The sequence below is a fragment of the Aquarana catesbeiana genome, linkage group LG01, assembly GCF_042186555.1.
Source record: "Aquarana catesbeiana isolate 2022-GZ linkage group LG01, ASM4218655v1, whole genome shotgun sequence".
Classification (NCBI taxonomy): domain Eukaryota; kingdom Metazoa; phylum Chordata; class Amphibia; order Anura; family Ranidae; genus Aquarana; species Aquarana catesbeiana.
Genome location: NC_133324.1, coordinates 331,667,801 through 331,739,889, shown reverse-complemented (window position 1 = coordinate 331,739,889; position 72,089 = coordinate 331,667,801). Strand labels below are relative to the sequence as shown.

General features: G+C 43.0%; 1 protein-coding gene across 1 annotated transcript; it reads right to left on the bottom strand.

The window, feature by feature from the left end:
• Window positions 1–22,964: 22,964 nt before the first annotated feature.
• On the bottom strand, window positions 22,965–42,680 carry LOC141112648 (olfactory receptor 6N1-like). Its single transcript, XM_073605670.1, has 5 exons — window positions 42,432–42,680; window positions 29,882–30,031; window positions 27,913–27,973; window positions 27,166–27,226; window positions 22,965–23,844 (listed from the first exon to the last, which is right to left on the bottom strand). The coding sequence occupies exons 1-5, from the start codon at window positions 42,678–42,680 to the stop codon at window positions 22,965–22,967; spliced, it is 1,401 nt and encodes a 466-aa protein (XP_073461771.1).
• Between the last annotated feature and the right edge of the window lie 29,409 nt (window positions 42,681–72,089).

Genomic DNA, 72,089 nt, shown 5'->3' with positions numbered 1-72,089 from the left:
GATTGGTAAGTTCATGTATAGTATATTGTTTTTTGCTTTAACCTCCCTGGTGGTATGATTATTTCAGATTTTTCGTCTCAAAGCGATACAATAATTTTGCATAGAAATTTGGTGTTTTATATCGTAGGTCTGTAATTCTTAGCAATAACACACAATCTATCCACCAAGAGTCTAGTAGATATCCTGGGTATGATGAAGTTTGAAACACAAAATCATAAATTATAATATAATAAATAAATATAAATAATTAAAAAAAATAATAATATAATAATAAAATAAATTTCCCCACGATTCACTATCGCTCAATTCTGCAAGTGTTCTACTATCTACTATTTACTATCGCTGTTTTTTAGCTGGTCTAAAGCCACTTTTGACGTAAAGGGGACACTTTTTGGTTGCTATGGACAATCTCAAGTTTCCAGGCAGAAAGAACAGTATATGTAATATAAAACTGCATGCAGGGCATGGGCCAAAGCACTGGGGACAAAAGGGAAGTGAAAAGATTTCATACATCACTGTACAGTACTGTATGTGTTATGATTTTTAAATTTTTTGAATCTACCGCCAGGCTCCGCCCCCGTGCGTTGCAACTCTCGCAGGGAACGGAGCCTGGCACAGAGAGGCGTTGGGCAGAGGACGGAGCCTTCAGACAGCACGGGGGGACATCGCAGGATCCTGGAGACAAGGTAAGTAACCTGCACCAGGATCCTGAGATGTAATCCCGAGTGTGGCTCGGGGTTACCGCTAATGGTGCTGAAATTTAACCCCGAGCCACACTCTGGAATACCGTAAGGGAGGCTACTACCACTTTACAGTCATGTTATTTAACTAGTAAGTCATGTTATTTAACTAGTTCATATCCATGACATGTAAACAATGAAACTGGAAGTAATGATGATTTCATCACTTCCGGTTTCACATCCACCATTTCCTGGCCAGTATAGCCAGAGGACACATCTAACCAAGCAGATGTGTGCTTGATTAGATGCTGTGAAGGGTTGGGGAGACATTGTCCCCTAATGTCTTCAAAAAGAATACCTGTCACCTGCCCAATGCTATCAAATAGGGGTTTATTTGCCAAGTAAAAAATAGATATATACTGTAAATAAAAGAAAAAAGTAAAAAAAAAAAAAATTACAATAAAATGTATTTACTGTAAAAAAAAAAAAAAAAAAGATTGTGGTAACCCACGTTGCTGTGCACACATATACAAGTGTAAATGCAGCCCAGGGTACGCATGTATATGTAAACCGCAGACGCACCACATATGTGACACAGCTCCGCAAACATGCAAACATGTGAGAACAATAATTCTAGCACAAGGGCTCCTGTTTTACTCTAAACTGATTAGCTGTAGAAGCTTTTAAAGCGTCACCTATGGAGATTTTTGGGTACCGTAGTTTTTTGCAATATCACGGGTGCACGCAATTTTAAGGCTTGGCATGTTTGGTATCTATTTACTCAATGAACCTCATCTTTTATATTTTACCAAAAAAAAAAAACTAGTAGTAGTGCTTGCATTAAAATTAATTTTATTATATTTTTACCTGAAAATTTGCGTTTAATAAATGACTGCGCAAATATCATGTGACATAAAAATTTGCAACTATCATCTTTTTATTTTACAGGGCCACTGCTTTCAGAAAATATATACTGTTCTAGGGGTTTAAGTAATTTTATTGCCAAAAATAAAGACTTTTACACATGTTCAAAAAATGCAAAACTTTGCTCTAGAGCCCAACTGGTTAAAGGAATTTAGCATTTTAAAGGAGATGTAAACCCTCAAGGTTTTTCACCTTAATGCATTAGGTGAAAAACCCTTCTGTAGTACAGCACCCTCCCTGAGCCCCCCTTTTACTTACCTGAACCCGATCATTCCAGCAACAGGGATGAGCACAGCAGCTCCAGCCGCTGTCTCAGGTTCTCATTGGATAGATTGATAGCAGCAGGAGCCATTGGCTCAATTAAATCCAGTGACACAGGAGCTGGGGGGCGGGCCAAGTCCTGCTGTCTGTGTCAATGGACGCAGAAGCAGGACTCAGGAGAGCCCCCGCACGAGTGAAATGCGGCTCTCCAAGGGGGCACTTGAGAAGAGGAGGAGCCATGAGCGCCGATGAGGGAACCCAGGAGAGGAGGATCAGGGCCGCTCTGTGCAAAACCCTTGCATAGAGGAGGTAAGTATGATATGTTTGTTATTTAAGAAAAAAAAACAAAACTTTACAATCCCTTTAATCTTGCCCTTAAAGCCTTATTAAAATTGCTTTTCCTCACCAATTGGAATATTTAAAAACTTTTATTTTGCTTTGGTGCATGTTCTCTAAGGCAGTGGTTAGCCCCATGTCATCTGTTTGAGAAATTGCTTGCCTATTTGCTTAGGAAATGGTTCTTATTGGTATGTTCTGCTAATCTGCATCGAACCAAACCCAGGTACAGTATGTTCAGCTCATCGTTAATCACTGTGAATAAATGTGAACTTATGAGGGGATTATGAATATACAAGAACTTACTAGGAGAATGCAGCACTTGACCATGTTCCCCCAGGAAGAATGCACTCCCCTTTGTGAGATTTTGAGAAGAGATTTAATTAAGAGGAACTAAAAGTAGCAAAACCTTTGCTGGGGTGTTGGATGGCTCCCACATGTTCAGAGTTGAAACATTGTCTGGTTTATTGTTTGCCATGGGATGTCTACCCTGAGAAACCTGAAGTTGTCATGTCCCTGGAGGACCAGGAAATGGCTGTTGGACTGTTGACTGTGTTGGACTTGACTCTTTCACGTGCTATGCTAGATATTTCTGCAGAAATATTTTAACCTGAGCAGCCTTTCCCATCTACAGCACTGGAGGACTCCCCTACAGCAAATTTAAGTGTTTAGCTACTAGCTGTTGTCTTCAATTCTTGTGTACATGATTTAACGATACTTTTTTTTTTTTTGCTGTAACGTTTATGGGTCTTTTGCTCATATTTAGCAAGGTTCGGTGGTTATGTGCCAAAGATGTGCCATAAAAGACAGTGGGTGGGTGGGGGGGGGGGGGGGGGGTTGGGGGTGTAAATAGCCATTTAAGGGTTGCTTGCCATGGAGGATTGGCTGCTGAAAATCTGATCTAGAGACAGAATTGGAGAAGAATAAATTGGAGGAAGGAAGTGAGGTTAGGGTGAGTAAGACACATATTCATTCTTTATGGTTCACGCAGCTGAGGGCTTGACAGGATGTGCTCTTTGCCTACATGATTTGTGCTAATAGGTGTCCATCTTTTTTATCTCAGAAATACTAGAAATATAGGATTTAGTCTGTAATAATTACGGTGCTCTAGAATACAGGAAACTGCAATCTGGATAACCTTAATAGGAAATTGAATAAAAAAGTACTTAGTGCAGGAATCCATCCTAACAGTAGTTTAACAAGCAAATAATAATAAGGAAACCTCAAAGCATTGTTTGAAGTGTGTAGAACTGGCCCCTTATTTCTTTTTATATAGTTTTTAACTTTTTCTATACATTACTATGATTTTCTTCTAGGTGCTTTACATTATGAAGGGATGAATACCGGAAATGAAAGCCAAATGGCAGAGTTTGTGCTATTGGGATTCCCCAGCAGCAGAGAACTGCAGTTACTTCTATTTGTGGTCTTATTAGGCTTCTACCTCCTGACCGTTTCTGCAAACCTGCTCATTATTGGGACAGTAACATTCGATTTGAATCTCAGGAAGATTCCTATGTACATTATTTTGTGCCACTTTTCTTTTCTTGAGATCTGGTATATCACTTCTACTGTTCCAAAAATGCTGGTGGACTTCATAATTGATGACAAATTAATTTCTTATAAAGGCTGCATCACACAGATCTATTTCTTTTTTGCATTAGGATTTACTGAGCTCTTTTTCCTTGCCATGATGGGATATGACAGATATTTGGCAATATGTCATCCACTACATTATAACTCCATTATGACAAGAAAACTATGCAGTCAGTTGGCAATGTGGTCCTGGATTTGTGGCTTTTGCAGCAGTTTCTTATTAACCATTCCCAGCTCTAGATTTTTATTCTGTGGTCCAAGAGTCATAAATCACTTTTTTTGTGATTTTGTTGCATTACTAAGCATCTCCTGCAATAAAACATTTGCTACAGATGTGCTTTGGTATGCCTTTGCTTGGATTATTATACTCTACTCTTTTCTCCTTAACGCTCTTTCATATGTACATATAATAAAGACAATTAGTCGCCTTCCATCTCTGTTAAGTAGAAGAAAGGCATTTTCCACATGTGTTTCCCATATAACAGTTGTCTTGATCTTTTATGGCACAATCACTTTTATTTATATCCGCCCAACCACTCAATACACTTTGCACATGGATAAATTTGTATCTGTATCTTATGCTATTGTAATTCCATTACTGAATCCAATAGTGTACACGCTTCGAAACAGAGAGGTCCATGATGCATTAAGAAAAATAATTACATATGGATGTATTCGTATTTAGAAAATGAATTCTTAGTTTTTACAAACAAAAATTTTCTTTTATGAGATAATCCTAAAAAATTCACACAAATCTTATATGCTTTCACATACAGTTCACACATGTGTGGTAGTTCAGTGTTTTTTTGGGTTTTTTTTAACACGCATATTTATTCAACATTGTGCATGCACACTGGTAGACTTATTAGTAGGCAGATGATAAATGAGCAAAGGGCAGTGTCTTATAACAACCTAGCCCCTATAATGAGCTTTGCAACTGTAATCCCCCGTACACACGATCGGACATCCGGACAACAAAATCCATGGATTTTTTCTGACGGATGTTGGCTCCAACTTGTCTTGCATACACACGGTCATACAAATCTTGAAATTCCGAACGTCAAAAACGTGGTGACGTACAACACGTATGACCGAGAAAAATTAAGTTCAATAGCCAGTGCGGCTCTTCTGCTTGATTCCGAGCATGCGTGGAACTTTGTGTGTCGAATTGTGTACATACGATCGAACCCATCGAACATTTTCCGTCGGAAAATCGGCCCGTGTGTATGGGGCCTAACTGTGTAAAAGGCCTTAAGACATTATGAAGGCTTACGAAAATTCAGGTGTGGGTGTGGAGCTGTTCTTATTAGGCTTAGAGTGATGTGATGTCTTATTTTGTTCACCTCTAATTAGTTGAGATAAATGATAGTTGAAGGGAAACAAAATTCTCTTGTTTAGTGAAAGATATATAAAACAAGCAGCATCACATTTATGTGGTTAGACTTTTCATATGTTTGAGGTACTTGAAATTCTCAAATGTGTTGAAACAGGAGGGAGTGGGGGAGGGACGTAAGGGGTGTGGGTAGAATGTGCTGATATCATAAAATGTATTGTTTAAATAAACAACATTTGTGTATAAATTATACAATTAAAGTGCACATGTGCCAAAAAGATTTGCAATAAAATCCTCTTATCAAACATTGGTTTCTAGTGCAGTCTGTTTTTTCAGTGCAGTTTCCAATACAGTCTATATTAGTTTTGTTTCTTTGGTGATCATATCCTTGTTTGCATTGGTGAAGGTGCTATTAGAATCTTGTACTCTTAATTTGCAAACACTCACCAGCTGTTTTCGCCCCTGCTGGGGTATCAGGCAGTCACAGTCTATGCCACTGTGCGGCAGCCCCCTGGCAGTCTCAGGATCGTAATGGTATTTTACATAAAAAGAGAAGGGATGTCCATAGGGTAAAACCATTTTAAAAGAGTTTATTTACTAGTAAACAAAGCGGTACTCACATTTTAATAGTGCATAATGTGCAAGAAAAAAGTTTCCAGGTTAACCGTCAGCAATCCTATGTTGTTTGGGAGACACAGATTAGGTAACGCCAGTCACGGTCCAGAATTAACAGGACTGTTAATCCACATACTATTAAAATGAATGACATGGAATATGTGAGAGAGATGCCATGAACTTCTAGGTCTCTGTATAAAAATGCCCCATGGTGTTCACAGAAATCCAGATATTAGACATTTATGTGGAGTCTATTACTTTATGTGAAGTCTATTACTCTGCTTGGGCAACAAACAGAATGAACAAAAAGCCCCCAAAAAAATGACATTTAGTAGTTTTCTTCTCTGGAGAACTGGGAAAGGAAGTCAGCTATCTGATTGAAAAGAACAAACTCCTGCGAATTTGGTTTTAACCACTTGCTACTGCTGCAGGGTGGCAGATGTGTGCCTGGATCACGCATATATATGTGATTCCAGGTTTCTGCCTACAGGGGGCACGCGGGCCGCTTCTGCTGTGATAATTCACAGCAGAAGTTGGTCTGCAAGTGCCGGCCACTCAATGTCCTCTGGCACCCATTGATTGTCTGTAAAGTACACAGAACGGGGATCTGCCTATGTAAGCAAGGTAGATCCCTGTTCTGACAGGACGTAAGGGATGGATTCTGTGTTCCTGCAAAGCAGGGACTAGAATCCGTCTCTTGCCTTAGTAAAAGCAGCACACATAGGAAATACAAACATTGGCTAGGCACACATTTACCCTTTGATCACCTTAGATGTTTAACCCCTTCTCAACCAGTGTCATTAGTACAGTGACAGTGCATATTTTTAGCACTAATCGCTGTATAAGTGTCACTGGTTCCTGCAAAGTGCCAAAAGTGTCAGTTAGTGTCAGAATGCCCGCCACAATATCACAGTCCCACTATAAGTCGCTGATCACCACCATTACTAGTATAAAAAGAATAAATCAATAAATATATCCCATAGTTTGTAGATGCTATAACGTTCGTGTAAACTAATCAATATTATTGTGATTTTCTGACCAAAAACATGTAATAGAATACATATTAGTCTCAACTTATGAAAAAAATCGATTTTTTAAATTTTTTTTAAATTGTCGGTCAAAAGTATAGTGTATAGTGCAAAAAATAAAAAACCTAAGTGGTTATCAAAAGAGAGCTTTATTTGTGGGAAACCACCAACAAATTTTATTTGGGTACAGTGTCACAAAGTAACGCAGTACCATATCGCAAAAAATGGCCTGGTCATGAAGGGGGGTTAATCTTCCAGAGGTCAAGTGGTCAAGTCATATCCCTTTTGAATATATCTTGTTTTTTACACATTTACCCAAAAACAATGTTCTCTTATAAAGCATTATTAAATGTTTATTAAAGTATAAATATGATATAATATTGTGATGTTGTATATCACCAAATAGCACTACACGTAGCAATTTGAATGTGTACTCAAAAAAATGAATTTTCATTCTGTGATAAGAGTCAATGGCTTGTAGCTTTAAATTGGCAATGTAAATGGGTTTTGCAGTCATGTCATGCAGGATGCAGACTTGTAAAAGAAATTACACTAAACTTTCAAATATTATAAATGTTCCTCTTTTGTAATAGACAAGAGCACCACAATGTAACTGCAATTCTTCATATTAAATAAATATATCAATTAACAATGCCAATATGGGTGCTGGCCATGGGAATCTCTCCAGTTAAAGTTTATTGAGTAATTTACAAGTTTTTTTGAATGTTAACACAACCCATGCACTGAATAGATATAAGCTGGATTCACAATGGATTTTATGCTCTTCTTCATTCAACATACATGTTAGCCAGGCAGAATTCTATACAAACAACTTGAAACCTTAATGAATCTATTAATCTTGTGCCCTGTAAACTAATCAACTAAAGCATCTAGAAGTTGTCCTTATAGAGTACAAACAATATTTTATTGCACATCATACACAGAAAAAACGTTGGGGTTAAAAATAACATGGTATATAATAAAATCCCATAAATATTTCCCATCCTCCCCCCTAAAGGTGAATGCATTACTTTTCTCAGCATATACCACAGAAATACTGTGGTATAAACTGACACCATTTGAGACAATGCATTTTGCCTTGTCTATGCATTGGGGCTGCACTGAAAATAACTGCCAACACAACCCTCTGTATCAATGTGAATGGGCCCACTCGATTACTGCAAGGATGTGGGGAGAAAAAGAGAAAACACTTCAAGATTTAAAGTGGTATTAAACCTTAATACAAAAATGTAACATATTGCAACTTACCAATTCTTAAAGGCTGGTTCATACCAAAATGCGGTGCAGGAAGGGTGCATTCCATGTCCGTTTCCAGCACCGCAGGTAAATACGCTGTCCTTGAGCACATTTGTGGCCATCAAATCACATTAGTGGCAAATGGTTTATCTCAACCTTCTTACTGCTACTTGTTCTGACAACTTGGTCTGTTAAAGTAAGTTAAAAAAAAATAACAGACTTATTGAATGGATCACCAAGTAAAAATAAAGGCAAAAAAGGCTAAAAAAAAAAAGAATAAAGAAAACTAACACTAATGTAGGAAAATTTAAAAGAATGCATTTGGGTGGCAAAAATATGAATGAAATATATACACTAGGGGGAGAACCTCTGGGGGAATCTAGGATGGAAAAGGACCTGGGGGTCCTAGTAGATGATAGGCTCAGCAATGGCATGCAATGCCAAGCTGCTGCTAACAAAGCAAACAGAATATTGGCATGCATTAAAAAAAGGATTAACTCCAGGTATAAAGTGATAGTTCTCCCGCTCAACAAGACTTTGGTCCGGCCTCACCTGGAGTATGCTGTTTAGTTCTGGGCATTGTCGTGGCATGGAATCTGTTAAATATGTAACAATGTATTGGAATATCCTATTTTTTATCTTATTCTGTATAAATGAAAATGACATTTTTTGTAAATCCATTTGTGTAAACTGTCTAAACTGGTACCGAGATAGTCCATATTTTCTCTGTTTATGAAGGACCAGTAGGGGACTGGCCTTCAAGCTTTTTTCCAATTATTTCTGGATGATGGTACCTTTGGTTATTTTGAGGCCTATTTATTTATTTATTTTTTTACTTAAAATAGTTACGATGTACCTTTTGACATTAAAACCAGGAAATTTCAGGGTCCCAGGAGAAAGAGATAACCAATTACTTTCAACCCCAGGCATAAGAATGAAAATAAGGAGGGGTCTGAGTCCTTTAAAAGAGCCTCACCATGTACCCCAGAGGGGCAAATTCGATTGCCTCTCTAAGCATAGGGTTGCAAAGTGTGGGATAAAAATGGACACCAACCGCTGTACTGCTAGTTTGAAGGTCATCTGAAGTATCATCAAAGAAACCGAGGTGTGCAAGCTCAATCAGTGACCACATCTACTTCTAATAAACTGAAGCAGATGAGTTTAGAGGTCCTAGTAGTGCAGTCTGTTCTCAACCTGCGGGTTGAATGATGATTTACCAGGGGTCACTGAATCCTGGGCTGTTCCTGAAGCCCGCACCGCTCTCCCAGCCTTTTTGCGGCCGCCCAGTTCACGGCATGGCTGGGGGGCAGAGACTGGTGAGGAATGTGAAGCGGGAGGGGCTGGAGGAGACCCTATCTCCTGATTTAGGCATAGGTGTCACTGCTACAAGACATTACAAAGGGGAGGCACAGTGAAGCCGGAGACACAGTGAGTAACACTACCTGTGATTATAGTTGCCATTAAAAGTCCCCACTACAGTTCTCAGATCAGCAGATGACCTTAATCAAGAGCACCTAAGTTGGCTGATCAGAACTCCCCCAAGCATGGCCACTCATCCCAACTCCCCGCCAGCACTGCCACTCAACCCACCCCTCCCCCCCTCCCAAGAATGAGAGAAGGAATAAAAAGAGAGAATACATGGAAGGGAGAGGAAAGGAGAGGAGAGGGAGAGGAACAAAGAAAAAGGGAGAGAAAGCATAAGAGAAAGAACAAGAAAGATGGTTAGAGAGAGGGATGGGGAAAAAAAAACAAGAAATTAGGATAGCGAGAGATAAAAGGGAAGGAAAGGAAAACAAAGAGAAAGAGTGGTACCTCCTAAAACATACCATAAGGGGTTTTAATACTGTACGAGTGGGACTCAGGGAGCGATAAATGTCCATGGGTTAGGGGCGCAAATTACTTGTCTTGCCTTGGGTGCTGACAACCCACACTACGAAAATAATTTTACTGTTAGGGGTCCCCACAATTTTGGAAAACTTTATTAAGGGGTCATGGCATCAAGGTTGAGAACCACTGCAGTAATGCCTGTTCAAGTGGGAGGTTTCCTTGACTCAGTTATATAACTCGAGTCTGCTATACTGTGATTTTTATGACAAGCACCTGAAACAGCTGCCCCTGTGAGAATCATTTTAATCTTTTTAGATTAAGAGATTGGGCAGAGAAATACCCCTATAAAGGGTACCTACAGATCATATTGTCATTTGACCCCCTCTGGCTCCTATCACTCAAAATGTGACTCTCCTTCAGAAGGTGTGCACACTAATAAAAAATGGGGTTTCCCCAAGCAAAACTCAAATTCATAGCCTGTCAACAGAGCAACCCGACTTCACAAACAGTACACAGGACACAGGACAGGACACACAAGAACCCTGTGATCTGCAGGTTTGGGGTACTGTGTGATACCTACTGTGTTCCCACACTGAGATATGCCAAATGCATGGACCTGAGTTAAGGTCAGGCCACACAAGAGCTTTATAATATGCTGCTCTGTGAGTACCTTCCTCCTGTTTCCCTATCCTTCCTCTGACATGCTGCCTTTTGAGGCCAGTACACACAAAATATAAAAAAATATATTCTAAATATATATACTCGCGCACAAAATGTTCACCTTTCCCCCGGGAATACTCCTGGGTGCTATCTGTGTGCACTCTGAGCTGAAGCCAGGTTCACAGAACCTGCCTCTCTGCCTCCCTATACCAAGGGGCATGCTGTACCCACTATTCTGTATCTTATTGCTGTTTACCTCTGGTAGTGCCTGGATTTGCCTTGTATAACCCTGGACTTATTTCCCGTTCTGTATCTCTGGCCTTTGACCCAACCAGATTACCCCAAGCTGCATCTCAGATTGCTACCACTCAGGTATTTGCAATTTTATAGTGCTGCTGTCTTGCCCACCCCTACATTGCACCAGCAAAAAAGACCTGGGAGAATTAAAGAGTAAATTTAGAATCAAAATTGGAAGAGGGGGTATGTCCCATAGCTCTCCATATGGAACCAATGCTGTACACTTTTCTATTTTAAAATGAGGACAAAATGTAGTGCAGAATACTGTAAAAATATATAAACACACAAACCATGTTAAAAATAGGCATGCATTGGTATGCAGCATAAGTCTTTTGCAATGTATATGAACAATCTGATATATGTCAAAACCTTCTCTGGCACTGCAGTAGTTATAAAAAGGCAGCTGAACATTTTTATTTAATCTTGTAAATGAGGAAGGGTTAGAACCTCTGTCAAGTTCATTCCTTTTAGTAACTCATAATTTAGTAACTGTACTAAAAAAAAAAACACATTGGAGGAAATGTACTAAAACTGGTGCACACCAAATCTGGTGCAGCTGTGCATAGAAATCAATCAGTTTCTAACTTCAGCTTGTTCAATTAATTGTTGACAATAAAACCCGGAAGCTGATTGATTTCTATGCAGAGCTGCACCAGATTCTGTGTGCACCAGTTTTAGTAAATCTCCCAGATTTTGTTGCTGTCTATTCCCACCACTTTCTGACATGATTATACCCTAACAGAAGGATATACCCTACTTTTTAAAAACAAAATAAAAACAAAATCTTTGACTGTGGTTGGAATTAAATGACTCAACCAGCAAGCAAATAACTGATTTGAAACAACAGTTTTGGTTGCACTTGTTATCATACCTTATGGTATGGTTATATACAACAGTCTATGGTTTATATACTACAGCATGTTAAAAACACTGGCCTCACTCACATATGCAGCATTGCCAAAGTGGGCCTTCTTCTAAGACACCACAAAAATGTGCACCGACTCCCTACACTCCCAGCACGAAGGTCGAGCTGTCACCAACAGATCCTGGTCACTGACTAATAATCAGGAGCTGGGAGAACCGGCTTCCAATCACATGATTGCTGTGTTAACTTGTGGTTGGCTGTCAAAATAACTACTCAGTTAGCTCGGGTTCACACTAGATGCAGTCCAAATTCACAGTGAATTTGCTTGGGATTCCGTACCGCATCAAAATTGCAACCCGTTAATGCGAACCCATTGTGCAGTGTTTGTTAAGTTAACAACACCCCGAAATCGGTTTGCAAAATGCAGCGCGATTTGCAGAATCGGATCACATGGTTGTGAACACTGATGCGATCTGATTCTGGGGAGCACAATGCATGAGTTTGGTGCGAATGTGGTGCGATTTGAGCCATACAAATCCATGGCTCAAATCGCACCTCAGAGACACCCCAAGTAATTGGCACAGGAATGTGTCCTGTACAGCATCAGTGTGAAACCAGGTTCAAACCCCTAAAACCCTAATCTCTTTCTAATGGAGAAATAGATACAATGTATCTTTTTCTCCTACTCAGAGAGGAAAAAAAGTTAAAAAAAGGGTCTGTTAGTAAAAATAAATAAAATAATAATAAATAAAGATAAAATTGCTAGATTAGGGCTTCATCTGGGCTAGTGTCTGGTTCATGATCAGGGTCAAGGGTCAGAATTTGGGGCCAAAGGTCAGGGTCAGTATGTTTTAGGTAGGATTAATGAAATATATACTTATAGTCAATTTTCACATATAAAACATCACCACAAACACAAATAACAGGAATAGATTTATATATTTAGAGATCTTTTGCTGGTGAGTCTTGGCAAGAATCATACAGCTAAAGTTTTTATTTTTATTTTATTATGTTTTGGGCCACTTTGATACTAAAACACAATCAGAATATAGCTATTACTATCTACCAACAAATGAAGGCCTAATTTATAAACATTTGTAGTTGCGACTGAAGGGGTTAACATTAGAGGAATATGAATTAGAGGAATATTTGAAGGTCAATAAGACATTATTGCAGCAATGCAGCTAGTGTATGGGGCATGGGGGTGGTACCTTTATATCTATATTCCTATGATCCAGAAGGTCCAATGTCTTGAGCCTTGTAATATCATCTGCCTTTATGAAACAATCTTTCCAAATTATTTCTATGTGAAGTCAGAAAAACAAAAAAAACAGGTAGTTGTATTTTCTAAGATATTAGAAAAGTGACACATTTCTTAAAGAGCAAATCATTAAATTTTTAAATACGGTATATCATTTAACAAAGTTGTGGTGATATCAGATTGTTTAAAAAGACAGCAGTGGACATGCTCAACAGATGTTCCGACAAATACATTTCGTATAAATTTTCTCTCTAGGCCTCAACACAAATCGACAGAGTGATTGTATTTTGTTTTTCTAGACATAGGGTATACGCAAGGCTAAAAGCCTTTAGATTGATTTTCATATATGGCTTAAAGAGCTGAACCAATATGCCCATAGTCAGATGACACCACTTTGAGTACACTTGTTTTTAAATGCACCATACAGTAGACTTTTTGCTGCACATGTTTATACCACTGGTTAGATTTATATGCCTTGGGATGAGTAATCTGTAGGGATGGTCCCGATGTTAAAGCGACACTAAAGCTTTGTTTTTTTTGTTTTTTTAATAACAAACATATCATACTTATCTCCACCGTGAAGCTCATTTTGCACAGAGTGGCCCCGATCATCATCTTCTGGGGTCCCTCGGTGGCTCTCGCGGCTCCTCACTAGGAGAAGTGCTCTCCCGAGGGGGTTACCTTGCGGGCGTGCTCCCGAGTCATTCATTCGGCGTCCATAGAAGCCGAATGTATGACTCGGCCCCGCCCCTGGCGCCCGGGTCATTGGATTTGATTGACAGCAGCAGGAGCCAATGGCTGCGCTGCTATCAATCCATCCAATCAGGACCCGAGACACCGGCTTTTGTCAGCATTACAGGAGGTGTTTCACCTCAATGTATAGAATGCATTGAGGTGAAAAACCTCAAAGGTTTAGAAGCCCTTTAAGTTTCACATGAACATCGTACATGTGGGGCGTTCACGGCAAATTCTAGGGCTGTGGAGCTCCCCATAATTGACTGCGAGATTGCAGTGCATTGACGGCTGCTGATTAGGCAAAGCATGCACCTGACCTGCATACTTTTGGCTAATTACAGCACGCTCTGCTGTGAGAGCCATGATTGGCCAAAGGCAGGGTGCCTTTAGCCAATCATGGCTCAGGGGGCTAAGTCCATGCCCCACACTATATAAGGCTGCTTACACAGCGGCCGTATATAGTGTTATGATTGAGAGAATGTTAGCTAGAGGCAGGTTGGTTAGTGGCGTGCAGGCAGTTTAGTATATATATATATATATATATATATATATATATATATATATATATATACAGCAAAAGTTTAGGAACCCCTGACAATTTTCATGATTGTCATTTTAAATATTTGGGTGTTTGGATCAGCAATTTCATTTTGATCTATCAAATAACTGAAGGACACAGTAATATTTCAGTAGTGAAATGAGGTTTATTGGATTAACAGAAAATGCGCAATATGCATCAAAACAAAATTAGATAGGTGCAGAAAAATCACATCAATATTTAGTAGAGCCTCCTTTAGCAGAAATAACAGCCTCTAGATGCTTCTTATAGCCTGTAATGAGTGTCTGGATTCTGGTTGAATGTATTTTGGACCATTCCTCCTTACAAAACATCTCCAGTTCAGTTAGGTTTGATGGTTGCTGAGCATGGACAGCCCGCTTCAAATCACCCCACAGATGTTCAATGGTATTCTGGTCTGGGGACTGGAATTGGCCATTCCAGAACATTGTACTTGTTCCTCTGCATAAATGCCCGAGTAGATTTTGAGCAGTGTTTTGGGTAGTTGTCTTGTTGAAATATCCAGCCCCGGCATGACTTCAACTTTGTGACTGATTCCATAACATTATTCTCAAGAATCTGCTGATATTGAGTGGAATCCATGCGACCCTCAACTTTAACCAGATTCCCAGTACCTGCACTGGCCACACAGCCCCACAGCATGATGGAAACTCCACCAAATTTAACTGTGGGTAGCAAGTGTTTTTCTTGGAATGCTGTGTTCTTTTGCCACCATGCATAACGCCCCTTGTTATGACCAAATAACTCAATCTTTGTTTCATCAGTCCACAGCACCTTATTCCAAAATTAAGCTGGCTTGTCCAAATGTGCGTTTGCATACCTCAAACGACTCCGCTTGTGGCGTGCGTGCAGAAAAGGCTTCTTTCGCATCACTCTCCCATACAGCTTCTCCCTGTGCAAAGTGCGCTGAATTGTTGAAGGATGCACAGTGACACCATCTGCAGCAAGTTGATGTTGTAGGTCTTTGTTCTCACCATCTCTCGCCTTTGCCTCTCCAATATTTTATGTGGCCCGCCACTTCTGGCCTTAACAAGAACTGTGCCTGTGGTCTTCCATTCCCTCACTATGTTCCTCACAGAGGACACTGACAGCTTATATCTCTGCGAAAACTTTTTGTAGCCTTTCCCTAAACCAGGGATATGCAATTAGTGGACCTCCACCTGTTGCAAAACTACAAGTCCCATCATGCCTCTGCCTCTGGGTGTCATACTTGTAGCTGTCAGAGTCTTGCTATGCCTCATGGGAATTGTAGTTCTGCAACAGCTGGAGGTCCAACAACTTGCAATTGGCCACCTTAAATACCTTTTCTCGTGATTGGATGCACCTGTCTATGAAGTTCAAGGCTTAATGAGCTCACCAAACCAATTGTGTGTTCCAATTAATCAGTGCTAAGTAGTTACAGGTATTCAAATCAACAAAATGACAAGGGTGCCCAAATTTATGCACCTGTTTAATTTCGTTTTGATGCATATTGCGCATTTTCTGTTAATCCAATAAACCTAATTTCACTACTATTACTGAGTCCTTCAGTCATTTGATAGATCAAAATGAAATTGCTTATCCAAACACCCAAATATTTATAAATGACAATCATGGAAATTGTCAGGGGTTCCTAAACTTTTGCATACAACTATATATATATATATATATATATATATATATATATATATATATATATATATATATATATATATATATATAAATATATACTCTGAATTCAGTGTAGTCTATATATACAGTGCAGGCAGTCTGGTATATATATACATATATATATAGTCATGGCCGAAATTGACAAAAAATGTTTCCAGAAAATCAAGTATTTCTCACAGAAAAGTACTGCAGTAACACATGTTTTGCTATACACATGTTTATTCCCTTTGTGTGTATTGGAACAAAACAAAAAAAGGGAGGAAAAAAAGCAAATTGGACATAATGTCACACAAAATTCCAAAAATGGGCCGGTCAAAATTCCAAGCATGTGATGCTCCTTTAAACTCACCTGGGGCAAGTAACAGGTGTGGGTAATATACAAATCACACCTGAAAGCAGATAAAAAGAAGAGAAGTTCACTTAGTCTTTGCATTGTGTGTCTGTGTGTGCCACGCTAAGCATGGACAACAGAAAGAGGAGAAGAGAACTGTCTGAGGACTTGAGAACCAAAATTGTGGAAAAATACCAACAATCTCAAGGTTACAAGTCCATCTCCAGAGATCTAAATTTGTCTTTGTCCACAGTGCGCAACATTATCAAGAAGTTTGCAACACATGGCACTGTAGCTAATCTTTCTGGGCGTGGACGGAAGAGAAAAATTGATGAAAGGTTGCAACGCAGGATAGTCCGGATGGTGGATAAGCAGCCCCAAACAAGTTCCAAAGAAATTCAAGCTGTCCTGCAGGCTCAGGGAGCATCAGTGTCAGCGCGAACTATCCGTCGACATTTGAATGAAATGAAACGCTATGGCAGGAGACCCAGGAGGACCCCACTGCTGACACAGAGACATAAAAAAGCAAGACTACAGTTTGCCAAAATGTACTTGAGTAAGCCAAAATCCTTCTGGGAAAACGTCTTGTGGACAGATGAGACCAAGATAGAGCTTTTTGGTAAAGCACATCATTCTACAGTTTACTGAAAACGGAATGAGGCCTACAAAGAAAAGAACACAGTACCTACAGTGAAATATGGTGGAGGTTCAATGATGTTTTGGGGTTGTTTTGCTGCCTCTGGCACTGGGTGCCTTGAATGTGTGCAAGGCATCATGAAATCTGAGGATTACCAAAGGATTTTGGTTCACACTGTAGAGCCCAGTGTCAGAAAGCTGGGTTTGCGTCCGAGATCTTGGGTATTCCAGCAGGACAATGACCCCAAACATACGTCAAAAAGCACCCAAAAATGGATGGCAACAAAGCGCTGGAGAGTTCTAAAGTGGCCAGCAATTAGTCCAGATCTAAATCCCATTGAACACCTGTGGAGAGATCTTAAAATTGCTGTTGGGAAAAGGCGCCCTTCCAATAAAAGAGACCTGGAGCAGTTTGCAAAGGAAGAGTAGTCCAAAATTCTGGGTGAGAGGTGTAAGAAGCTTATTGATGGTTATAGGAAGCGACTGATTTCAGTTATTTTTTCCAAAGGGTGTGAAACCATATATTAAGTTAAGGGTGCCAAGAATTTTGACCAGCCCATTTTTGGAGTTTTGTGAGACATTATGTCCAATTTGCTTTTTTTCCTCCTTTTTTTGTTTTGTTCCAATACACACAAAGGGAATAAATATGTGTATAGCAAAACATGTGTTACTGCAATATTTTTCTGTGAGAAATACTTGATTTTCTGGAAAAATCTCTGGGGTGCCAACAATTTCGGCCATGACTGTATATATATACAGTGCAGTCAGTGTACAGTATATAAAACAGTGTATTGAAGTGGCTAAGGGGAACCCTATGACAGAATTAAGAAAAAAAACGACATGGGTTCCCCCCCAGTCCATGCCAGGCCCTTTGGGTCTGGTTTAGATTTTAAGGGAAACTCCACGCCAAAATTCATACCAGGCCTTTATCCGAGCAAGCAGCCTGGCAGGCCAGGAAAGGGGGAGGACTAGTGAGTTCCCCCTCCTCCTGAACCATACCAGGCCACTTCCTCTCAACAAGGGGAGGGTGCTTTGGGGTCCCCCCCAAAGCAGCACCTTGTCCCCATGTTCATGGGGACAAGGGCCTTGTACCCACAACCCTGGCCCAGTGGTTGTGGGGGTCTGCAGGTGGGGGGTTTTATCAGAAACTGGAAGCCCTCTTTAACAAGGGGGCCCCCAGATCCCGCCTCTACCTATGTGAATGGGTAGGGGTACATTGTACCCCTACCCATTCACCAAAAAAAGTGGCAAAAAGTAAAAAACACAAAAGACAGTTTTTTGACAACTCCTTTATTAAAAAAAGAAGAAAAAAGTGTCCCACGATGTCTATCCATCTTCAATCACGGCGTAAAGCTATAGGTTTATTTATAAGTTTTATTTGGGATCAAAAAACACCACAAATAAAAATAGAAAGCTTAATCAGAATAAAAAAAGATGGAGGTTTGGCGATTTGCCCGATTTTGCAATACATTCACAGGCTGCATCACTGATATGGATAGTAGATTGGTATCATAATGCAGAAAATAAGCAATGGATAACTTTAGAGGAAGATATAATAGGTCTGCAATTAAAATCCCTTCCATGGATTAAACCTTTTAGACCAGGAAAAAAAGGCTTAACTATTTTTATGTTAGCAACATTAAAAATATGGGATACAGTATTGATAAAGGGGGGACTCTACAATGAATGAGCCAATGACTCCATTGTTCTCCAACCCTGAATTTCCACAAGCAGTAACAGCATTTCATTTCATCAAAGGGAACAGGTTGGAGAACACAAGACTAGTTCAGACCCTAAAAGAAGGTAAACTTCCAAAATTGCATGAAATTGGGCTGGAACATAATAAATGGATACAATATTATCAATTAAATACATAAATCAATTTTTGACACAGCAGTCCAGGATTGATAGACCATTAACTAAATTCGAACAATTATTAATCGAAGAACAAAAACCGACCCATAAACCTAAATCTTAAATTTATAAACTTCTACTTCCTGCGGGACCCCTTAATGAAATAGCAAGTATAAGAAAATGGGAAAGTGAAATAGAGAGTCCGATCTCATTATTAGAACGGTATAAAGCATTTTTGCTAACACATAAATTATCGGTGGCAGTCAAAACATCAAGAACGCAGTTATAAAATTTTGATGAGCTGGTACTGGAGTCCAGAAGATTTGAGTAAAATAAATAAAGATAATAGAAAAGAGAAATGTTGGAGATGTCTAAGGGATAAAGGAACAATGGCACATATTTGGTACGAATGTCAGGTGGTGAAGGAATTTGGGTACAAAATATTTTAAATATACAAATTGGTGTCTGGAAACGAGATGCAACCAAGTGCTAAGGTCTCGATACTGTCTATAATACCTGGATCATTGAAATTTATAAAGACAGGCCTCGCTCCACAACATATCGCTCATCCCGGGATTGACAGCAGGACCTGGTATTAAATCTTTCTCTCCCTGACCCAACTCTACTCTTGCCCTCCCACCTCCTCCGCCTCTTCATTTCCCACGTTTCTTTTCTCTCTCTTCTGGGACTTCCCTGTCCCTTATATTTCTGTAGCACATAGGGACTTGTAGTCCTCCCCTAGAGGAGGACTGCGCACATTTTTTCTTAATTTTCCCAGGACTGCCGGGAGGCCCTCGCCCCTCCAGTGCCCTCAGTTGTCCTCCTCCCTTACGGTTTTACAGCAAAATGGAGAGAAAATATGGTTATAGCCTACTATAGGTCCCCTGCGACCTCTCCTAGGGGTTTGGAGACGGATTGGGGGGGGGGTCTCTGCACGCACCTTCAGGAAGATCCCATTGAGTAAGGTTGTGCGGGGCTCCTAGACCGGTCCATATCATATAATACGGAGGTGGCTTTGGGCACCCTGGAAGTCTGGGCAATGATTTAGGCCCTCTCGGGGAAAAAAAAAGCTAATTTTTATGAAGTTGCTCTAGTTTACGCCTTTGCCTATGCTTATTGTTTCATCTTAACATTCATTTTCAGGTATACAATATCAAGCAAGGGAGAGCAAGGTATACAATATGATATTGTTGCTGTTCTTGACTTCTGTAAGCTCGCTGCGAATGCATCTGTGCGTATACACTGTATATCGTATAAAAAACAATAAAAATATTTGAAAGAAATTTATAAAGACGGATATCCTTCGCCATATGATAAATGCAGCTAATAGCTCGAAAATGGAGAAAAATAAATGGCCCTACAATAATGGAATGGATATGTGAGGTGAATGAAATGCAATATATGGAAGAGCAGATAAGGAGAGAGGAGACGGAAAAAGACCAAAAGCTCATAATCTGGCATCAATGGGATAAGTTTGCAATAAAAAGGGGAAAGGGGAGAGATCTATCCTCCCCCTTTTTTTATTTATTTATTTTTTATTTAGGATATGTATGGAAAATAAGATAGGGAAGAAGGATATGGATGAAAAGAAATGTCATAGTAATTGTATAGAATGTATATAAAATAAGTAAGATAGGGATGAATGGCAGGGATGAATAGAGTATGGACATTGTAAAGAAATATACGTCAGATGGTTCAGTATAGAACAGGTTAATAGAAATTATGGTGGGATGATATCTTAAGGAAAGGATGCTATATAATAATATCATGTTCAACTTGATGATGAAAGATATTTATATGTATTTGTATAATTGTTTTAAAAATTAATATAGGAAGATTGAAAACAAAATGAGCACTTTTGATTTTTCATGTTCGTGTCCCCCGTGACTTTAATAGGGTTCGCATGTTCGCACAAATTTCTTTGCCTGTTTGCATGTTCTGGTGCGAACCGAATCAGTGGGGTGTTCAGCCCATCCCTAGTTATCTGCAATAATGAATACAAATGTATGTTCTTTTTGAATGTTCAGTTGTTTCGAGATATTATATAATAGATCCAAAGGGCAGTGCTTGATTTTGAACACACAAAGTCTAACTTTAGCCGAACCGTTTAATTTAATTTTCAATAGGCTGTAAAAGAATTACAACCTATGTAATTTTTTTTTCAATAATATACTGTATGTGTCCCTACTGGGGAAATGTAGCCTTATTTTCTGCGATGGGAAATTATTTTTTCTTTGTTCAACTATTTGTATTAGATTGAAAAAGCTCTGCATATATTTTAGTCCTCAATAAGGAAAAAAAATCAGTTATGCCACATGTCTACCAAATATTGCAAGCTAGAATTCAGAAATATATAAGAACAGATCTGTCACATGTGAAGGATGGGCCAGAAAGGTAGATGCACTAAGCTTAGGTTCACATTGGAGCAATTTGTCATGCGATTTGAGAGATCAAATGGCATGACAAGTCGCAGCCTATTGGCGGCAATGGCACTGTTCCAATCGGCGTGACACAGATTTTACGGTACTGCACCCATTTGCAAAAGTAGTTCCTGCACTACTTTTGCCGATTTCAGGTGCGACTTCAATAGACATCTCTGCATGAAGCCACACAGATGTCTATCAAGTAGCACCTGAAATCGCACTGACCTTGCTACTTTGAAATCGCGCTACTTCGATTGAAGTAGCGCGATTTCGAAGTAGCATCAATGTAAACCAGGGCTAAAGATCACATTTTAAAAAGAGCAAACAAAATCTTTTATTACTGCTTCTTGTCTCCTATGTAGCTTCTATGGCTAGCCCTTATGTAAATCCAGTTTAGTAGTTGCACTTACAAGAGTTTTATATAGATTAAGCTTATCATGGTAACCATGGCAACCACACTCCAGGTACACTTCAGTACAAGCGTACCTAAAGTCAAAAAAAAAAAAACGACATATATGCTTCAAGTTTCAATTCTCAAGTGTTTAATTTTTTTTTTTTAATTCTGTGTGCGTTTAATTCCCATAAATACCTGATAGTTCCAGAGATTGCTATCTGCATTCATTTCCTTTATGCCTGTGTCTATAATTAATTCTGCGCTCTCAATATCTCTCTTTGTAGCCACCCATTCAGATACACTAGTGATGATGAGTGATCAGTTCAGGTAAAACACACATCGCTGGCATCCCTTTAGATGAGCATATTTCTCCCTGCTGGTCACTGGAAGGTGCATAGTTTAGTTGTGCTGTGCAGATCAGTTGTTTGATTGCTTTTCTAGAAGCAGGTCCAATTAAATGTAATCCCACACTTGATGGGCAGACTGCCTTGTAAAGTTTACACTATCCAGTGGCCAGCTCCCTCTCTGGAACATGAACATTTAAAGGGTGCCTGGGGAGTGTTCTTTCACTTTTGCAATCAGCAAGAAACTAAGATATCATCCATCCATAAACCATAAATACTAAAAAATAGAAACTGCAGCTAAAGGGATGATGGGCTAGGGATATGAACACATTTTCAAAGCAAGACAAAATATTAACAAAACCAAGTACTTTGAGTCAGTGACTAATGTTCTTTATTAATAATGAATGAATATGACTTTAATATCCTTTTACTAGCAATATTCACATACATCAAGAATTTGAAATTGTGAAATCTTCAAACACTCCTCAGAAATTGAAACCCAAGTGGAATATTACTCCCGAACAAGCAGACGCTGGGACAATGCATTAACAGAAAAGATTTGTATTCACAAGGGTGATGGAGTGGATCCTTTATACCAGCTTTTGGGAATGCCTCAGCCTGCCATGGCCAGTTTCCATGCTCAAGTCCACTCCTCAGTCCTCTAAGAACTAGGGTATCCAATTCTGGCAGATCCACAAGGGATGAAAGACAGTGGCATCTACTTCTGGATAGTGCAGAGCACATACTTGCAAGTCCTGATGACTGTGGATTCTATTGATGTACTGTAAAAGGCAGTACGAAACTGAAGCACTGGTGGTGAACATTTTATATATTAAATGCTGTAAGAGTCAAGTCTGGCCTCAGTCAGTGAGGTTGCCCATAACATTAAAGAAACAATTAAAACTTTTTGGGAAGGGATGGGGGGTCAACCTTAATGTCTTTACTGAAAATAATTTTAACTTATGCTTTTTTCCCATCACATACTCAGTTTAAATTGAACAGGATTGAGAAAGGTTTACATTAAGTCCACAAGAATTACCGGTAGGTTTGATAGCCAGGTCAATGCTGTTAATAGGTTAAAAATTAGGATGAAATGGACCATCTATGCACTGAACTAAAAACTGCTGTTTGAAACTTCTTATTCCTCAGAGAGTATATCATGGGGTTTAATAAGGGAGTCACAACAGAATACACAACAGACACAACTTTATCCTTATTTAGGTCATACTTTGCCTTTGGTCTTACATACATGAATATAACAGATGCATAAAAAATAAGTACAACAGTCAAGTGAGAAATACAGGTGGAGAAAGCTTTACTTTGCTTTATTGTAGAAAGTTTGATAGTGAAAAAGATGCACACATAGGAAACCATTATTAGAAAAAAACATGTTAACACAATACTCCAAGACAAAGTAAAAAATATAGCTTCTGTTGTGCTGCTTTTAGTGCAGGCTAGTGTGAGGAGTGCAGGATAATCACAAAAGAAATGATTTATTCTATTGGAATTACAAAAGGGTAACATAGCAATAAATGTGATTGTTAATACCGAGGCAGAAAACCCACATATAAAACTTAGAATTATCAATTGTAGACATACTTTTGTTGTCATTAAAGATGAATATCTCAGTGGATTACAGATTGCAAGATATCTATCACTAGCCATTACTGTTAACAGAAAGCATTCAGATGATCCAAGTGAGAAGAACACGTATAATTGGGTCATGCATCCTTCAAATGAGATTGTTTTGCATTTGACTATAAAAATGGACAACATGTTTGGTATTGTAACAGTCACATAGCTGATCTCCAGTAATGAAAGGCTGGCAATGAACATATACATAGGTAGCGTATGTAAAGATGGTGTCAGCTTTATTATCATAATTATAAGGAAATTTGCAATGATAGTCAAAATATAAGTGATTAAAAATATTGAGAATAAGACCAGTTTTATGCTCTGGGCACTGGAAAATCCAACAAAAATAAATTCAAATTTCATAGTTTGGTTGTTTGTCCAATCAGTAAATGCCATCGGAAAGAGCAAAAAAGAAAGACTATGGATGCACATAAAAGTGGAATGCATATATTTTTTCTTTAATACAGACACGACCATTCATCCGATAATCCCATTGTGTTTGAGGCATTGGCACATTTAGGATAACTGTAGTAAATCGGGCCCAGGGTGTCTGAAAGGAAGCAGCTTTTCAAGTACTTTATCCATAGAATACCCAGAATTCTCAGAAAATCTTTGACATGGGTGCACCCTGTTTTAGATGTTTATTTGTAAAACAGATTTTATACACATAAGACAGCTTTAAAACCATACGTTTAAAAACCTATAAAAAAATACAATAAAACTGATCCAAAGGAATATAGTTTTTATTTAAAGCATTATTGTTATTGTGCTGAAATAATGACTCCAAACAACAAGTAAATTAAACTGCAAACTGCTAAAACTATCTAGGAATAGTGCTGCTATACCAGTTGGGCATCATGTACACTGCTGCTGGTAAACGGACGTTTAGGAGCAGTTGGGTGTTTTTTTCAGCTGCACCTGAAGTCTCCTCTATGTTATCTTATCAGCACATGTACACAGGGTCATTTTATAGTCGTTTCTAGGCAGTTTAGAAGCATTTTTTGGGAACGCAAAAAAATACGTTTAGGACTGATGTGCAGAGGCATTTGAAATGCCAAATGCCTGCAACAGCTTGTAAACGCGGTAACTCACGTTTAGCTGCATTTCATTTACAGGCGTTTTTAATGGAGATACATTTTTGACTGTTTGAAAAAAAAAACGCTCCTAAACGCAAACACAGCTAAATGTGGCATTTAAATGCGGCAAAACGGACGTTTTTAAACATTGGTTACTATCTGTCAAGTTAAATCATTCAGGAGAGGTTTCAAAATGTTCCGTGTACATTAAGCCTAAGTTTAAAATACTTACCTTTACATTAGAACCACGCAAGTCCAGCATTGTTTATGTGTCTAGTTTCTGAGTGGGATCATAGCATCCTGTCTGTCAATAGTAGCAAGACTCCTGAATGAAAGCAGGATGGGCCAGATAGTCAGCAGGAGTGGCATGAGAGACTACAGGGGACAAGGAAATTTTGGGGTGGTTTGGAGGAATGCAGTTGGCAATGCCTGAGCAAAAACACGGCTAAATGTGGCATTTAAATGCGGCAAAACGGACGTTTTTAAACATTGGTTACTATCTGTCAAGTTAAATCATTCAGGAGAGGTTTCAAAATGTTCTGTGTACATTAAGCCTATGTTTAAAATACTTACCTTTACATCAGAAGCACGCAAGTCCAGCATGGTTTATGTGTCTAGTTTCTGAGTGGGATCATAGCATCCTGTCTGTCAATAGTAGCAAGACTCCTGAATGAAAGCAGGATGGGCCAGAAAGTCAGCAGGAGTGGCAAGAGAGACTACAGGGGACAAGGAAATTTTGGGGTGGTTTGGAGGAATGCAGTTGGCAATGCCTGAGCAAAAACCTTACATGACCTTTACTATATGACCCTATTCTCAGGCCCCTGTCACCTGATTACATTTTTGGCCTGGCTCCTGCCAGCCATCTGACAACTCACCTGTCTTTGAACATAAGTGCTTGCCTCTTGATTGTGTACTTCACCCAGTTTTTGCCAAAAACAGCTGTATCCAGTCTGAGTGCATGCGAAGGCCACAACCTGGGAGTCATTTCACAACAAAGCTCATCACCACTTGTGGAGAGCACTAGTGAGTAAGATTAGATATCTTGGCTTTATTTAGGGCTTGCACATTCCTGATGATGCACAGGCTGTCTATCTACCGTGACAGTTCTCTGTGACCCTGACATACAGGAAGCAGTTAATTTTTAACTGTTTTTTGCTGTGCTAAATTATGTTAAGTACTGATATGGCCAGACACTAACAAATGGTTGCTCTTTCAAATTCTTATTTCTTTCACGAAGCATTTGCTGTTTGTTATGAGTTAAGATGGCTAGCATGGTGGGATGGTGAGCATTGTCCCTTTAAAACATGAAAAATAAATCTTCTGCCTAAATTACGTTCCAATCACTTATCAAAATGTAGTGGTGCCCCCGTGGGGTCACTGCATGTTTCAACATCCTCACATCACCGTGCTTGACAGACTTCAATTTTAGGCACATTTCTCCAGACAATGAACAGTCTCTTGCTTGTTTTTGTTGTTTTTATTAGGGGATTAAACTTGGATGGGGAAAAGGGACATGGGATGCCCAAATAATGAATACTTCTAGTTGAAATATGGTAATTGAATCCAAACCAACAGTCTCTTCTACTGCACATCTCCTCTAGCACACTACTTGAGATCACATGCTTTCCTTCACTGACCAGTTCTAGATTCCTGTCACTGTTAGCACATGGCTGGGCCTCACTCTGTCCTAACATTTTCCTAGTAGACATTTTGATGAAGAAGATAATTGTGCTAACTGATCCTTGGTGGACTACTGCTCTCAGCACGTCCAATGCAGATCCTGCCAACCCTCCTGCCTGCAGCGACTTAACTTCAACAACACCAAAAGTCTCTCCCTCTGGCTCCACATCTATTCCTGGCATATCTCTCCTGGAGCTTCTCATTGTGCTTCTCACTCACCGAACCCGGCATGGATCCCTCCTGAATGACTTTCCTGGCCGTGTTCCCTGCTGTCTTCCCCCTGCTCCTGTTCCTGGACACCTCTCAATGAATGTGTAAAGAGAGGCTCCCTCCCATCTCCCAAGCTCCAGGTCTGAGGTATAGGAGGCCTGCCCCCTGCCAATCCTAGTTTGGCTCCCAAATACACCCCATGTCACTCCAGCACTCTGCCCTGCCTCCTTTCCAGCACCTTCTCAGTGAAAACAGAGGAGGCGCCCAAGAGCTGAAGCACATGTCAGTCACCTGCTGCTACACTAAACCACTCCCCTGACCCCATATCAAAAACAAACAAGCCTAGCTCACAGCTAGGCCTGCCTGAATTTACCTGAACTGGCAGTAAAAACACAAACACTACTCTAGCACCTACCTAAAGTAGAGGGTGCTACACTCACCCCCCACCAGAATACAGCTGATCCACACCTGAGAAAAATAATAAAAACATTACTCCTGGGCCCAGGAGCAAGGGCATCTCATTATTTGTTGGATGGGGAAGGGAAATAACTTGGACAGGGCTATGGTACATATATACACTGTACATTATTACTATACAATACTAGCTACAGGTTCCTGCAGCTAGACACATAAAACACTTTTGGACCAGAGCAATTCTCCCACAGGAAAAATACTCTGCTCACTGAATTCTTGTCCTCTCCTCTGGAATGATGGAGATGAACAGCAGTCCCTTCCCTGAAGATCCTAAAAGAAGACAAAACTTATAACATCCAACACTTACATGCTACCTCTACACTATACATAACCACTGAAAGGGGGTTATAATCCTTCCGGCAGAGAAAATCAAATCAACACCACCACATATATTTCCTTCTTGTTTTGTTCTGTCAGAAGGGAACTACTAACCTAAAAACAGAACAACAACAAACCATATATGTTCACTCTCTGGCACCTGCTTTGGGACATGCAGAAAACCCCAGACAAGGTCATCCTCCCACTCTCCCACCCGGTGACCCCGCCCCCCTCTGACGCACGGGGACATTCCCCGTGATGTCAGAGGGGGCGGGGTCACCCGTTACGTAACCCCGCCCCCTTCTGACATCACAGGGAATGCGACAGGAAAGTCCCCGCCAAGTCCCCGTGCGTCAGAGGGGGGTGGGGTCACCGGGTGGCCTCGCCCCCGTTATTTAATAACCGTCAGAAGAGGAGAAGCATCACACAGTGGGAGCCTCCCTCCATGCCATCATTGATGTGGAGCGGCCCGAGGAGAAGAAGGGAAGAAGACGCCGTGGAGGAAGATGCCGGACATATGGTACATATATACACTGTACATTATTACTATACAATACTAGCTACAGGTTCCTGCAGCTAGACACATAAAACACTTTTGGACCAGAGCAATTCTCCCACAGGAAAAATACTCTGCTCACTGAATTCTTGTCCTCTCCTCTGGAATGATGGAGATGAACAGCAGTCCCTTCCCTGAAGATCCTAAAAGAAGACAAAACTTATAACATCCAACACTTACATGCTACCTCTACACTATACATAACCACTGAAAGGGGGTTATAATCCTTCCGGCAGAGAAAATCAAATCAACACCACCACATATATTTCCTTCTTGTTTTGTTCTGTCAGAAGGGAACTACTAACCTAAAAACAGAACAACAACAAACCATATATGTTCACTCTCTGGCACCTGCTTTGGGACATGCAGAAAACCCCAGACAAGGTCATCCTCCCACTCTCCCACCCGGTGACCCCGCCCCCCTCTGACGCACGGGGACATTCCCCGTGATGTCAGAGGGGGCGGGGTCACCCGTTACGTAACCCCGCCCCCTTCTGACATCACAGGGAATGCGACAGGAAAGTCCCCGCCAAGTCCCCGTGCGTCAGAGGGGGGTGGGGTCACCGGGTGGCCTCGCCCCCGTTATTTAATAACCGTCAGAAGAGGAGAAGCATCACACAGTGGGAGCCTCCCTCCATGCCATCATTGATGTGGAGCGGCCCGAGGAGAAGAAGGGAAGAAGACGCCGTGGAGGAAGATGCCGGACGAGAACACCAGAGGAACCAGAAGAACCAGAAGAAGAAGAAGATGGAGGAAGAAACCGAAGGAAGATAGAAGATAGAAGAAAGAAGAAAGAAGATAGAAGAAAGAAGAAGCATTTAAATAAAGGAATTGTCAAAAACTGTCTCTTGTCATTTTTAACATTTTTGACAGTTTTTTTGTGAAATGGTAGGGGTACTTTTGTACCCCCTTACCATTTCACACAGGGGGAGGGCCGGGATCTGCGGGCCCCCTTGTTAAAGGTGGCTTCCAGATTCCGATAAGCCCCCCGCCCGCAGACCCCCACAACCACCGTGCAAGGGTTGTGGGGATGAGGCCCTTGTCCCTATCAACATGGGGACAAGGTGTTTTGGGGGGCTACCCCAAAGCACCCTCCCAATGTTGAGGGCATGTGGCCTGGTACGGTTCAGGAGGGGGGGCGCACTCTCATCCCCCCCTCTTTTCCTGAGGCCTGCCAGGTTGCGTGCTCGGATAAGGGTCTGGTATGGATTTTTGGGGGGACCCCCTGCCATTTTTTTTTTAAATTTTGGTTCGGGGTTCCCCTGTGGGGAATTCCCATGCCCTTTTTATCAATGAACTTTTATGTGTATTGTCGGACCGGCAATTCATTAATAGCCGCGAGCAGTTTTAAATGACTTTTTTTCCTTTGAAATGTCATTTTGCTGTCAGACTGTTCTAAACATGGGAAACATGCGCCCCTTTACAGGCATACTATAGACACCCTCAGGTACGAAGTTTAAAGGAATTTTACACTTTTATTGTTTCACTTTAAGCATTATTAAAATCACTGCTCCCGAAAAAACGTCCGTTTTTAAAACTTTTTTTTGCATTGATCCATGTCCTCTGGGGCAGGACCCAGGTCCCCAAACACTTTTTATGACAATACCATGCATATAAGCCTTTAAAATTAGCACTTTTGATTTCTCCCATAGACTTTTAAAGGGTGTTCCGCAGCTTTCAAATTTCGAATACCCCAAATTGTTCGCTGTTCGGCGAACTGGCGAACAGCCGATCTGCGAGTTGAACATGAGTTCGACTCGAACTCAAAGATCATCCCTACTCACCACCCACTGCCTGTAGGTGGGCGCTCTGGTTTGGGTAGTGGAAGGTTGGCTTACAAAAAGTTTGCTGCAAGGGACAGGGGTCCATACTGTGGGCTGAGTATTTTCTCCTGCCTCCGACTGGGTCTCTGTTGGCTGGGAACCTCCTGTCTCCCACTCCTCCTCTTCAGAACTCACCTCAGGGGATGACCACTCAAACAGTCCCTCCAAAGACCCAAACTTTTCCAGTATTCTGGGGGAACCCCAATCTATGACCTGGCTCTCGCTTACCTCATCCAGCTCACCTGGAGGCACACCTCCCTCTAGCATGGGCTCTTTCCGGAGAGGCACAGCAAGGGACTTAGAGCTGGCCAGCTCTTCAGGGATATCATCTGGCTCCTGCACACTGGCAAGTGCAGTCGCCAGTCGCCCCTGGCCAGGCTACAGGTCGCAGCAGCATCCTTTTCACCACATATGTCCTTTATCTTCACGGAGGGGTCACCAGGCTGCAACACCTCTCCGCCTCTGGCTGGTGATCTTTGGCCCTCTCCAGGCCTACCAAAACTCCCGCGGCTGCGGTGTACAAAGTCCTGAAAGGAAATTAACACTTAAGTGCTGCGGCTCCTGCTGGACAGGTCCCAGTCTGGTAAGTGGCTCCCCACAATGGCTGCACCGGACCCAAGCAGTCACTCCCACCATCGGGATCTGGCATTCAAGGCAGAGTAAACACAGCTTCTCTGCTCCATCAATCACCCCCAAGGCGAGCCCTCCCTGTAACTCCAGCCAAATGCCAGTATCCACCAGCGCACGCTCCTGCACATCAGGTAACCACTGCAATGTGGGCATCAGCCGATTACCCTCTGTCATCTTCAGCTGCCTCATAGTGTCTGCTGTTAGCTAGTACCTGTTAGTTTCCTTCAGGGTGTGGCTCCGCCCTCCAACTCCCCATCTGCTCGGTGCCTGAGGAACTGATAAGCAGGCTCCATTCTGCATGGCCTGCCTAAATTTACTTGCAGTGGCAGTAAAAACACAAACACTACTCTAGCACCTACCTACCTAAGGTAGAGGGTGCTACAAAAACGAAACTGTTTTTTTTGGAATCATGTAAACGTACTCACAGTAAAAGAAGGTTAAAATTAAATAACTAAGCATGAGCTTCAGGTTTAGGTTGACCATGAGTTTGGTCCAAACCCAAGATGTTTGCAGTTTAAGAAAATGACTAATGCAGCCATTTGTGTCTATAGAAACCAATTACCAGCAATGCACTTCCTGGCCCCCTAACTGAGGTTGAATTGTTTTAAAAGGCCAATCATTGCATTTTTCTCATGTGCCAGACTCTTCCCTAAAAGTTGGGGTTCCACGTAGCTTTGCTGTGTGTGTGTCAGAGGAGACATAAAGTAGTTAGGGAAAATGTCTACCTTCTCAGACATGTTCAGAGTGTGTTGGACAGTGCTGTAGCAGATAATGACAGATTGCAGAGTTTTTGCATTAAATTGCAGTTAGTAGTTATTTAAAATGTCTATACATTGTATTTACTCTGAAATACAGAGATTATTAGGTCATTGTTCTCGTGTTCTGTTTACGTTAGCTACCCAAAACTTTCTGATCTGAAATCTAGTGAAAGACAAGTCCCTGTTTTCTTGTTATTTTACAAAGCCAAATTGCTAGGTCTGTGCTACTGAACGTATGTAGTGGTAACCTTACAGTATATTAGTAGGTGAACCTGTTTATTGCAATAGAGTTTATATGCAGCTCCTGTTATTTTAGTTAACCTTATGCTTTCTGGTCTGGAATTTTATAGCTAGTTTTAGCTCAGGGATCGATAACCAGCATAGACTAAAGCCAGGTTAGGCATCCGGTGGCCACTTCTGGTAGTTAGAGGTTTGGTTACATGGCAGATTAGAAATTACTAGGGACTAAGACACAGAGTAGATAGTCTGACTCTGAGTTCCAGTGCCACACCACAGTCTCTGCTGATGAGTAGGGATGAGCCGAACACCCCCCTGTTCGGTTCGCACCAGAACATGCGAACAGGAAAAAAGTTTGTTCGAACATGCGAACACCGTTAAAGTCTATGGGACACGAACATGAATAATCAAAAGTGCTAATTTTAAAGGCTTATATGCAAGTTATTGTCATAAAAAGTGTTTGGGGACCTGGGTCCTGCCCCAGGGGACATGGATCAATGCAAAAAAAAGTTTTAAAAACGGCCGTTTTTTCAGGAGCAGTGATTTTAATAATGCTTAAAGTCAAACAATAAAAGTGTAATATCCCTTTAAATTTCGTACCTGGGGGGTGTCTATAGTATGCCTGTAAAGGGGCGCATGTTTCCTGTGTTTAGAACAGTCTGACAGCAAAATGACATTTTGAAGGAAAAAACTCATTTAAAACTACCCGCGGCTATTGCATTGCCGACAATACACATAGAAGTTCATTGATAAAAACGGCATGGGAATTCCCCAAAGGGGAACCCCGAACCAAAATTTAAAAAAAAATATGACGTGGGAGTCCTCCTAAATTCCATACCAGGCCCTTCAGGTCTGGTATGGATATTAAGGGGAACCCCGGCCAAAATTTAAAAAAAAAAATGACGTGGGGTTCCCCCTAAATTCCATACCAGACCCTTCAGGTCTGGTATGGATTTTAAGGGGAACCCCGCGCCAAAAAAAAAAAAAAAACGGCGTGGGGTCCCCCCAAAAATCCATACCAGACCCTTATCCGAGCACGCAACCTGGCAGGCCGCAGGAAAAGAGGGGGGGACGAGAGTGCGGCCCCCCCTCCCTCCTGAACCGTACCAGGCCACATGCCCTCAACATTGGGAGGGTGCTTTGGGGTAGCCCCCCAAAACACCTTGTCCCCATGTTGATGAGGACAAGGGCCTCATCCCCACAACCCTGGCCGGTGGTTGTGGGGGTCTGCGGGCGGGGGGCTTATCGGAATCTGGAAGCCCCCTTTAACAAGGTGACCCCCAGATCCCGGCCCCCCCCCTGTGTGAAATGGTAAGGGGGTACATAAGTACCCCTACCATTTCACGAAAAAAGTGTCAAAAATGTTAAAAATGACAAGAGACAGTTTTTGACAATTCCTTTATTTAAATGCTTCTTCTTTCTTCTATCTTCCTTCATCTTCTGGTTCTTCTGGTTCTTCTGGCTCTTCTGGTTCTTCCTCCGGCGTTCTCGTCCAGCATCTCCTCCGCGGCGTCTTCTATCTTCTTCTCCTCGGGCCGCTCCGCACCCATGGCATAGGGGGGAGTTTCCCGCTCTTCTCTTCTTCTTTTCTTCTCTTCTGTTCTTCATTTTCTTCTCCGGGCCGCTCCGCAATCCATGCTGGCATGGAGGGAGGCTCCCGCTGTGTGACGGCGCTCCTCGTCTGACAGTTCTTAAATAACCGGGTGGGCGGGGCCACCCGGTGAACCCCGCCCCCCTCTGACGCACGGTGACTTGACGGGACTTCCCTGTGACGTCACGGGGAATGCCACAGGGAAGTCCCGTCAAGTCACCGTGCGTCAGAGGGGGGCGGGGTCACCGGGTGGCCCCGCCCCCCGTTATTTAAGAACTGTCAGATGAGGAGCGCCGTCACACAGCGGGAGCCTCCCTCCATGCCAGCATGGATTGCGGAGCGGCCCGGAGAAGAAAATGAAGAAGAACAGAAGAGAAGAAAAGAAGAAGAGAAGAGCGGGAGCCTCCCCCTATGCCATGGGTGCGGAGCGGCCCGAGGAGAAGAAGATAGAAGACGCCGCGGAGGAGATGCTGGACGAGAACGCCGGAGGAAGAACCAGAAGAGCCAGAAGAACCAGAAGAACCAGAAGATGAAGGAAGATAGAAGAAAGAAGAAGCATTTAAATAAAGGAATTGTCAAAAACTGTCTCTTGTCATTTTTAACATTTTTGACACTTTCTTCGTGAAATGGTAGGGGTACTTATGTACCCCCTTACCATTTCACACGGGGGGGGGCGGGATCTGGGGGTCACCTTGTTAAAGGGGGCTTCCAGATTCCGATAAGCCCCCCGCCCGCAGACCCCCACAACCACCGGCCAGGGTTGTGGGGATGAGGCCCTTGTCCTCATCAACATGGGGACAAGGTGTTTTGGGGGGCTACCCCAAAGCACCCTCCCAATGTTGAGGGCATGTGGCCTGGTACGGTTCAGGAGGGAGGGGGGGCCGCACTCTCGTCCCCCCCTCTTTTCCTGCGGCCTGCCAGGTTGCGTGCTCGGATAAGGGTCTGGTATGGATTTTTGGGGGGACCCCACGCCGTTTTTTTTTTTTTTTTTTGGCGCGGGGTTCCCCTTAAAATCCATACCAGACCTGAAGGGTCTGGTATGGAATTTAGGAAGAACCCCACGTCATTTTTTTTTTTAAATTTTGGCCGGGGTTCCCCTTAATATCCATACCAGACCTGAAGGGCCTGGTATGGAATTTAGGGGGACTCCCACGTCATTTTTTTTTTTTAATTTTGGTTCGGGGTTCCCCTTTGGGGAATTCCCATGCCGTTTTTATCAATGAACTTCTATGTGTATTGTCGGCAATGCAATAGCCGCGGGTAGTTTTAAATGAGTTTTTTCCTTCAAAATGTCATTTTGCTGTCAGACTGTTCTAAACACAGGAAACATGCGCCCCTTTACAGACACACTATAGACACCCCCCAGGTACGAAATTTAAAGGGATATTACACTTTTATTGATTGACTTTAAGCATTATTAAAATCACTGCTCCTGAAAAAACGGCCGTTTTTAAAACTTTTTTTTGCATTGATCCATGTCCCCTGGGGCAGGACCCAGGTCCCCAAACACTTTTTATGACAATAACTTGCATATTAGCCTTTAAAATTAGCACTTTTGATTTCTCCCATAGACTTTTAAAGGGTGTTCCGCAGCATTCGAATTTGCCGCGAACACCCCAAATTGTTCGCTGTTCGGTGAACTTGCGAACAGCCAATGTTCGAGTCGAACATGAGTTCGACTCGAACTCGAAGCTCATCCCTACTGATGAGAATCTGCATTCCAGGCTGGTTGGACAATGGTTGGAGAATTTCCCTATATTGCCACTGATCATCTCTTCAGGACTCCAACACAGAGACAGACTCTGCATTGCTATCGTCCTCTGGGACCCTTGCAAATGAACTTTGCAGAAACATTCCTCTGTAGTTATCTTTATTAATAACTATGAATACCTGAGTATATGTGCACAATTCCACCAGGATTCTTGTTGGGCTCTTTCCTGATAATACCTGTTTGTACATTGGATATACAGTACTGCTATTAATTTTTCTTCTGCATTGATACATGTCCCCTGGGGCAGGACCCAGGTCCCCAAACACTTTTTATGACAATAACTTGCATAAAAGCCTTTAAAATTATCTCTTTTGGTTTTGCTCACCCATCCCTACTAGGAAGAGAATCCCCTCTGTTTACAGATGCCCTGTCCTGCGTGGAGGCACTGCCAAATTTATTATCAACCCAGTCTTCCATTTAGCAAAGGTTCTGGTTCTCTTATTTACCTACAGCTTTTGCGCAATGCCCTGTTTGGGGAAGTCCATTTGTCATAACACCCCCTCCAGAAAAAATAGAGCTACAGATACAAGCAATATATATAGTGACACATCAAATAAAAAAAAAAAAGTAGATATATAATACATGTACAAATTAAATTGCCTCAAGAAGAAACAAGTACAGAAAAATGAAACTGTTAAAATAGATAGTAAACTTATGTAATGCCCTTGCAGCATGACAAGCTATACAAAAATATGGCAACCACCCCAATTTATAATTAGCCTTTGCATTAGAGTGCACATGGAAGGGCAACTCACATCTAAAACAAAAATTTCCCAGCACACTTACCAAGTAGTCTGCAAACAAAGCAAAGTGACCCTGTCTAACACTTCATGTTAAAAACAGAGGGTTCAGTTGCACACCTTTGCAAATATATGTGGAGGCCACAGTGCCCACGTCAAGGCCCCTCTGTATACTGTGGTGGTCTTAACCCCATATTCTTGAGAGTCTCAAAGTTGAAGCATATATAGCAGTAGATAAATGAAGGGCAGGTTTGCCTGAAGGAAGCCCACTCCTCCTTAAAGGCATAGGGACAATTAGGACGCCCAGCAAGAGCACAATGGCAGCTTGAGGCATCCAATGCGTTCCAACACCAAATCAGTGAACATGCTATATAAAAAGATGGCAACCACCCTAATTTATATCTAGGAAATGTTTACTTGTTTGTGATGTGTGCCGTCCTTCAATTTGCACCTTACTGCAAAGGCTAGTTATAAATTGGGGTTGTTACCATCTTTTTATATAGCTTGTTCACTGATTGATGTGGGGACACATTGGAAGCCCCCAGCTACCATTGTGCTCTTGCTGGGCATCCAGTGTGTCATTAAGGAGGAGTGCACCCCCTCCGGGCAAACCTGCCCTTAATTCATTCACTGTTCCTATGTGCTCTAACTTGGTGACTCTTTCTACAGGGACACAGCATCTCATGTCTCTCTGTTTTTTTATTGGTAATCTCCAAATTACAGGATCTCACAAAAGTGAGTACACCCCTCACATTTTTGTAAATATTTTATTATATCTTTTCATGTGACAACACTGAAGAGATTACACTTTGCTACAATATAAAGTAGTGAGTGTACAGCTTGTATAACAGTGTGAATTTGCTGACCCCTCAAAATAAGTCACCATACAGCCATTAATGTCTAAATCACTGGCAATAAAAGTGAGTACACCCCTAAGTGAAAATGTCCAAATTGGGCCCAAAGTGTCAATATTTTGTGTGGCCACCATTGTTTTCCAGCACTGCCTTAACCCCCTTGGGCATGGAGTACACCAGAGCTTCACAGGCTGCCACTGGAGTCCTCTTCCACTCCTCCTTGATTACATCACAAAGCTGGTGGATGTTAGAGACCTTGCACTCCTCCAACTTCCATTTGAGAATGCCCCACAGATGCTCAATAGGGTTTAGGTCTGGGGACATGCCTGGCCAGTCCATCACCTTTACCCTCATCTTCTTTAGCAAGGCATTGATTGTCTTGGAGGTGTGTTTGGGGTTGTTATCATATTGGAATACTGCGCTGTGGCCCAGTCTCCGAAGGGAGGGGATAAGGCTCTGCTTCATTATGTTACAGTGCATGTTGGCATTCATGGTTCCCTCAATGAACTGTATCTCCCCAGTGCCAGCAACACTCATACAGCCCTAGACCATGACACTCCCACCACCTTGCTTGATTGTAGGCGGCACACACTTGTCTTTGTACTCCTCACCTGGTTGCCACCACACATGCTTGACACCATCTTAACCAAATACGTTTATCTTGGTCTCATCAGACCACAGGACATGGTTCCAGTAATCCATGTCCTTAGTCTGCTTATCTTTAGCAAACTGTTTGCAGGCTTTCTTGTGCATTATCTTTAGAAGAGGTTTCCTTCTGGGATGACAACCATGCAGACAATTTCATGCAGTGTGCGGCGTATGGTCTCAGCACTGACAAGCTCTCCCCAACCCCTTCAATCTCTGCAGCAATGCTGGCAGCACTCATACCTCATACCATTTCCCAAAGACAACCTCTGGATATGACGCTGAGCACACGCACTCAACTTCTTTGGTCGACCATGGCGTGGCCTGTTCTGAGTGGGACCTGTCCTGTTAAACCGCTGTATGGTCTTGGCCACTGTGCCACAGCTCAGTTTTAGGGTCTTGGTAAACTTCTTATAGCCTAGGCCATCTTTATGTAGAGCAACAATTCTTTTTTTCATATGCTCAGAAAGTTCTTTGCCATGAGGTGCCTTATTGAACTTCCAGTGACCAGTATGAGAGAGCGATAACACCAAATTTAACTCACCTGCTCCCCATTCACACCCGAGACCTTGTAACACTGACGAGTCACATGACACTGGGGAGGGAAAATGGCTAATTGGGCCCAATTTGGACATTTTCACTTAGGGGTGTACTCACTTTTGTTTCCAGTGGTTTAGACATTAATGGTTGTGTGTTGAGTTATTTTGAGGAAACAGCAAATTTACACTGCTATGCAAGCTGTACACTCACTACTTTACATTGTAGCAAAGTGTCATTTCTTCAGTGTTGTCATATGAAAAGATATAATAAAATATTTACAAAAATGTGAGGGGTGTACTCACTTTTGTGTGATACTGTATGTGTCTGAAATTGGTTTGGGCTGCAACCTATTATTTCTACAGAGTGGGTCCAGTACAAGTGTTACGGGTCATCTTTTCCTACTATTTTACAGTGACTAAAATGGACAATAAGAGTAGTGACAGCACAAGCTTATAGCTAATGTGTGCAGTGAGTGTACAGTCTACCCTATTAGACTGCACACATTATGGATACACCAGGGATGTAGGATCAGTCTATAGACAGCCAAGTTAATCACCTTAATCTTTAAAATATAACATACACAGTACACAGGAATCAGTCTTACCCAAAATTTGACTAGCTATGCAGGTGCACCTTGTTTCTTTCCCAGTCATTTGAAATTCATTGTCATTTGAAATTCTATGCCTTTTTTTAACATTGCCTTATTCCTTTAAATTCTCAAACAAAATTAAGATTGCACTTTAAGTGCCCTGTAAGCCATTTACTGTAGACTTGATAATATCTCTAGTTATATTTATACTCTATGTCTAGAAGCTGTTATGTGAAGAAAATAATTGTCACAAACACTTGCTCTAAGATATTTGAATAAATATATTCTTGTAATTAGTCTCAGTGCGATGCACAATGTGTATTATTATAATAAGTGCTTGGTATAAACGTGTTAACTATTTGTAGCTATGGTTAATTTGCCACCTGCCACAGGATTGGAAAAGATCTGTATAGAATCCTGTGCTGAAAAAAGATACAAGTAAAAAATACTCTAATTATGAAACAATCTCACATCCCAGAATAATAATGCAAAATAAATATATATACTGTAGGTAGCAATGCATATCATAGCTCAACAATTACCGAATGTATAGCAATTTGCAGCAGTGTAAGAGATACCCAATATTAAAGTGTCATTATCTAGTAAAGAAAAACATTTATATATGCGATGTAGACCACCATGACTAGTCCTTAAAGACAAATAGATACCAAGTCACATTTTGAGGAAATCAAATTCCAAATGCAGATCAAGAAGCAACAGGATCTGTCATGAGGTCATGCAAATTTTAGTCATTGTATTAAAAAATAAAAAGGTCCTGCTAAAATTACATATAAAATATGTGTTCTGCTTGAATAAAATATAGTTCAGTGAGTCCAGATGTCACTATCGTGACACTATTATAGTAGTCCCATAAATATACACGTGTGCAAGTGTCTTAAATGCCACAATCACCGACAAGTTTCTCCACCTTGTGAACACACCACCACCAATAAATGGATGTTCTCTTACCACCTATTACGGGGGGTCAAGAGAGGCTCATGTATCTTATATACTCCATCAACGATCAGTACTCAGCATATGGAAGATAAAGGAGATCACTCTAAGCAGCCAATGGGTAAACTGACATTCCTCTAGTCTCAAACCATAGTATCAGATGACGTATCCCAACAAAGAGAGTAGACGCCAAATAGTGTAAAACCTTTACAATAGAGCTTTATTAAAAAGTAATGCACTTACATGCTAACACGATAAAAATCAGCATATTGAATTCCTAATGGACATAATAATGACCATTAGCTCTCTTGCAAACGCGATGACAGGAATCAACACCACAGCCCGACTGGTTTCATCACCAAAAGAACTTCTTCTGGGGCGTGTGCATCTTCCACTGTCATCGCTGTATGTACTGCTTGTACCTGCCCGAGCCTTGTTCTCACTTCCCACTCATGCGTCTCACCGCTCTAGCCAAGCCTTGCTCCGACTATATGCCTCGCTCTGATGTTATTCAGAGCCCAGCCCCGCTCCGACTATACACACCACTCTGGTGTCGATCGGAGCTGCTACACTATCTCACATTCCACCATATCGGAAGCGAAGAACCCACAGCTCCAATCTCAGATATTAGGCCACATCTGATGAGGATATGTCATCCTAAGCCCCCTTTTACAAGTGAGGGAAGTGAAATCAGGTTTTGACAGTCCCATAGTATATATACCACTATATAAACAATTAATATAAAACAAACAATAGAAACATGTAGACACCTTAATAATACAAATTTATTCCTAAAATTAAACACATAAAATAGCAAATTCATGAATTATCCAAGTAACAATCTACATCCCAGTTCACATTTAACCCATATAACTTTTAAGGAGATAAATCCATTTAGTCTCAATCTTAGACAGTTTCCTAACTTTGAGACTGCCCCTCCAATGCGAAACAAAACTGTCTATACCCATAAAAAGGGTTTCAGCTGGATTTCTACTATGTGCAAGATCATAGTGTAGAGACACTATGATTTTTATATCCCTTACAGATATTGGCTATATGCTCGTTAAGTCTGACATTCAGTGCCCGGGTGGTACAGCGTAGCCCACATCGGCAATGAAGCAGATAGACCACATGCGTGGTTCTACAGGTGTTAAAGGATTTCACTGTATACATTTTTGAAGTAGCCCTAGAAGAAAATTCTATAATTTTTCTCTTTTTACATTTATTAAGGCTACAAACCTGACAATGTTCACAATGTACCCAGTAAGGATATGAAAGAGAGGAGATCTAGAGGGGGATCTAAAATGTTATATACGATCTTATCCTTCATTGATGAAACACCTCTAAAAATAAACTGAGGTTTGGTCGGAAGCAGAGGACCAAGAACTCTGTCGTTTTGTAAAATGTGCCAGTGCTTTTGCATTATGCGTTTATTGATTAAATGTTGTGTAGAGAAAGAGGTGATCAAGGAAAGTTGGCTAGATTGCCACTTTCTCTCGTAATTTCATCCACCCTATCTCTCGACAACAGATCTCAATCAGTATTTCTAACTTGGTTTAGTGTGGCCTCCAAAGTAACAGGGTCATAATTTTTCTCCAAAAGTCTCTGTGTTAATATTCCAGCTTGTCTATCAAAGTCCTCCAAGGTGATACAATTCCATCTAATACAAAGGAATTGTCCCTTGGGGACCCCTTCTAAGGAAGGTTGATGATGACAACTGTCCCTTGATATGTAAGCATTTCGATCTGTGGATTTAAAGAATGCAGAAGTCATCAGATGGTCATCCGCCACTTTGATGGAAAGACCAAAAAAATGATCTCTTTTTGACTCATCTCATAGTTGAGTTTGATACCTCTATTATTTTCATTCAATGTATCCATAAATTCTATAAAAGAGGTGGAGTCTCCCTGCCATAGGAGACGGATGTCATCTATATATTGTGCCCACAGGACTAATTCGGTCCTCTGTTGGGCATAGATGACATCCTCCTCCCATCTGGCCATAAACAAATTGGCCACACTGGGGGCATGCTTGGCCCTCATTGTCACATCCCTATTTTGGAGAAAGAAACCCCCACCAAACCGAAAAAAATTATTTGAAGCTGCGAATTTTAAAAGGTCCGAAATAAACTAGTTCTGGATAAAAACCAAATCAGAATCTCTATCTAAATAATATGATACTGCAGACATGCCCAGATCATGGGGAATTATAATATACAGTGATGCGACATCAGCTGTCACCAACCACCACCCCTCCTGAAATGGACAATCCCTAATCAGGTTCATGACAGACTTAGTGTCCTTGATATAAGAGGGCATTTTCTTAACCAATGGTTGTAAAAATGTTTCTCTATATTTGCTCACCCGGGATGTTACATAATCAATACCGATAACTATGGGACGTCCTGGGGGCAAATAAGGTTTTTGTGGACCTTGGGTAAATAATAAATGACTGGTGTCCTTGGGGATCCAGAAAGCGAAACACACGCACTCAAGTTCTTCGGTCGACCATGGCGAGGCCTGTTCTGCGTGGGACCTGTCCTGTTAAACCGCTGTATGGTCTTGGCCACTGTGCCGTAGCTCAGTTTTAGAGTCTCGGTAAGCTTCTTATAGTCTAGGCCATCTTCATGTAGATCAACAATTCTATTTTTCAGATGCTCAGAGAGTTCTTTGCCATGAGGTGCCTTGTTGAACTTTCAGTGACCAGTATGAAAGAGTGAGAGCGATAACACCAAACTTAACTCACCTGCTCCCCATTCACACCCGAGACCTTGTAACACTAACGAGTCACATGACACCAAAGAGGGAAAATGGCTAATTGGGCCCAATTTGGACATTTTCACTTAGGGGTGTACTCACTTTTGTTGCCAGTGGTTTAGACATTAATGGCTGTGTGTTTAGTTATTTTGAGGGAACAGCAAATTTGGACATTTTCACTTAGGGGTGTACTCATTGTACTGGGTGTGCTCCCCATTCATAACTTGGATGTTACAGAATCAATACCACTAACTATGGGACGTTCCGGGGGCAAATAGGGTTTTTGTGGACCTTAGGTAAATAATAAATGACTGGTGTCCTCGGGTTTGCAGGAACCAGAAAGTGAAGCACACGCACTCAACTTCTTTGGTCGACCATGGCGAGGCCTGTTCTGAGTGGGACCTGTCCTGTTAAACCGCTGTATGGTCTTAGCCACTGTGTTGCAGCTCAGTTTTAGGGTCTTGGTAAACTTCTTATAGCCTAGGCCATCTTTATGTAGAGCAACAATTCTTTTTTTCAGATGCTCAGAGAGTTCTTTGCCATGAGGTGCCTTATCGATCTTCCAGTGACCAGTATGAGAGAGTGAGAGCGATAACACCAAATTTAACTCACCTGCTTCCCATTCATAACTTGGATAGTTCTTTTTTAATAATAATACCCTGTGCATGGCCTCTAGAGGCCAACTTCTCCAACACACTTTTATACGAACTCACAGGGTCCCTTCTCAGCGGGACATAGGTATCCTGGTCATTTAATATATTATTTATTTCCGCCACATAAGCACTTTTGTCCAGCACAACAATTACCCCTCCTTTGTCCGCAGGTCTAATCTCTATATCCTTGCGGTCACCTAATTGTTGTAACCCCTTATCAAGATGAGCCTGCATCTTGATATTTTTCACTTGGACCTTATCCAGGTCTCTAAGTACTACATCTCTCAATACCCTCACCGAAGAAGCCATCCCTCCTGGAGGGTTACATAGTGAGGCATTAGAGAGATAGGACGGTTGAACGTCTAATGAAACCAATCTCCCTTCCTTAGTAGGGTTAGATATAAAATATCTTTTAATGTTAACATTCCTTATGTAATTGTGTATATCCATAAAAGTATGGAATTTTTCCAAACGTTTAGGGGGGGCAAATTTTAAACCTTTATTCAGTAACGCTCTTTCTTCCTCAGTAAGGACCTGAGTACTTAGATTATAAATATCCATACCTGTTACTCTCTTTTCCTTCGCTTGTACTCTCCTCCCCCTCTTTGGCCTCCCATTCCCTTGTAACCTTGTCCCTGTTGGGGAAAACCCCCATAATAGTATTGTCCAGAGCACGGGCCTTGAGTATAAAAGTTACCTGAGAATCTTGGACCAGATCCCTGTGCAAGGGAATAATTATTAGGTCTCTTTGGTAGATTGCGATGGTATGGGTTCCCATAATTCTGGGACCCAGGTTCCTTTTGATGATACTGGTCATTAGTACCGTGACCAAAAGGTATGTGACCCCCTTTGTTGTTGTTTGCGGATGCCCCCATTAAGTCCATTATGGGTTCCAGCCTGAGGTTGATTATATCTAAAATCATCTCCTCCAAGGAAACCAAATCTGTTATTAATTGGGATGTTACATTGTTGATTAAAATCTTCCCTAAAGGGAAAAGGTAGTCCCTCTCCATTATCCCATGGGGTGAATGGAGATCTGGGTGGAGAGTTCCTAGACTGCAGCCTCCCATTCCTAAGGTGGGGATAAGAAAATTGGGAATTGTATCCATTCCCACCCCTGGGGGATCTTTGGTTAGATCCATTTTCCTGTCTAAAAGGAGCTTGATTCCAGGGGGGCGTGGCCTGGATGGCGAGGAGATAGGACGTGTGTGAGTGAAGCTCCGCTCGTGGTAGATCCTGACATAGAAATCCTGCACTTCTAAAACCGACTTTTTACTACAAAAACCGAGAGAACCAGCACAGCGTGACCCCCGCAACATGTCCCCACCGAAGAGGAACAATACAACCTCCTCGTCTCTGGATAGATACCGGAGGACAGAGCGGGACCCTGAGGAACAAGATGGCGCCTCGGCTGCGGCTCATGCGGCTCCCCATATAGAGCACGAGGCAGCGGACACAGTAAAGGTCCTGGAGGCTATCTCCTTATGCCAGTCCACACTCACAACAAAGATAGAGGAGGTGAAGGTGGACATCTCACTACTGAGACATGACATGACCAAACTCCGGGAGCGGGTCACGGAGGCAGAGACCAGGCTCGGGCGGGCAGAGGACACACTGTACCCTTTGCAGCACTCTCAAGAGGATCTGCAACGCCAAGTTCAACAACTGGCACAGAAACAAGATGACCTCGAGAACCGGGCCCGTAGGTCCAATCTCCGGTTTATCGGTCTCCCGGAGGGATCTGAGGGCCCCGACCCTGCCACCTTCTTGGAGAAATTGCTGATCGCAACATATGGCAGAGACGCCTTCTCAGCGACATTCGTGGTGGAAAGGGCCCACCGTATGCCAGCCCGCCGTCCACCTGAGGGTGCACCGCCGCGTACGTTTATAGCGAAGCTATTAAACTTTAGAGACAGAGATGCGGTCCTAAGAATGGCCAGAGTTAGGGGGAACATCCCCTTTCAGTCGGGCTTTGTATCTGCATTCCCCGACTTTTCTGCAGAGGTCCAGAAACAGCGCGCAAAATTCTCGGAAATCAAACGTCGCCTCAGAGTGCATCACATAAAGTACGCAATGCTATTCCCTGCTCGTCTGCGGATTACTGGTGAGGATCGTGTACATTTTTTCGAGGATACGGTGCAAGCCGCGGCATGGATTGATCAACGAGACGCGGAGAAGAATCGTCCCGCTTGACGATAACCCCTGCAAAATGGAATACGTGAGTGACACTGCTAAACCTTTTACACAGACCCCTCCGGCCTGCGTAACATTTATTTCTCCTAGTGAAGCCTGACATTCACAACGCACTCATGTTGCTGGTATGTTGCTAAAGCGGGACTGTTAAAAATTTTCGGCTCCTTGTACCAGACGCCCCGTAAATAGATGGCCAGCAGGTACTGTATCCAATTGAACTTCCCTCTCACAACCCCTCCTATGAACTCCTACGTTTGAACTGTCCGAGCCAAGTAAAGGCCGCTCTTGTGTTGAGTACATATGACTGGAAACTCTGCTCACCCTGGAGCGTAGCAACTTTTTTTTTTTTTTTTTCTGGGGGGGGGGGGTTTCCCTATCCTCCACTAACCCAGCACAGTGAGCCTGCTGCCATGGTTCTCCTTGTGGGGGAGGGGGGGGGAGGCGGCCCACCCCCCTCGCTCCCACGATAGATATTGTATGATATTGAATACTGGTTCTTAAAAGTATAACTCTTTGTTATAATTACCACAGCGGGGCGAGCGATCACATCTGTGTGGTTCATTGACAGCGTTCCGCTGCAAGGTCTGCACTCATTTTACTGTTAATCTCACAACCAGAGATTGTTCGCCCCCATTAGGAAACTGTTAAACTGTAACCGGCACTGCCCTATAGGCTTCAGCCGGCGACAGTAAGTTTAATGTGCACTACACATGTTTGAATGAAAATATGTTCTCCACATGTAACGGCACCAGTTTTGGGAATGATACCCCAGCCATGTTTGGGAGGCTGAGGGTAGGGAGGGGGGTTAGGGGAAGTTATATATTTAGGTTAAAGAACAAGATCAATGATGTACTAAACAGTATGGTGGAGTTTTATACTTGGCGCCTCACAAGGACGCAATGTAAAATCATCTTTACATTACTATGGAGTATTGAGGTGTGTGACCTAGGATTCACCCTGCAGCTGCTTCTATTGCACTTATCACTAAGGGTCTGGAGGATCTTAGTTATGAGGAAAGGTTGCGAGCACTGAACTTATTCTCTCTGGAGAAGAGACGCTTGAGAGGGGATATGATTTCAATTTACAAATACTGTACTGGTGACCCCACAATAGGGATAAAACTTTTTCGCAGAAGAGAGTTTAATAAGACTCGTGGCCACTCATTACAATTAGAAGAAAAGAGGTTTAACCTTAAACTACGTAGAGGGTTCTTTACTGTAAGAGCGGCAAGGATGTGGAATTCCCTTCCACAGGCGGTGGTCTCAGCGGGGAGCATTGATAGCTTCGAGAAACTATTAGATAATCACCTGAATGACCGCAATATACAGGGATATGTAATGTAATACTGACACATAATCACACACATAGGTTGGACTTGATGGACTTGTGTCTTTTTTCAACCTCACCTACTATGTATACTATGTAACTAGATCTGCATGGCTAATATAAAATTCCTCACCTGGAACGTACGGGGGCTCCGGGATAAATTTAAACGCACAGCAATCTTCAGCTGCCTTAAATCCTATAGAGCAAATATAACCGTGCTGGTTGAGACACACGCTACAGGTCAACTTCAACTCGCGTTGAAGCGCCCCTGGATAGGCTGGGCATACCACGCCACACATACTTCATACTCCCGGGGGGTGTCCATCTTAATAGCCAAAAACACCCCATTTGTAATTATCTCAGTACAAACGGACGCGCAGGGTAGATTTATTTTCTTGCATTGTACCTTAGGGGGCACACAATACCTGATTATGGCATTTTATATTCCCCCTCCTTATAAATCCACCTTGATTACAGAAGGACTTCTATACATGACACAACATCCTAATATTCCTGCTATTTGGTTGGGGGATTTTAACGCTGTGTTAAACCCCAAAATGGACAGATTACAGCTGAGTCAGAACGCTCACCTCCCTAGCACCACCCGATTTAGTCGCACTCTGAAAGAATTTTCACTAACTGACACATGGCGATATAAACACCCAAACACCCGGGCATACTCTTGCTTCTCGGCAACACACTCCTCCCTGTCTCGTATAGACTTTATCTTAATGTCTGATGTATTACTCCCACTGCTATCAGACTCGGGCTACCACACTAGATCTCTATCTGACCATGCTCCATGCTGGGCCACATTGATTTTGGCCCCCAAAATGGGACCCCACACGTGGCGCCTCCATCCCTTTTGGCTGTCTGCTCTGCAGGACCAAGAGGACATAACCAAAGAGTGGCAATTCTATTTTAATATTAACAGGGACAAGGCCTCAGTGGGTATGGTATGGGAGGCTTTTAAATTACATGTCCGAACCATTCTATCCTCGCGAATAAATAGACTGAAAGCCTCATCTAAACTAATAATTCAGCAAGCAGCCGGAAAATTAGAAGCAACAACGAGTGAGTTTCAAGCAAACCCCACACAGGCCAAGGCATCTGAGCTTAAGCTCCAAACCCGTATCCTAGACCAACTACAATTCGAAAAGGCTAAGCAGAAACTCTTCTTTTCTAGACAGCGGGTATTTGAGCAGGGAGAGCAGGCGGGTAAATTGCTGGCATTTTTGGCCCGTCAGGATACCAATCCTCCAGTGGTGGTTACCTTGACAAATTCAAATAATGAATTGATCACAGACCCTACGTTGGTTGCAGAGGAATTTCAGAAGTACTACACTGACCTATATTCCTCCAAGGTAACGGCTACTAAACAAGAAACTCAGGCTTTTCTCCAGAATATCACCTTCCCCCAAATTTCCAAATCCCAACTGAACGACCTAGAAGCCCCTCTTACCATGGATGAAATTGCTGCGGCAATAGCTTCCCTTGCACCAGCTAAGTCCCCTGGTGGGGACGGTATACCATTAGACTTCTATGCATCTTACTCAGACGTTTTGGTCCCTGAACTACTGAAATTATATAATCATATTTTTGAAACCGAATCGCTTCCTGAATCCCTTAGTCAGGCAGTAATTATAGTACTCCCTAAGCCAGGTAAAAACCCTCATCTTCCAGAATCCTACCGCCCAATTTCACTTTTACAAGCGGACATAAAAATTTTGGCCAAAGTGCTAGCTATCCGTCTCAACCGTAGTATTTTGTCCCTCATTCACCCCGATCAGACGGGATTCATGCCTGAAAAAAATACAGCCATGAATTTACGCCGCTTACACATGAACATTCAGGCCGAACACGAGAATACGGGAGATAGAGCGATAGTGGCATTAGACGCCGCCAAGGCGTTCGATTCAGTGGAATGGGTATACTTATGGGAATGCCTAAAAGGGTTCGGATTTGGTCCACGTTTTATACAATGGGTAAAGGTATTATATTTCTCCCCAAAAGCCAGGGTGGTCGTAAATGGGCGGATGTCTGACCCCTTCCCACTAGAACGTGGAGCTCGTCAAGGTTGCCCGTTGTCCCCCCTTTTATACGCCTTGGCGGTTGAACCTCTCGCTATATCCCTTAGGTCAAACCCAAATATACGCGGGCTACGTGTGGGATCTCTTGTAGAAACATTGAGTCTGTATGCGGACGACATGCTTCTCTACCTGGAGGACACTGGTCCGTCCCTCCAAGCAGCTCTTTCTACCATTGAAGAATTTGGAAACCACTCAGGACTAAGTATGAATTGGTCCAAGTCCCAAATTTTGCCCTTAGACTCATCATCCCCCACATGTAGCTCAGCCTCACTTCCCCTGCAAAGGGTCGCATCTATAAAATACCTAGGAGTGGAAATTACTAAAGAGCCCGCGGAATACATTGCCAACAACATTGAACCACTCTTTTCATACTTAAAATCCCGCACGCAATCCTGGGCAAGACTTCCTTTAGGAGTAATGGGAAGAATCAATCTTTTTAAAATGATTCTACTTCCCAAGTTTCTTTATATGTTCTGGAACTCACCAGTAATTATTCCCCTAAAAATTTTTAAGAGAATGGACAAGATCATTAATTCCTTTATTTGGGGATCGAGTAGGCACAAACTGGCATGGAACACGTTAAAAAACCCCACCTCCTCAGGTGGGACTGCTCTCCCCGACCTCCACAGATACTATGTAGCTGCACAGCTCTCACACTTTTATTACATACATAAATCAGACGACACCAGATACCACACTTTAATATGTAAAGAGCCGAACAACGTCACTCACTCCCCCTTACAGGTACTATTTAGGGGGGGAGAGGAAGGAGGGGTGGAGACGGTCGAAATCTACTACTCCTTCAACACAAATACATCTGGGAAGCTGCACTTAAATTAACGGGCGCCGATTTCTTCCACTCGCACACACCCTTATGGCATAACCCTCAGATGGGAGAACTGCTATCTATACCAGGAATCACAACCTGGGCCACTAGGGGGATACTGTTCCTTTTTCAAGTAATTACACCTTTCGGTATAAGACACTTTCAGACTCTCCAAGAGGAGTTTGATCTTCCTTCCCACATGTTTTTTAACTATGTGCAGTTGAGGCATGCACTCCAAACTCAATTTGTAAATGGATTCCCTAACACACAAATGATTCCTCTAGTGGATGTGGTTACAGGGTCGAACCCAGACAAATTAATATCTTCTTTTTACACTATACTGCGCACAAGATCGATAGCAAGAATCACAGACACAGCCAGAATTCGATGGGAAGATGATGTGGGCCCCATAGAAATCTCTGACTGGGACGAAATACTAGAAAACGTTAAAAAAACATCCCCTAAAATATCCGAGCGCCTGACTCAGTTGTACATAATCCACAGGTCCTACCTCACACCATCCAGAATAGCCAAATTCTCTTCAAGTCAGAACCCGAGCTGCCCGAGATGCTCGAGTAGCCCGTGCTCATTCTTCCATCTACTATGGTCATGCCCAGACATTCAAAATTACTGGGCACAAATCATAAAATTCTTACATGGGCTCCCCAATTTCGCTTAACCCTAGGCCATGTCTACTGGGGCTATTCCCAGATGCTGACATGGACAAGTATCTAACTTCCTTCCTTGGCGAAACTTTATTCTGTGCCAGAAAACTAGTCGCTAGAAGGTGGATGAGGACTGCTTCTCCTACCATTCAAGAATGGATCGGAGAAATAAATGCATCATTACCATATAAGAAAGTCCTTTATAGACATAGGGGGTGCCTCTCCAAATACCACAAGGTCTGGGATAGGTGGCTTAATAATACTAACACATGCACGGAATAATTAATGGCTACGGTCCACACAATCTCTAACGTTACCAAGCCATATCATTTAATGAGCTAGAAGACGTTACTCTGGGTATTAATGCTATGGCCCCTGGGAAGACATTTGTTAATAGCATACTTTAACACAAAGATAATGTGACGAAGGGATTGCTTGTACACTTCAGTAGGCTGTCTATAAGAGTTACCTGTTGATGGGAAATGTTAAATCCTGCCAGTCTCATGTGTGGTTTTTTCTTTATCATTTAAAACTCTGTACTCTTTGTACCATACTTGTACGAATTACTATTTGAAATAAACTTGTTCTTTTCAAAAAAAAAAAGGAGCTTGATTCCAATTAGCTTGGTAACCATTCCTATTGTGACCACCCCCTGATGTGGGGTTTTACCCATCTGCTTGTTCAAGTGCAAATTTATTTTGCCATTAAAAAACTATCCCTGTTTGATAGTCATCAATATCTCTTCTTTTTCAAGAGTTTTCTTTAATTTTAATTTGAACATGCCTTATATTCCTCACTATCCTTAAAAGGGAGTTGAAATTATCACAACAAATTTTGTAAGTTTATTTTCCAAATTGTGAACACACTGATTTTTTCCTGTCATTAAAAAAAGAGAAAATGGAGATTATTAATAATAAAATTATCAAACTCAACTCAAAATTACTTTTTTTACTTACGATGAAAATGCTCTTTGATGTGGAAGATAAAGTACACTTTTAGAAATCCTTACTCCTAATTACTGTACCATACCAAATATTATTGCTCTGAAGCCTGCATTCTTAATATACCAGATACTAAACTCTGATCCCGTTCTGGATAAAAAGTTATTACTGGACTGTAATGGTGACACTACAAGTAAGTAGTAATGTTTCTGCCACTACCAGTACCACCACAACTCAGGTGGAGTCCTCCAGTGAAACAAGTACCTTTCTACCAATTTTTTTGCCAATAGAGGCTGATTGACACCATAGTACCCCCTTGCGTCATGCTTATTTGAGTGTTTTTTTCTGGAGCAAACGTTCTAACACAGTCTTTTGATATGTTACATACTATTAGTACCTCTACAATAATCCCATGAACAGGATACATTTTTTTGAAATAGGTCTGTAGTATTATGCAAATCTATTAGTCATAACTTTTTAAAATTTGTTTTTTTTTTTAAGTTAAAGTAGAACTAAGTATAGGCAAAACGTTTTTTCCATTTTGGATAGAGTAAGGGAGGGTTGTAACCCCTGTCAGTTTATTTTTTGCCGTCTGTGTCCCATTTCGGAGATTTCCCTTCACTTTATGTCCCATGGCCAAAACAGGAAGTGAGAGGAAATCCCTGCAAATTAAGGGACTTCCTTGGGGACCCTCAGGTCACCAGAACTAGTGTCCCCATTGAAAGATTTCCCCTCTATTACTTTTCTGGGGACAACCCAAAATATGGGATTTTCTTTTACTTTCACTTGCAATGATAATGGTAAAGAGAGAGGGTGAACCTCTCAAACGGGGTCACAAAAAGCTATAAAAACTGACAGGGATTCTCCACTCCATCAAAAACTAGAAAAAAAGATTTGACTTTAAAGTGGTGTTCCGGCCGAAATTATACTTTTTAAATAAAAATACCCCTATAATACACAAGCTTAATGTATTCTAGTAAAGTTAGTCTGTAAACTAAGGTCTGTTTTGTTAGTTTATAGCAGTAGTTTGTTATTTTATAAACTTACAGCAGACCGTGGCCATCTTAAGTGTGGGCATCTGAAGCCAGGCTGCATTTCTTCCTGGATCTCATCCTTGCAGATCTTGCACATGCTCAGTGCAGCACAAGCAGTGTAATAGGTTTCAGGTCAGGTTTCCATAGCAACGGCAATGTCAGAGGAAGTTGCAAACAGGAAATGATGCGATGGGCCGCGGCCAGGGAGGAGGAAGTGAAAAATGAATACAGCAGATATACAGTAGGTGCTGAGAAAAAAAATGTTAAAATATCCAATTCGTTTACAGTGCACAGTTTAGTGACGGATGCTGAAGAGTTGTAAAAGTGGGTGGAACTCCACTTTAATGTCTTAACCTTTTCACTGCCAGAACCATTCATTATTTTAGCACTGAAGATTACATAAAACCCCAAAACATTATATGATTTCTGAAAGCAGACACCCTTGAGAATAAAATAGTGGCAGTTCCATTTTTTTTTTATTATTAGTGAATTTTAGGGCAAACAAATACAATAAACTACGCACATTTTTGGTAAAATATGAAAGATGAGGTTGCGCCAAGTAAATATATACCTATCATGTCAAACCTTAAATTTGCGTGAGCGCGTGAAATGGCAACAAACTTCAGTAACCTATATTTTCTATAGGTGACGCTTCAAAAGTCCCCTATAGGTCATCAGTTTAGTGCTACAGAGGAGGTCTGCTAAAATAATTGCTCTCACTCCGGCGTGCAAGGCAATATGTAATGTGTGTATTGCAATTGACACATTCACGTGTAGACGCCCTGACGCATGTGTTTACGCTCATACTTGCATATACGTGGGGGCTAGAACTTTTTTTGGGGAGGAATTTTTTTGTGCTTTGGTGTAACTTTATTTTTTTATGTGAATGTATGGGGTATGTGAAGGCAATTGGGCAGCGCAGCCGCGCAAATGCATCCACCTGACAAGCAGGAGCCTGCCTGTCAGTTTTACACACTATCCTGGTGGCTGCAGTCACCGGATTGTGTGTGAAACCCCCCGCTGTCAGGTCCATACAACGTAAAGACCTGGCAGCAAAAGAGTTAATGCGGGTGCTATGACTTGGATTTTATGTGTATACTAAAGCCCCTTTCACATGGGGCGGACATCACCAGGAGTTTGCTTGCTCAGCTGGGGATCTCTCTGCTGATCCTCACCTAGCAAGCAGATGGCTAATTCCTGTCCACTCCGCTTATGCAGAGCTGACACAGACACAGCCCGCTACTCTATGGGTGATCGGATGAAATGGACTGCCTATCTCTTTACACCCAACTGCCATCTAATCCAATCCGATCTGCTAGACGGAAGGGTAATGGATCCCCATTGGACTGTTTAGCAGGTTGGATCAGATTGAATGTAAGCAAGCGTAAACAAACACATGAGGAGAATGGAAGGTCCGATCGGGTCTGCCTGAAAAACTGACAGGCAGACCGGATTAGACCACTGTAGTAATATAACTGTACCAAAGTGACTCCATCTTGTTGATTATTAGTTCATATACCTTTAATTCAGTTTTAGACTTATATTCTAGCTCATTCTGTATTTCCACCTCGTGACTGCTTTTTGCAAGATACACACACACAAGAAGACAGCTTGCATAAGCATTTATGCATTGTATACTCTATATAAAGATTGTGGTCTAGACTGGCTTTTCTGTCCCATGTTCCTTGTTCTTTTGGGCTATGGAAACAGGAAAGCATGACTTATGAGTCATGGTCAGGTGGCCTATTCACTTTGGTAACCTTATGTTGATTATGTTTTTAGGGGTTATAAACCTGTATAACCATATACCGTTGAATTGTTTAATTATATTCATGATATTAATGATATTCAGTATATTCCTTTACTAACCACTCCGCCTTCCCCTATTGTGATTGGGAAAATTGAACCAAATATAAGCTGTGTACACGCCCAATAAAGTAGGCATTTTCTTTGAACTTACTTTGTGTATCTTGTGTTCATTTGAAAGTGTCTCCCGATACTGGGGGTCTTCGGTGGTCTGCAGTATTAACCCTTGGCTGGTCTGTCATGTACCATGTACCCTTCAACCACTAGTGTGATAGGGGCCTAAGGGCTGGTTCACACCACCGAAACACAGTCCAGATGTGTTTCCGTATGCATTTCTGCATGTGTGTGTTGATGCATTGCATTGTGTTTTTTTTTCCTCAAAGGGAAATCATATTATTTTTAAAGTGATTGCAAAGTCTATTTTTTTTTCCTATTAAAATAACAAACATGTTATACTTACCTACTCTGTGTAATGGTTTTGCACAGGGCATCCTGGATCCTCCTCTTTTCAGGTGCTTGGCTGGAGCTCATGGCCCCGCCTCCCTCCTATTGCGTGCACCCGAGCCAAGCTGCAGATCTGTGTATCCATTCAGACACGGATTGACAGCAGTAGGAGCCAATGGTGCTGCTGCTGTGTCTCAGCCAATTAGGAGGGAGAGTCCCGGATGACCGAGGCATTTGTGGACCATGCTGGATAGAGATGGAGCTCAGGTGAATATTAGGGGGGCTGCTACATACAGGAGGTATTTTATCTTAATGCATAGAATGCATTAAGATAAAAAAAACCTTCTGCATTTACAACCACTTTAATGGTGCCTATCCTAATCAATTGAAAAAGGTTCCTGCAATACATTGGTGCAACTCCTGTGCAATTTTAAACCATAGTCTTCTATGTTATCTCACAAAAGTCACACCAGCATGTGATAAGAAGCAATTCCTATGCGACTTTGATGGATGAGAGTTTTATTCTTTAACTCTCACCTCTCCTTCTAGGTCATCCTTACTGTCTAAACTGTCTAAAAACTCTCCTCCCAAGCACCTCATTCACATCTGAGCGTAGCAGAAACCCACATTCCCGCTCATGTTTTTTTTATGCATTTTCATGTGTAAACATGCAATGCACATAGGGCAGCTCATTCACTGAAATGGGCCACCCTACACACGACAAACACCCCAAAGAAGCTTAAGAAGCATTCTAGTCCTGAAGCGTCATACGTTTTGGCACTCTTGTAGCATGTTTTGTCTTGCTCCAAAACACACATTTGCTAACTGTGATTGGGGTGTCATTACCAATTAGTCTGCATTCACATCTGCGTGTTTCTGAATGCACAGCCACATGCACAGAAAATGTTTGCTTTGCCATGTTTTGGAAACATGCTGCAAACCCACGTCTTGTATTGCGCCTTTTTTCAAACACATGGCAACCCACACAGAAACCGCGTGCTTTGCCATGTACTTCCAAAACACATGGCAAATAGGTGTTGCTCTTGCGCTGCCATCTAGGCTACGTTCTCATCTGGGCGTTTCCCAACATGTGGCAGCCTGCACAGAAAATACGTGCTTGGGTTGCTATTTAGAATGTGAACACATGGCAACCTGCACAGAAAGCACACAGCAAACACATGTTGTGCTTGCGTTGCCATTTAGGCTTGGTTCAAATCTGCATGTTTTTGAAAGCATGGCAACCCGTATAGTAAACACGTGCTTCGTTGTGCTTGCATTGCCATTTAGGCTGTGTTCGCACCTGCGCATTTCTGAACATGCGGCAACCCACACAATTGCCTTAGCAGCTCTTGTCTTCTTCTGAAAAGCCAGGCACCAAACATTCCAGATGCTTTTTTCTTAATTTTTCCTGTTATTTTTTTCACTAAACAGTGAGGCCCAGAGTGAAAAAAAGAAAAAATAGCGAAGGGCTGGCATGACAGTGGGACAGGGCAAGTGAAAATAAGAGGGCTTACCTGATTGGGGGCAGCCTGGGGAAGAGGAGGGGACACAGATAGATAAAAGGAGATGGTCCCGCCCCAGCGTCCAGTAGATAGTGTGGCAAGGTAGAAAGCTTGTCATGGTGGAGGTGGACAGGCTTGTGTCCCAGCTTCAGGTGGAGGCGGCATCCAGAGGAGCGGAGTGGCTGCAGGAGCAGCTCTCATCTGTCCTTGGTGATCCAGCCTTGGAGGTCTCAGCCGCTGGAGCGCTTCTCCCCGGACTCCTCCCCCAGAGCTCGGCATCACACCGGGAGTCCCGTAGGGCCCCTTCTGGACCACCTGCGAAGCATTTTGTTGGGGCCGCGGGTGGCGGTCCTGGAAGGCATCCCCAGGGCTCGTCAGGAGCAGAAACAAGGCCCAGGCAAAGCATCACGGAAATCGGAGGGCGGATCCAGTGCAAGAAGGTGGGGCTAACCTGGATACCTGGAATCCAGGGCCACATCTCCTTGAGGGCTGTCGGAGAGGGGAGAAGAGGTGACGTTTGAGAGATCGGAGGGCGAGCTGTCCGCATCAGAAGGGGAGGAGTCGCGTAGACGCCCTGCAGCAATGGAGGCTGGACCTTCAGCTGTTGGGACCCTTCCTAGACAGCCTGGTAAGTCTATTTTTGCTTCTACATGTTCTGCATTGTCTGAAGGAGAAGAGGATGTGGGTTTAAGGGGTGGGCCTAGGTCCCGTAAGGAGTTTGCGGACATGTGGTCAGAGTTGCCCGCATGGTCTTCACCTGCTAGTTTGGTCCACGGTCACTCCTCTGCTGGGCCAGATGGGGGATTGCAGGGGTTCCTTTTGGGTTTGAAAGAACTGGTCCAGAGGTTTAAACCTGGCACGAGCACCCAGGCCTGGGTCCCGCCTGCGGGTGGGGCGGCAGCGATGGGGGCTTCAGGGTCCGGGTTGCTCCCCCTGCGGCGGCGGCACCCACTGTAGTGGCAATCGTGGCGCTGGGAGTCTGCGGCGGCAAGTAAGTCGGCATCAGGGGACAAGGCTGAGGCGGCAGGGGAGGCATATACCAAACAAGATACCATTAGGCTGGTCGACTCAGCAAAATGTGAGGTTTATATGTGTTTTGAGGGGCCTCGGGGTGCATACCTTAAACCGGAGGCCCGGGAAAAAATTTGGAAAGGTGAGTATGTGAAGATATTCTCACTGCTACCGCTGGAAAAATGTAATCTGGATAGGGTGAAGCCAGAGGAGAACAAGAAGGAGGATGAGGAAAAAAGACGGTACAGGCTTATCCCGTGGACTTTCCCTAAATGGCTGCAGGCTTTTGCCATTATGGCAAGTGTGAATGGGGAGAAGAATCTGGAACACTGTTCAGCACTCTTCTGTTATCTGGACGCTGTTGGGGAGGCCTACAGAGTCTACTGGGATCTTCATGGTTGAGATACAACGAGCAGTTCTGTCAGCGGAGAGCGATCCGCCCGTCCTTGTGGTGGGACCATAAGGACGTTAATTTGTGGATGCGACTTATGACCTTGGCGCGGGCTCCTAATCAGTTTTTTCCAAGGGGGAAAACCGGCTGCAAAGAAGAGGGGTGTATGTTGGCAGTATAATGAGGGTTCCTGCAAGTTTGGGGGGGCTTGCCGATACAAGCACGAGTGCTCCAGCTGTGGAGGTGCTCACCCCTTGTCCTGCTGTTTCAAGCAGGGGAAGGGTCACGCCAGTGAGTCTGCTAACAAAGGGGATGACGCCAGTGAAGGTGGAAAGGATGCAGCCTTTCCCCGATAGATACCCAGATATTGAGGAGGTGCAGTTGTTAGGCTTGGATTTCGCATACCTTGTACCCTGGACACAGTTCCACTCATGCCACAGAACCTGCATTCGGCCTTGCAACATTCGGAAGTGGTTTCTTAGAAATTGCGGAAGGAAGTTGCGTTGGGCCGCATGGGTATAAGAGCCCTATAAGTTTCAGCTTATTCACCACCTTTCCTTCCTGAAGGGAGGGTCGGTCAATGATGTGATTGACTCAGAGGCGTATACGGTATCCTACACTTCCCTTGATAAGGCTGTTTTCTTGGTGCAACACTATGGGCAAGGGGCTATGATGGCAAAATCCGATATTGAGTCTGCTTTTAGACTACTTCCCGTTCATCCAGATAGCTTTCATCTGCGAGATGTCTCAGGGGTAAATTCCATCCTCTATTACTTGGATGACTTCCATTGCGTAGGCCCATCCTTCTCCAAGATCTGCACAGTGATCCTGGCTACGTTGGAACACATCGCCGCTCATTTTGGTATCCCCTTGGCCCCTGGAAAAAACGGAGGGGCCGACCACCGTCCTTAGTTTCCTGGATATTGGATTCATGTGCCATGGAGTGTCACTTGCCGGAAGACAAGCTGGCGGCACTTAAGGAGGAGATTCGGGGGCTTTTGGGATAGTACAAAGTTCAACTTTGGAAACTGCAGTCTTTGGTGGGTAAGTTGAATTTAGCATTTTGTATCCTATTGATGGGCAGAGTATTTTGTCAATGGATGATGGCAAGTGCAGCCAAGGTAAAACCGCCCACTCATTTTGTGCGCCTTGTGCAGAAGCATAGAGATGACTTGCAAATGTGGGACTCTTTCTTGGAATCGTTTAATATGCGGGCATTGTGGATATTCGGGCCGGTGAGTAACTTTAACCTGGAACTTTACATGGATGCGGTCGGCTTGACTAGTTATGGGGCCTTCTTTCAGGGCTGCTGGAGTGCTGGGCCCTGGCTGGATTTGTGGAAAGAGGCGGGTTTTTTCCGAATTTTTAGTGCTCCTGGAATTGTTTCCAGTGGTGCTGGCCGTGGAAGTGTGGGGAGAGTCTTTCAGGGACCTGAAAGTACGTTTCCACGGGGACAATCTTGGGGTGGTACAGGTCATCAACCGGGTCACGGCCTCATCGTCACCCGTGGTTCAACTGCTTCAACACCTAGTGTTGCATGTCTGCAGTTAAATGTTTTTATTTATGCTGTTCACCTCCCGGGAGTCGAGAACGTCATAGCTGACACTTTGTCTCGCTTTCAGTGGGAACGTGGGGTTCCTTGTCCCAAATGGCTGTGGAGGATTGCTTTGGGGTCGTCACCGGATGGATCAGACGGTCTGTAAGTAATACGGCGTGGGCTACATATAGTTAAGTATGGCACGAGTGGTTGTCTTTGTTGCAGCAGGCCGAAGTGAAGCAGGGGGGCCCAGAAGTGAGGTGGTTTTGCTGTGTTCATCGGCCTATGGGGTTTCTTTGTTTAAAATGGCCTTCTCCCTGGCGTTTTTTGGTGCTTTTCAGATCAGCAAACTAGTCAGCCCTTCCAAGAAGATACATGGGGGTATGTTGGCTCAGGAGGTCACCTGGAGGGAGGATAGGGTATCCCTGGTTTTGCGCAGGTCCAAAACGGATCAGGTTGGCAGGGGCAGGAAGGTTCAGATATTTTCTGTGCAGGGTTCACCCTTACGTCCAGTGAGTGCAGTGAAGGGGTTTCTCGCAGTGCGCCCGGAGTCGGCTGGGTCCTTTTTGTTACATGCAGATGGGTCCCCATTGTCCATATTTCAATTCATTTCCGTTTTCCAGAAAAGTTTATGGGCACTGGGTTTGGGGGAAAAGGAATTTTCCTCGCATTCCTTCCTTTATTGGGGTGTCTACGAGACTGCTAGATGTGGGTTAGATGAGGAAACGGTAAAGCGCATTGGTAGGTGGAAATCGCGTAGGCTCGAGTTATACGTTCGTCACCTGATGTCTGATTAAGGCATGTTTTGGGTGGATAAGCATGTGTTTGTGTGAGTGTTGGTTGATATTTGTGGTGTGTTTTTCTTCTCTTTCAAGTGGCGTGCAGGGCCTGGTCTGGATTTGAGCCACTCATATGTGTTTTGGGGGGCCAAGAGAGCAGACGTTAGGCCCAAGGGAAGGCAATTAGGTATTTCTAGGCAGGAAGCCTGTGTCCGCTGGTTGGGTGTGCCGGGCATGCTGTGGAGCAGGATGGTCCCAGAAGTGCATCGCTTTGCGCGACTGGACAGGCCGCCGGACGTTTTGGTGTTACACGTCCGCGGCAATGATTTAGGATTACGGTCCATGTTGGACATCGCGCGGGATATCAAATTTGATTCCCTGCAGATCTGCATGACCTTCCCGGATTTGATCATTGTGTGGTCCGACATCTTTGCTCGGACGACTTGGCGATTGGCTAGGTCAGTAGAGCGGCTCAACAAGGCCCGCAAGAAGGTCAACAGGGATGTAGGCAGATTTGTAGTTTGCAAGGGGGCCTGGTTATCCAGCATACCTTCGGGGTGATGGGGTACACCTCAATGAGGTGGGCATTGATATGTGGGCCCTGGGGCTACAGGATGGGATTCAAAGAGCATTGAGGGTGTGGAGGGGCACTCAAGGGTAAGGTTTTCCCCTTGTGTGCTGTGGCGGGTGTTGGTCTTTGCTGGTGAATGAAGAAACCTCGGATAAAGAAGAGTTTGGGATCCATCGGTGGTATGGGCCTCGCTGGTGGTATTCCAGTTAACGGTGGTTTAGCTGAAATTTGGTTAACGGGTGCACTGCGGTCAGTGGGTTGTCTCTGAGCGAGAATGTCGGCTGGAGGCCTATTATTATAGAAAAGGTACCACAGTGCATTATTGAACATATGTTAGTTGGGGTTCCTGCAAAGACCATGGGTTTTTGGTTTAACAGATGTTTTTACGGTTATGTTAATTTAAGTTGATTTGTTAATAAAGAGGCTGCTACGGACAATTTTAATTCCAACTGTGGTGTGGTTTCCATTAATGGGATTTAATGGTACGGGTGGATGGAGTATGGGGTTGTTCGGGCAGTTATGGTGGAAGGATGGAACATCTGTTATACAATGTTCATGGAGTTTGATGCATTTTTTAATGCATTTTTGATGCTCTTTACAGTACAGTTCTGTGCAGGAAAAAGCAGCAAGTTGTACTTTTTTTTTCTGGACCTGAAAGGCTCTCCACTGGTGTGAACTATGCCATTGGAACCTACTTTCTGTGCATTTTTGATGAAGCAAAAAAACTGCACTGCATATGTGAATGGGCCCTAAGGACGTGTGACCAAGTCAGCGATGTATGTTTTGGTAGTTACATTAGCACATATTAGACCCCTCAAAAAAGGTCAGTTGTTAAACCACATCCCCAAAACCATCGATATTCTGGTCACTCCAAATTCATCATGGTGCTTTATGCACTTACTGTGACTCTACTATTTCTCTTTCTGAACAATATCAAGCTCGCAGGATTCCATATGTTCCCACCCAGGTATGTGAAACCATAAGTGTATTTTCAAACTAAGGAGAGTGGAGGTAGTACAGGATGTCTGTAGGCTCTACTTAAAACACATTTCTTGCTCTGCATGTCTTTCTAACCCTTTGGGTTCACAGTTTAGCATAGTTGCCAAGAGTTCTGATTTTCCCAGGACAATCACGATTTTGGGACCCTCGTCCCGATTGGAGGCCATCCCGATTTGGGATCTTGCCTTTTTTGTCCAGGAAAATCGGGAATGTTTACTTTTGCAGCAGCTGGCTCCAACAAAATGGCCACCGGCGCCGCCGCTAGATCGTTCCCCTTGTGTTCAGTGGAGAGGGGAGGGGGCTCGATCCGTGCAGCCAATTAATCGACTTCTCTCTTCACAATACTGAAGCCGGGGTTAGCTGCACGGATCAGCCCCTCCCCTCTCCACTGAACATATGGCGCTGGCCGCTAGTGGAGTTTATTCTGCTCTCAGTGTAAAGTGTAAAGCCCTCTTCTGCTATTTCAGTGTAAAGCCCAGGCAGCGATGTAAACTGTAATGTATGGTGTATGGGGGGTTAACTTTGTACAGGAGGGGGGTTAACTATGTACAGGAGGGGGGCTAACTATGTACAGGAGGGGGGTTAACTATGTACAGGGGGGTTACTATGTACAGGGGGGGTTACTATGTACGGGGGGGTAACTATGCACGGGGGGAAACTATGCACTATGCAGAGGGGGGTACTATGTACAGGGGGGTAACAATGCACAGGGGGGTTACTATGTACAGGGGGTAACTATGCACAGGGGGGTAACTATGTATGGGGGGGTAACTAGGGGGAGAGGGGTAACTATGTGCAGGGGGTATGTACAGGGGGGTAACTATGGCTCTGCCTGGGACACTGATGTAAAGACTGAGGCTGGGAACACTGGTGTAAGGACTGACTCTGCTGGGCGCACCTGATGCAAGGAGGGACTCTGATGGGGGCAGCTGATGCAAGGACGGACTCTGCTGGGGGCACCTGATGCAAGGACAGACTCTGCTGGGGACACCTGATGCAAGGACAGATTCTGCTGGGGGCACCTGATGCAAGGACGGACTCTGCTGGGGGCACCTGATGCAAGGACGGACTCTGCTGGGGGCACCTGATGCAAGGACGGACTCTGCTGGTGGCAGGCGACGTGGCGGGTGACAGGCTCAGGGATCCCACTGATTCGGCATTATGGTGAGTTGAATGATTTCATTCTATATTACAATGTAATAATAGAAATAATGTACTTCAATTATCCTGACACCAGAACAACCATGGTTCCGGGATGATTGAAGTGCTAACACCAGGTGTTTGGAGTATCTTTTTCCGCTGATTGTTAAACTTTCTAGAATACACATATTTCTATTGTTGTGTAGGATCTGGGGCTACTGTCCCTCCATCCCTCTCCCCCTTTACCCCTTTCCCTCTCCATCCCTCATTCATCTCAGACTCTAACATCACCCCCTTTGAGCCACGCCCATTAAAGCCACACCTGCTTTTTGCCACGGAGCGCTTCACGCGCCAAATTTTTATTTCCCCATGCCACGCCTACAAATGCATGCCCCACCCCCTAATTATAACACCGCCTACAGCCAAAAAAGTGTCCCGAAATTTTTTTTTACAATGTTGGCAACTATGAGTTTAGCAGAGCTGTCAGCCCTGATAGCTCTGCTAAACTGTGTGCTGCCCCTCTCCCCTGCAGCTTCCCAGCTCTGTTTCTGAGCTGTTAATGCTCCTATTGCCTATTGTTGTATACAAATAGCTGTTCCAGGATGAGGTTGCATTGGTTAGCTGCCTCTAAATCATGGATCTTTCTGCTCTTCACCTTTATGATGTTGCATTTTGAGATTTTCTGACCCCACTCCAGTGGTGCTGATACTTCCGATCCTTGATGTAAATGGATGCTTATCTTTTTATTGAATAAAGTACCTCTTGCTGACATACTTTTGTGGTCTGCTCTCTATGTTAATTGTTCTGAGGCTGGACCTTTCAAAGGTGGCTTGTTTTGTGGACACTGCATCTGGATGTACAGCTGACCCCACCCACGCAAAAGAAAGAGGGCTTTGCACTTCCAAGTACCTTTTCTTCTGAGTGATAGAGGATGTAAGACTTTATGGATTTTAAATCTACACAGACTTTGTGGGCTTTCACTTTGCCATTCATGTACCTGGCCTCCATCATTTTCGCCCTCCCCAATACCAATTCACCTTTAGTGCTACAGTTGCTTTTTATTCTTTTATAATGTATATACTGTTCTTGTTAGTTAACTCTGTCCCTTCTAGTCTGGGCTTCTATAGCTAATTTTAGCTCAGGGCTCCATAACCAGCATAGGCTAGAGCCAAGTTATGTATCCAACAGCCACTTGATAATTAAAGGTCCGGGTGCATAAAAAATTAGAAGCTACTTGGGACTAAGACAGAGTAGCTAGGCTGACCCTGCGTTCCAACGCCACACTACAGTTTCTGCTGGTGGAAAGTTCCATTCCTGGCTGGTTGGTAAGCCACTGGAAAATCTCCCCACCACTGCTGATCTTGTCTTCAAGTCTCCCACACCAGGACAGATGCCATGCTGCGATCATCCTCAGGGGCCCATGTATGTAAATGAACATTGCTGCAACAGTCATCTGGAGGTATCTTTATTGATAACCCTATATACCTGAGTAAATGTTCACAATTCCACCAAGACTCTTGTTGGCCACTTTGCTGACAATACCTGTTTGTACATTGGTTGTATGCATTATTATCAACCACTTCAGCCCCGGAAGGTTTTACCCCCTTCCTGACCAGAGCACTTTTTACAATTTGGCACTGCATCGCTTTAACTGCTAATTGCACGGTCATGCAATGTTGTACCCAAACGAAATTTGCATCCTTTTTTTTCCCACAAATAGAGCTTTCTTTTGATGGTATTTGATCACCTCTGCGGTTTTTATTTTTTGCGCTATAAACGGAAAAAGACCCAAAATTTGGAAAAAAAATGATATTTTCTACTTTTTGTTATAAAAAAAATTCAATAAACTCAATTTTAGTCATACATTTAGGCCAAGATGTATTCATCCACATGTCTTTGGTAAAAAATAAAGTCAGTAAGTGGTTATTGGTTTGGGCAAAAGTTATAGCGTCTACAAACTAGGGTACATTTTCTGGAATTTACACAGCTTTTAATTTATGACTGCCTATCTCATTTCTTGAGGTGCTAAAATGGCAGGGCAGTACAACCCCCCCCCCCCAATGACCCCATTTTGGAAAGTAGACACCCCAAGGAAATTGCTGAGAGGCATTTTGAGCCCATTGAATATCTTATTTTTTTGTCCCAAGTGATTGAATAATGAAAAAAAAAAATATTTTACAAAAAGTTGTTACTAAATGATATATTGCTAAAACATGCCATGTGCATATGTGGAATTACACCCCAAAATACATTCTGCTGCTTCTCCTGAGTATGGGAATACCACATGTGTGGGACTTTTTGGGAGCCTAGCTGCGTACGGGGCCCCGAAATCCAATCACCGCCTTCAGGATTTCTAAGGGCGTAAATTTTTTATTTCACTCCTCACTACCTATCACAGTTTCGAAGGTCATAAAATGCCAAGATGGCACAAACCCCCCCAAATGACCCCCTTTTGGAAAGTAGACACCCCAAGCTATTTGCTGAGAGGCACGGTGAGTATTTTGCAGCTCTCATTTGTTTTTGAAAATGAAGAAAGAAAAGAAAAATGTATTTTTTTTTTCTTTTTTCAATTTTTTAAAACTTTGTGACAAAAAGTGAGGTCTGCAAAATACTCACCATACCTCAGCAAATTAGAAACCCTAGAAACCCTTAGAAACCCTAAAGGTGGTGCTTGGTTTTCGGGGTCCCGTATGCTCCCAAAAAGTCTCACACATGTGGTATCCCTGTACTCAGGAGAAGCAACAGAATGTCTTTTTGGATGTAATTTCACATGGGGTCATTTGGGGGGGGGGGGGGTTGAACTGTCCTGGCATTTTATGCACAACATTTAGAAGCTTATGTCACACATCACCCACTCTTCTAACCACTTGAAGACAAAGCCCTTTCTGACACTTTTTTTAAATGAAAAAATATTTTTTTTTGCAAGAAAATTACTTTGAACCCCCAAACATTATATATATTTTTTAAAGCAAAGGCCCTACAGATTAAAATGGTGGGTGTTTCATTTTTTATCTCTCACACAGTATTTGGGCAGCGATTTTTCAAACGCATTTTTTGGGGAAAAAACACACTTTTTTAATTTTAATGCACTAAAACACACTATATTGCCCAAATGTTTGATGAATAAAAAAGGTGATCTTAGGCCGAGTACATGGATACCAAACACGACATGCTTTAAAAATGCGCACAAACGTGCAGTGACAAACTACATACATTTTTAAAAGCCTTTAAAAGCCTTTACAGGTTACCACTTTAGATTTACAGAAGAGGTCTACTGCTGAAATGACTTCCCTTGATCTGACCTTCGTGGTGATACCTCACACGCATGGTACAATTGCATTTGACGCCAGACCGACGCTTGAGTTCGCCTTTGCGCGAGAGCAGGGGGGGACGGGGGTGTTTTTTTTTTTTCTTTATTATTTTTTTTGCCTTTTTATCTTATTTTTAAACTGTTCCTTTCATCTTTTTTTTTTAATCATTTTTATTGTTGTCTCAGGGAATGTAAATATCCCCTATGATAGCAATAGGTAGTGACAGGCACTCTTTTTTGAAAAAATTGGGGTCTATTAGACCCTAGATCTCTCCTCTGCCCTCAAAGCATCTGACCACACCAAGATCGGTGTGATAAAATGCTTTCCCAATTTCCCAATGGCGCTGTTTACATCCGGCAAAATCTAAGTCATAAAATGCTCGTAGCTTCCGGTTTCTTAGGCCATAGAGATGATTGGAGCCATTCTGGTCTCTGATCAGCTCTATGGTCAGCTGGCCAAATCACTGGCTGCATTCTCGGGTTCCCTGTTGGGACAGGAGAGCCAGAGAAAACCCATGGAAGAAATTGGGAGGGGGCATTTATCCCCACTGCTTGTAAAAGCAGTCTAGAGGCTAATTAGCTGATAGGATTGCTTTTACATGAAAGCCGACCGCTGGCTGAAAAGAATGATACCAAATTAATACCTAGACCTGCAGGCATCATTCTGGTATAACCACTCAAAGTCCAGCAACATACCAGTACGTTGCTGGTCCTTGTTGGGCATATATTGTAATCTTTTTTTTCATGCAGCCTGTGGGCTGAACGAAAAAAAGTGATTGATCGGTGGGTATGCCCACCATTAGAATACCTCCCTTCATCCACCCACTTCTAATGATGGGCATACATGCACCATTTATATATGCCGAAGCATGGGGGCATCCACCCCAAAAGTTAGGAGCAAATCGCTCTTCTGCCCCTGCTGCCCCCATGCTTCAGCATATATGCTCTTTTTTTTTAACTGTGGTGGTGAAATCACCTCCAACAGCGCTGGAGTCACGGCTTTATGTATCGTGGGAGCAAACGCTGTTGCTGTCAAGATAGATAAATCCGCGGGGCAGATGAATGGCGTACCTGAAAACAAAAAAATGGTTAACAATAAAACACAATAAACAGTAAAGTATAAAAAATTACATACCTGAAAAGCAAACATGATAAAACATAATAACAATAAAACAATAAAACATTGCAGTAAAAAAGAGCAGAACAATAGAGAGAGAATAGAGAGAGAGAGAGAACAATAAAACAACTATTTTTGGTTTTTTTATTTTATATTTTTTTGGGGTATTTTTTTTTTTTTACTTTTTTTTTAAATTGTTTTTTATAACTGTAACTTTTGTAACTGTAACCGGTTCCAGGTTTGGGTCTCTTAAAATGCGATGGCATCTTGGGAGACCCTGTGAAAGTGCCTAGTCTGTGTAATGCTGTACCCTATGCTAAAACTCAACTAGTGTATGGTAGCGCTCAAAACATTCACCAATGCAATTACCAGAATTGTCAGGACAGGAGGGACAATAATAGCGGGTGTCACGCCTATATCCGTGCTTTCTACAGACACAACATTTTCTTTGGAGGGCTCGTTGGGTAGGGGTACTCGGGAGGACATAAGGAAAATGCCTCTCATGCAGCCGGCTTACTGCATTTGGTTGGGGAAGGTGAGGTGGAGCACCGTCTGGAAACAGAAGGGCTCTGACGATCTCTTCCTGGAATTTAAGGAAGGATCCAGTCCGTCCTGAAGCTCTGTATAGCACATGAGCATTCAGCAAAGCCAATTGAAATAAGTATACAGACACTTTTTTATACCAGCGTCTGGCCTTATGGGCAACTAGGTATGGCGCCAACAACTGGTCGTTGAGGTCCACCCCTCCCATATTTTGGTTATATTCGTGGACACAGAGGGGGTTCTCCACAACACCAGTCGCCCTAGTAATTTGGACAGTCATGTCTGCATGAAGGGAGGTAAGAACGAAAACATTCTTATTATCCCTCCACTTCATAGAGAGCAAGTTATTACACTTCAAGCAGGCTCTCTCCCCCAGCCTAAGACGGGAATCTACAAGCCACTGGGGAAAGCCCCAGCGATTAGATCGCACGTTGCCACATGCTCCAATCTGATGATCAAACAAGTGACTAAAAAGTGGCACGCTCGTGTAATAATTGTCCACATACAAATAGTACCCCTTTCTGAATAAGGGTGACACCAAGTCCCACACAATCTTGCCAGCACTTCCTATGTAGTCAGGGCAGTTTGTCGGCTCTACGTGACTATCTCTTCCCTTGTAAACCATAAAACTACATGTATAGCCTGTGGCCCTGTCACAGAGCTTATACATCTTGACCCCGTATCTGGCACGCTTGCTGGGAGGGTACTGTTTGAATGACAAGCGGCCAGAAAGCTTAATCAGGGACTTATCAACGCAGACAACTTGATGGGGAGTAAACAAGTCTGCAAAACGTTGGCTGAAGTGGTTTATGAGGGGCCGAATTTTGTAGAGCCAATCGTATCTAGGGTCTTCACAAGGATGACAGAGTTCATTGTTGTTGAAGTGCATGAACCGCAAAATCTGCTCGTATCGTGCCCTGGCCATGGAAGCAGAGAACACGGGCATATGGTGAATTGGGTCAGTGGACCCAATATGACCGCAACTTACTCTTTTTGGTTATGCCCATGAGGAGGGACAGGCCCAGAAAGATCTTAAATTCGGAAACTGTAATTGGTTTCCAGTCTCTGGCAAGGGAGGACTGGGGAATAGTGGCGATGTGTTGACCAGCGTACAAATTGCTTTGGTCCACAATAGATCTATAGAGATCTTCGGTGAAAAACAGCGAATAAAAATCAAGTGACGTAAAATCAACTGTTTCCACCTGAATGCCAGGTTGGCCAGTGAATGGGGGAAGTACGGGTGCTGCAGAAGTGGTGGGTTCCCAATTAGGATTGGCGAATGCAGCAGGAAGGGCACTATGGGCACGATGGGCCTGTGTGCGGCGCTAGTACTTCTCTGCTCCATACGAGAGCCCTGCGGTTCTTGCACCTCAACAGCAGAAGAAGATGATTGGGGTCTGGTATGCCTGACCTTGGCAGGGACCACAATACCGTCATCAGAGCTATCTGTCATGGAGCCGCTGCTGTCTAGAGGTTCATATTCTGAGCCTGAATCTGACAGATGAGTGACTTCCTCTTCACTATCTGTCATGCTCAGAAACGTGTAGGCCTCTTCACTAGTGTACCTTCGATTTGCCATTTTGGGCTCTAAATTTAGTGGTACACTAGTGAGACTCACAGGCAAATAAGCTCCTGACTGTTAGCGACTGTATCAAAATGCTACCAAAAAACTGTTAGTGATCGCAGGGATCAGGCCTGACTCTGTGAACACTGCAGTTATGTGTGTTTAGTGTTTTGTAAGTGACAGTGATCGATTGATACTGCACTTGGGTAGGCTGGGCTGGGCTGGGCAGAGGGGCAAAATGCAGGTGCTAGCAGGTATCTGGGCTGATCCCGCTAACACTGCATTTTTGGGAACCCTAAACTGCCGGGGACGCTAGTATAGATCTGATCGGATCAGATATTGAATTGATCCGTTCAGATACTATACCACTAAGGGAGGTGTATGCTGCGTGCGTGGGTGTTAGCGGTACTGGCACTAACCTGACGCTGCCTGGGTTGACGCAGACTCTATCTGACCCTAAAACCTAACTTATATCACCCGCCGGGCGATTAGGGGGTTAAACCTTTATTAGGTAATAAACGGCGGGTGCCCTGACACTATAAAAAATAAACAAACTAACCAGCGTCACCCGTAACAGTTATTTGGTGAGCACTGGTGAAAGGGTTAACTAGGGGGCAATCAGGGGGTTAAAACCTTTACTAGGTAGTATATGGGGGTCCCTGACGCTATAAAACGCTGACGGAGAACCTAAATACTTACCTCCCTAACTAGCGTCACCTGTGACACTAATACAGCGATCAGAAAAACGATCGCTTAGTGACACTGGCGACGGGGGGTGATCGAGGGGTTAAAACTTTATTAGGGGGGGTTAGGGGGGTACCCTAGACCTAAAGGGGCCTAACACTAACTGTCCTACCACTTATAACTGTCACAAAATGACACAAATGCAGTAATCAGGAAAAAAAAAAACTGCTATTGGTGTCACTGTGACAGGGGGTACAGGGGGGTGTTCTGGGGTGAAAAGTGTGCCTAGAGTGTTCTACTGTAAGTGCTGTGTTGGTGCAGACTTACTTGATGTCTTCTCTCCTCGGAAGCTGGAACGAAAAGGCTTCACGAGGAGTGATGACATCACTTCCTCTGCCGCTGTTTACATTACAGCAGCAGAGGAAGCATTCCATTCACCAGGAGCAATCGTGAGGTGGTGGCCATGAATCAGTGGTCTCCCCCTCACCTCGGACAGGCAGGGACGTACAGGTAAGCCCTTATGCCTGCCCGTGCCATTGTGCCGACGTTAAAGATATTATAAATACCTTTTTTTTAAATAATAAACATGTCATACTTACCTGCTTTGTAAAACGGTTTTGCATAGAGCAGCCATGATCTTCCTCTCCTGGGGTCCCCTGCTTCAGCTCCTAGCTCCTCCTCTTTGGCAAGTGCCCCCATAAGAAGCCGATTCCTGTGGGGGGACTCATGAAGGCTCAATCCTGAGCTGCACTGCCTGGGTCTATAGACATAGACAGCATGGCTCGGCCCCGCTCCCCACTGACTCATCACAGAATTTGGTTGCCAGCAGCAGAAGCCAATGGATTCCACTGCTGCCTCTATGTTCTCTGAAAAAATAGAGAGTGGAGAGAGCTGCTGCTCTTGGGCACAGCACCGGGTTGAGATCAGGCTCAGGTAAGTAGGCTGAGGGGGATCCTCAGTACAGAAGCTTTTTTACCGTAATGCAGAGAAATCATTAAGGTAAAAAACCTTAAGCCTTTAGAACCACATTAATCTTTTTCTTTTATAAAGTTTGTATTATTTCCATACTGGTGTGCATCTATATACTTATGGTTAATGTTATATGCTAGTTACAGTAGTTCCTTTGCTCCCAATTACTTTGATTAAACCACTGGTTAATTTTCCAGGAATGAAATCCCTTGTCCTGGTGGAGGCGGAGGCACTACCAATATTTTTACCAAACCCACTCTTCCACTTAGCAGAAGTTCTGGGTCTCTTATTTACCTACAGGTTAAGCGCAATATCCTGTTTGGGGAGGGCCATTTGTCATGACTTCTTTCCTCCCAAAGAAAAGCTGCACCCCACAGCTAAGCTCTAATCTCTCTAACAGATCACAAAAATATAAAAAGAAAATTCCAAAAAATACTACATCCCTATATATGCAATTGGTGTGTGGGTTACATTGGCACACTTGAGGTAGCTGTACAGTAAAGTGAACTTATCACTTAAAGCGTTTAATACCCCAGCATGTCAAATTCCTGATATGTGCCTGCTATACCATGTACTTGTATGAAAAATGTCCTATTCTCTTTTTTTGCTTCCTTTGTGTGAAATCCCTGGTATTTCTGCCAGTCCCTCTGCTTAACTGTTAAAAACTGACCACACTAGTCATGAGAGCTCACAGTGGTCAGTTTTATACCTGTGCCGGGAACTCAGTATATTTTTCTTCAATGATCAGTCTTGTCCTGACTAGGGATGAGCCGAACGCCCCCCTGTTCGGTTTGCACCAGAATATGCGAACAGGTAAAAAATTTGTTCGAACACGCGAACACCGTTAAAGTCTATAGGACTCGAACATGAATAATCAAAAGTGCTAATTTTAAAGGCTTATATGCAAGTTATTGTCATAAAAAGTGTTTGGGGACCTGGGTCCTGCCCCAGGGGACATGGATCAATGCAAAAAAAGTTTGAAAAACGGCCGTTTTTTCAGGAGCAGTGATTTTAATAATGCTTAAAGTGAAACAATAAAAGTGTAATATTCCTTTAAATTTCGTACCTGGGGGGTGTCTATAGTATGCCTGTAAAGGGGCGCAGGTTTCCCGTTTTGAGAACAGTCTGACAGCAAAATGACATTTCAAAGGAAAAAGAGTCATTTAAAACTACTCGCGGCTATTAATGAATTGTTGGTCCGACAATACACATAAAAGTTCATTCATAAAAACGGCATGGGATTTCCCCACAGGGGAACCCCGAATCAAAATTTTTAAAAAAATGGCATGGGGGTCCCCCTAAATTCCATACCAGGCCCTTCAGGACAAGGGCCACATCCCCACAACCCTTACCCAGTGGTTGTGGGGGTCTGCGGGTGGGAGGCTTATCAGACAACTCATTAATAGCCACGGGTAGTTTTAAATTACTTTTTTTCCTTTTAAATGTCATTTTGCTGTCAGACTGTTCTAAACATGGGAAACATGTGCCCCTTTACAGGCATACTATAGACACCCCCCAAGTACAAAATTTAAAGGAATATTACACTTTTATTGTTTCACTTTAAGCATTATTAACCACTTACCAACCGGCCCATAGCCGAATGATGGCTGCAGGGCGGTTGGATAACTCTGGGAGGACGTACTATGACGTCCTCCCAGAATTCCCCTCTCGCGCGCTCCCTGGGGCGCGCACCCGAACACATCAGTGACCGCCGGGTCCAGAGGACCCGGCGCATCACGGATCCCGGTAAATGGCCGCTGATCGCGGCCGTTTACCATGTAAACAGACCGGCGTCATCTGATGACGCCGGTTCCTCTCCTCCCCTCCTGTGTACCGATCGGTACACTGTGGAGGAGAGGGAGATGGATGGATGGCTGCAGCGCTGTGGGCTGTATGTGTAGTGCCCACAGCGCTGCACAGAGACATCCAGCCATCCATGCTCAGCCATCCCTACTACTATGCAATGCTGTGCAATACTCTGCAATGCCCCCACAATACTCTGCAATGCTGTGCAATACTCTGCAATGCCCCCACAATACTCTGCAATGCTGTGCAATACTCTGCAATGCCCCCACAATACTCTGCAATGCCCCCACAATACTCTGCAATGCTGTGCAATACTCTGCAATGCCCCCACAATACTCTGCAATGCTGTGCAATACTCTGCAATGCTGTGCAATACTCTGCAATACCCCCACAATACTCTGCAATGCTGTGCAATACTCTGCAATACCCCCACAATACTCTGCAATGCTGTGCAATACTCTGCAATGCCC

What these genes read in the sequence shown, in the direction of transcription:
- LOC141112648 (XM_073605670.1), bottom strand. Translation starts at nt 42,680, where the DNA reads ATGGCTTCTTCGGTGAGGGTATTGAGAGATGTAGTACTTAGAGACCTG. An exon ending in GAGGAGAGGACAAGAATTCA is followed by an intron (nt 27,227 to 27,912) that starts GTGAGCAGAGTA and finishes GTCTTCTTTTAG; the next exon opens with GATCTTCAGGGAAGGGACTG. An exon ending in GAGGAGAGGACAAGAATTCA is followed by an intron (nt 23,845 to 27,165) that starts GTGAGCAGAGTA and finishes TGGATTTTCCAG; the next exon opens with TGCCCAGAGCATAAAACTGG.